We start from the raw sequence: 65648 nt of genomic DNA on the forward strand, positions 1-65648 counted from the left end.
TAATTGTGGCCAAAAAACCATACCTCCAACGTAGAAACAAAGCTAAGCAACTCAACTACGAACAAAACATAGGAACTGGGATGCAGAAAAATGGCAGCAGAGGCTCTGGACTGATGAATGAAAACTCAAATTATTTGATGGTAGCAGGAATAGGTTTGTTCGCTGAAGAGCGGTATGAGTGTCTGCAGGCAACAGTGACACATGGTGGTGATTCCTTGCAAATTTGGGGCTGCATTTCTACAAATGGATTTGGAGATTTAGTCAAGATCAACAGTGTCCTCAATGCTAAGAAAGACAGGCAGATACTTATCCATCATACCATGCCATCAGGGAGGTGTAAGATTGGCCCCAAATGTATTCTGCAGGACATATAGCCATTCTCATTAAGATCTTCAGAGTAAAGAAGAACAAGTCCTGGAAGTGATGGTTTGACTGCCAGATCTCTGATCTCAACATCATTAAGACAGTTGGGATTACATTAAGAGACAGAAGAATATTAGGCATCCTACATCCACAGAAGATCTATGGTTAGTTCTCCAAAATGTTTGGAACAACCTTAAAAGAACCTTGCCAAGTTACTCAAAAAAACTATGTGCAAGTATACCTAGAACAATCGATGCTGTTTTGAAGGCAAAGGGTGGTCACACCAAATATTGATTTGATTTGGATTTCTCTTCTGTTCATTTACTTTCCATTTCGTTAATTGATAAAACATACTATTAACACTTCTACTTCGGAAAGCATTCTTAATTTATAGCATTTTTGCACAACTCCTTAAAACTTTTGCACAGTACTGTAGATAACAGTCCATAGGTCTTCGGAGAGTTCATCTTTACTTAATCATCATTCTCTGTATATGAAATCTGTAATCAAGGGGGAAGTCTCCATTGTGTTATATAAAGTTCTGTTGTTCCTCATGTGATGATGAGAATGCAGTATTGGCCACCACTTTGAGGTCAGCTGTAAGTCTCCTTGTTCAGTGCCATCATAACTTCAAACGGTCACTGAATGAATGGCCATTAACCAAGGATTACCTACACACACATATTTTTTAAAAAAATAATATTCTGAATGAAAACAATCACACAATATTAAAAAACAATTAAGTACACATTAACTGGTCTTGTTAACATAATTAACATTAGCAACCCCAACTGCAAGAATATTACCTATATTTCTGTTACAGTTTTTCATATTGCAGACAATAACTCAAAACAATCTCCATAGCGGGGGGGGGAGGGAAAACAAAAATCTTTCACATAGTCGGGGGAAACATTAATTACTAATAGCAACTCTGCAATGCAGAACTATCTTACCACCTTTTATCTGCCTAAGCAGGCTGTAAATATTTAGTACTGGGAGAAAAGATATCTGCTATACAAATGTACAAATAAAGTACAGCAATAACACATGAAAAGCTCAGTGAGAGCTTCAACTTTACAGGTTGAAACAGAATTCAACTAGTTTTCTTTCCTGTATACATGCTATGCATTTATTTTTTTTAAAAAGTTGCTCTGTTACACCTGAATACTATTTATGAATTTAAGCTAAAAGTAAATTGATCAGCAGCACTTCACAATTTGTGCACAAAAAGATAGAATCTTTGTGAACTCATTGCTGTAAAACTACGTTATACAGTATAGGAGCTACATAAAATTTCATTTGGTATCAGATTACACAGTAAAATGCTATTGCAATTTTTTTTTAAATCAAAACTTAAAGCTTTAGTAGTAGTCAAAACTTCATCCTTACCCACCTTGAGAAGGAGAAAGTACTTGTTTCAAGAACTGGAGATTTAATAAGATCAAAGTAACAATATTTATTGCATTTTAAGATTGCATTTTAAAACAGTAAATTAATAGTGCACAGTGGCTTCATTTGACCCTCCTGAAAAGTGAGAAATTAAAAAGGCATAAAATCCCCTTCTACCTCATGAACAGAGCATAGGTTAATGTGCTTCTCCAAGGGGCAGTATTTGGTTTAATAAATTGCCATCCCTGTGCTGTAATACATTTGAATTAGTGCTCTGTGTACACTAAATCCATTTATTTTAAATTAGTTTTGTCTACATTGAGTGAAATAAAAACATTGCTCTGTACAATCCACTATGAGCAGTGAATACAACAGCAAAAAGTATAATACAGTTTATACAGACTAATGTTTTCCCATTTCTCCTATAAAGGAATCAGAACAAACCTAATTAGTATGCAATTTCATTTGGAAGATCGCAAATGACAAAAAGGAAGGCCAAATATTACAGCCCATAATTGTGCCAAGAAAAAAAGGTTCTTCCTCAGATTAACTGGAATATGAATGAGTGTAGATGGAAAGAAAAACCAAGCCAAAATCACCAGGCTTTTATAAATTTACCAAATAGTAAATTAAACACTTTTTAAAAAGAAATGTCCAAAACAGAGCAGTATTTTTGAAATTCAATCTTACCATCGTGTGTTTTTCTTGTAACCCAACGTATACAATGCACAAAGTGCTAAGCAACACTACAGAAAACACATTTACATCAACACTGAAGATTCGGGGAAATGAAATTTCAACAATTTTATTTTTTTTAATGAGCTGTATTTTCTAAATTTGTTTTTATTTTTTTTTCCTGTTTTCATACAGTATTGAAAACAAAAACGCGGCACATTCACATTTTCCCGAGGAAACTGTAAGGATGATCTCTACAGGGATAAATGCTGAGAAGCTTGAAGCTCAATCATTTTGATGTTGAAAAACTTTCTGAAGGAGTAAAGGCTTGATCTGACTGGTCTAGAACATGTATTGTAATTTAATAGAAGATATGGTCGTCTTAATATTTAATGATTTTTAAAAGAACTTCTCAGTTCATGCGAAGAATATAGTCCAAGAATAAATCATAGTTGTGGGACACGTTTTATGCTACGTAAGTGTATACTTTGCGGTCCTCAGGTGTTCGTGCCAAATATTCTCGCTCAATAAGTCCTTCAATACGCTTTTTAATAACAACTGGACTTGGGAGAAATCGTGCCTTCAGTTGTTGAGTTACCTGGAACAAAAGGTACAGTATTTTAATATTATTTATATTAGCAAGTAAGCAGGCCTGAATATGACTTTGAAAAACAAAACATGTAGGATGCTTTTTCAATTATTAATGCTTTTATAAATTTCATAAACTGAAAAACTAATTCTGTATTTTTGGGGTCCTATGGTAAGCATCGCTGACTATAAGCAAATATATGGCAGCTGGAGCTAGGACGGTGTCTAAGCAAGTGCAAGCAGTGGGTTTGGAAGGTAATCAGAGATGGACATGTTAGTATTTACCAGGGCAGTAAATTAAAGTCAAAAATATCCTAAAATTTGATGATGACCAGCAATCTCATCACTGTTGTCCAAAAAAAATGCATCCATACAGTGAAATATTGAGATATATTTACTTTTTCCCTCTCCATGTCAGCTGTAACTGTGTTTATGAAAAGCAAGCCTGCTTACACTTATACATGCTATATTATATCAAGATTAGACTGACTATAATACACTATATGCTAGCAGGCAGGTTCTAGGATGCCTGCCGCCACCAAAGGACCTTCCTGAAGTTGCTTTTCTGAGTACGGGGAAAAGGGATGGTATTTTGTCCCTTCTGTCTCCCCGTTGCTCAGAAAAGCAACTCCAGGAAGGTCCTTTGGTGGCAGCAGGCATCCTAGAACCTGCCTGCTAGCAAAGGACCTTCCCAAAGTTGCTTCTCTGAGCAACGGGGAGACAGAAGGGACAAAATACCGTCCGGCCGGGATGGGTATACAGGGCCGGTGGCGGGGCAGGCTTACTTCCAGGTCCGGTGACCAACCGGTTCGTGGGGATGGGCAGCAATCCACCCCTGCTTTGGTGGTACAAACTAGTTTTATGGTTATTATTAAGATTATATGCTGGGGCTAGAACTAGAGTATCACCCAATCCTATAGAGGTCTGTCCTCAGGGATATGTGCCTAACTCCATTTGTGAGTACTTTTAAAGAATTGCTTTAACTCACTTTAATTGGGAGAGTTTTCATGAATCCTTTAACTGTGAAATTTTAATTTAAAATTGTTTAGAAACTTAAAATACTTTAATTTCAATGTTTCAGTAATTAATTAAATTACCTCTGCTACTAGCACATTATGTTGCATCTTCTTTCTAGATTTCATTATCCGCACTATAGCAGCCTCTATCTCATGCTTTCTGTCATCATCTACTTTCTGTCTTGTTTCTTTTCTTTCGGGGTCTGACTCTCCTTGTTTGGCAGCAACTGAAAGAATAGAACAGACCCACACAATTAAAATAAAAGTAGCTTTTTTAAAAATAGTAATCATTGACAATTTGAAAATAAAGTCAAAGTGATCCAGTAGTGTAATAATGAAACCTGTTTGATTTTCATTCCTTAAACAAGCTGACATTCTTATGTTTTTCTCAGATAAAATTCCCAGCATCTTTAATTGATTATGCACCCAGAAAATGTTGGAAATTGTCTTTTGGCAATATCTGGAATATCATGTTTAAAAGAGGACTTATACTTTTCATAAAGAAATTGTCAGCGTTCCAAATACCATGCAGAATTAAATCAGAGTCAAAGGCAAAACTATCCTTAAAATTCCAATTTAATAAGACAGGGATGTTGGCATTGTGCTATGGAATTCCAATACTGGAAATGACATCAGAATTCCACCCAGTTAAAAGTTCATGATCTTGTCCCCACACCCACAATCCATCACGTGGTCCAATCTTCTTCTTCCACGCTGGCGTCTCCACCCAGCTGCTTCCGATCAGGTGTGAAAGTGCGGAGACAAAGGATAACCTTGGCTTCTAGTAAAGAATGAAAATAATACATTCCACAATCCTACTCCTTCTATTCCCCACTCCCATCGACTACACTAATGAAACAGCAAAATGAAATAAGAGAAAGTGTGGCAGGCCAAAATTCTAAAAGGAATATAATTGCAGGCCTGACAGAAATACTTTAATGAAAGACATTTTGTTTAAGTCTCCCTAGGAAATATACTAACAGACAAAAATAGACAAAAGGATGAGCCTTGGCAGAAACCCTCACCCAGAAAAAAAGGAATTTGAAAGAATGATTAGACAGAGAATTATATGATATAGAATCACAGAGATCTAACTGATAAATAACAAAATGAATCAAATGGGACTGGATCCAGAAATATGAGAATGAAAACCTTTAGATTTGGCATTTTCAGTGGAATGTTTAAGACTATCAATTCTGGAAAGGAGAATGATATTAGAACAGAAAATAAACTAATAATCCCCCCTCCTTTTTTGTGTGATGAGGACAGTGAAATATTTGAAATCGTTGGAGAAGAAGCCAGAGAAAAGGAGCTGTAATGAAGAGTGAGAGAGAGAGCAATCAGGAATCAATAAACAGTGAAACTGACAGCTAGCTGAAAGTGAACATACCTGTTTGAATCTTGACTCTGTGCAGTTTGGATGTGAATTGATCATTCACTGTAAATATATGTCCATTTTCTATTTCTTTTGATTTTGGCTCCTTTGTAAGAACCCGTTGTGTAGGTTTGCCACATGCAAGGGACTGCAGCGCTCGTACAAGCTCTCTTTCAGGAATATCTGTCTCTTGTTGTATCTCCTATATCAAATTGAATTTAAAAAATTTACACAGAAAAGCAAAATTTTAAAAAGAGCCCTTGGAGGCCTATCGTTCAATCTCCTGATCAAACAGAAGTCACAAAATAGAATATGTGTTGTGATGTCACCAAAAGGCATTACTGAAACTTCAGTCTATGTTTAGCATTTTTAAGGGTCTTAGAACTGGGAATGACAAAGAAGCTGCAAATAGCTGGGGTGACATGGTTTTCTCTTGAGAGATTTAAGATTCCCATTCCCACTGTTATTGAAAAAAATAAAACCCACTAAAAATTGGTCACTTAGTGGTTGAATTTATGTGGTGTGTACTTAAGATTGGGTGACCAATTAAAATTGGGGAGTTGTATATAGTCTGTACATTCTGTACAAAGGCAGGGTATATTTTTAACACAGATAATAACAGTAATTCTTCCTCACTCTTTTGCCCTTTACCACTTCAGAAAATAGGACACTGAAAATAACCTGTGATATCCATTGTTTCTCAAAATAAAGAAGTTTTAAACAAAAATCTGAACGTGCATTCAAAAACACAATTCTGAATTTCAAGTTCCAAATTTCTAAATTCAGAGAAAGTTTTTTTCCCACTTGCCTAATAATTAGCATTATTCTTAGCAAGATTTTTCACAAAATACTTTAAATAACAAACTAAAACAATATTAAATATTTATACAACAAAATCAACTTTGATTTAAAATATATTTTTTTAAAAAAAGTTTTAACTGACTTGCCAATATACTAAATATTCACTTTTAAAATAGCTTTGTTCTTAATTTCATACTGAATTTCAATGCCATGTATTGTGACATTTAAATGCAATAATCTCACTGTTACACCCATGTCACCTGCATTTTACAGCTTGGCAAAAAAAAGTGAACATTACAGAAAAAATACACAGCATGAAAATGGTAATAGTATCACTAAATACTCTAAATAAAAATAATGGAAGGGAGAATTGTAGCATATCAATTTCATTTACAATGGTGTAATATAACTTCAAGATTATAACAAATGATGTAAAGCATAAGAAATACTGCATTCTCAGATTTAATTAACAAGTGCAAATGGCTAGTAAGATTAATTAGTATTCTAGATATTAATATTGTAAATCGCATATAGGAATTTTCTATGCAATTGCTCAAATATATGAACGATTCCATTTTACTATGATTTGTGAAAATAAAAGCACGTTCAAGAGATAAAGGAAAGTGTACAGCTAACAAAGCTCATACCTCAAAAGTGTATTTTTCTCTGTTATTAAAAAGCATGAGTATTGTCATCTGGAAAGTAGAGACTTGCAATATGTGCTTCCTTGTATTAGAGCCAGTTACTTGGGCACCTCCTACACCAACCTCTGAACCATCTTCCTGTTTTAATTATAAAAAAATAAAACATCATTCTAGCAATATTTTCATTTACTTAGAGATTAAGTATTTAGTGTACTTACTAAAAAGCTTGTTGTTACATACTTTTCATTTAAAGGTATTTATCTTTGCTTTTTTGTCACAGGACTTGAATTATTTTGCATTTAATAGGCCTATTTTTAATAAGCTATTGGAAAATCAAAGTTACCAGTGTATTCTTTTAAAAAACATTTCAAACTGTAGCTGAAAGCATGAAATACAAAAGTATCTACATATTAAGCCAAATCAGTTTGCTGACAAATAATGTAATCTGTGGAACAAACATAGCAAAAAACTCTATTTCTTTTTTGTCTTGGCTAATGATATCTTGCATGTGTCTGGATGGTTTTGAGAAAAGAGCAGAAACAAACCACAAAGAAGCCACAAATAAACCATATATGCATTACAGTGCTGCTATCAGTTAAGTTCCCAACAGATCATACTGTCAAGCTGTGCCTTGTTACTCTGAAGCAAAGTAGAAATATACAATTTACAGCTGTGACATCTACAATGTTATTTGTGGACCTAGAATGCTGCAAAATCACACTATGAAAATTATGAAGTTGTGGGTGGTATAAGATTTTCTGCTTGAGCAGAGGGTTGAAGTTCTCCAATGTCCCTTCCAACACTGTTATTCTGTTATTTTGTGACCAATGACAAATATATTGTAAAATAAAGTCAAACAAGATGGGCATGTCAAGCCTGGAAGAAATAACATATATCTGAGACTATGAAACCACCATATAACCTAATGGCCATAAGCACCCAAAACAAGCAAACAAACAAATGTCCAATCCCTGGCTACTGACAGACTATCCTATGCCAAGAAACAAAACATAACATAGCTTCTTATAATGGCTGCATCAAAAAGATATAAACAGAATAATTCCATTTGGCAACTTCCAGCTATGCTATATTAGAACCTCCAGCATATCTTTGAAAATAGCTGGCAACTGCAACACAATACATCTGGACACATTTAGCTTTGGAAAGGCTGCTATCCCCATAAAGACACTATGAGGGAGAACAGGTAGTCCTTGCTTGATAACCACAAGTGTGGCCAGCAATTCCATCACTAAGCACTGTTGTTGTTAAGCAAGATATCACAGGACCATAATGAACCTACCATATGACTTCCCACTTGATTGTTAAGCAAATCACATGATCACAATTTATGATTTCTGCTTGTTGGAAGCTGGCTGTGAAGCTCACAAATTGTGATCATGTGGCCTCAGGGATGCTGTGGCACTTATAAGCATGCGGACCAATTGTAAAGTTATTTTTTCAGTGCCATTGTAACTTTAAACAGTTGCTAAATGGGTCAGTTGTTAATTGAGGACTACATCTACTATAGAGAGAAACTTGAAGTTTATGTGGTTCTAATTCTCTGAGAATTTTTGGCAGAAAAACTAGATGCCTCTGTTATATGACACTGTAAGTTTATCCCGTCCATTAGCGATACTTCATATAGTAAATCTCCCAAAATACAACTTTGTGTAGCATATGATTAACAATGACAGTCTGTGGCACAAATTAAAGGCCGAATTTCTTTACAAGTTTTGCATTTTTTTCTAATTTAGGTGTGATTCACTGTACTTCTATATCTTTTTATAATTTTGATTTAACAGAATACATTAAAAAGTCTTCCATTTATTTTTACATTTTAAATATATATTTAAAATATATTTCTTTAATATATGCATTTTTACTACTTTAATAATATGTTCATGTTTATGTCAATTATTTCACAGTCACATTTGTATGCATTTTTTGTTTAAAGCACATGTGAAATTTGGAAAGTGGCTATTCTGAATGATAAATGAATGCCAAATTAAACCTTTTTTTGGAAAGTACAAATATAGTAAATTGTCATTAAAAGATGACTCAGACCACACTATTTATAAGCAAAGGCACTTACTTTTTTTACAGGGCCATAGAAGGTCGCATTAAGATCTGCAGAACCCATGTGATGTTGGAGTGTTAGCTGCCGTCCACTGTGTTTGGCTAAATAAAACCTACAAAATTCAAAACAATCAATCAACAGTTGCCTAACTGTATTGTGAATTTCCAACAAAAAGTTTTTTGAAGCCTACATAAACATAACAATATTTAATTTATTACAAAACATCTTCTATTTTGAAAAATTCATTCAAAAACCATAGTTCAAATATTATGTCTTATTAATATAAATATTAGAATTGTGAACCAATCAGAGTCCACATACGTAAGATGAGTAGGTACACAAATCTAATAAATAAATACGAACTTATTAAAGCAACTGCATGCAATCCAAATGTTTCTAAGCCTTCAATGTCTACAATTTTTTCCAAAAATATCTTGCAATAGTAGAATACTATTTTTGAAATATCTAATGTAAATGCAGAATAATTTAGCACATAAACACTGACAAAAATCTGGGCATGTTTAACTATGTTTTAAAACAAATTCCAAGGGAAAAAATATGAAGAATTCCTTACCTCCTAAATATTTCAAAAGCATGCCTGGGGGCTGGGGGAATGTTGCACTTTGGTGTGGCCGACTGAGTGGGCCAGTAACCCGTTGTGAGAACCCGCACTGTCAGATCAACACCGCCTAGTGAGACCTATAAAAATAAAGGCAAACTACTCATTGTATTCTATTGAAAATAGGGAAAATCAATTTCATCAGATACTCCAAACATTGGGACTATAATTGTAAATCAAAGTTTAAATATAAAATCCCTTTGAAGCTTTCAGAACTGATATCCATTCTTAACAGTTTTCCATATAGGTAGTCCTTGATTTATGATCATAATTAAGCCCAGAATTTTTGTTATAATTCATTCAGATTGTAAGCTGAATCACTATGTGACTGGATTTAATTTTACCACAATTGTTAAATTAGTCACAACAGGTTTTTCTTTGGGGGGGGGGGGCTGGAAAATGACAAAAAAGTTGCAATCTGTGATCACATGATGCTGCAACCAATTGTAAATATGAGCCAGTTGCCAAGTACCTGAAATGTGATCATGTTGACCGTGGAGGTGGTACGCCAGTCATAACTTTGAGGACAAGTTATAAGTAACTTTTTTCCCCAACTTTTCTCTCATAACTTCGAATGTCATTAAGCGACTGATTATAAATTGAGTACTACCTGTATATTTTTCTTACCTTTCCATGCAATTTTGCTCCAGAGTTTACCATCAGTATTAACTACTAACCATTAGCTAAATTTCATCTGTTCATAATGCTAAAAATATACCGTATATACTCGAGTATAGGCCGACCCGAATATAAGCCGAGGCACCTAATTTTACCACAAAAAAACTGGAAAAGTTATTGACTCGAGTATAAGCCTAGGGTGGGAAATGCAGCAGCTACCGATAAATTTCAAAAATAAAAATAGATACCAATAATGTTTTTGAATATTTATTTCAAAGAAAAAGAGTAAACTAGCGGTGTATTCAATGAAATACTTCACTCACCTCATGATGCTGATGTCCCGCTGTGATGATGTCCCGTGCAGCCGCGGGAGCGATGTCCCGCCTCCTATGACACACGGCACAGTGATTCCTATCATTGGATCACTGTACCAGAGGAGGTGGGACATCGCTATGTGGCTGCTTGCCATAACAAGGAGGAGGTGGGACATCGTTGCAGAGCGGCAGGAGGGGGAGGAAGGGGAATCGTAAGACAGCCCTGCATTACATTAGAACGTGAGGAGGGGGGATGGTGCGGTGCGCGCTGCGCGGCAAACTGACACAGAGGGAGGGGAAACTCACAGGGGCACTGGGCCATTCACGAGTGTCACCCAGCGGCATGGCCCCGCCCCTTTTTCTCCTCCATTTTGGGCAAATTTTTCACTGACTCAAGTATAAGCCGAGGCGGCTTTTTTCAGCCCAAAAAGTGGGCTGAAAAACTAGGCTTATACTCGAGTATATACAGTAACTAGCTTTTCCAAATTCACAAATAGCATATCCAACTTAATAGCTGATAAAAACAATACAGGAGATTGAATATAACAATGTGCAAAATATTCTGCATGTGATCTATCTTGTGAAGGAAAAACTGGTTTTGAGTGCATTTTCAAAGTGAAGCATGTACATATTGAGTATTTTGTCCACATAAGAAGCAAAATAGAGCTGTTCGATCCCAGAAGTAGTTTGGGGCAGAAGGAATAGGGAGAAATGCAAGAAGGTAGATAACTGATGGGAAGGAGGAAAAGTGCACAGAAAGTGAGAACACAGATGGCTCAATGGCAAATGACATACAAATAACTGCTGAAAAGAGAAAGGGAGCAATATACAAGTAGTCCTCAACTTAAGACCAAATGGAGATCAAAATTTCTGTTGCTAAATATTTGTTAAGTGAGTTTTGCCCCATTTATGACTTTTCTAGCCACAACTGTTAAGTGAATCACTGCAGTTGTTAAGTTAGTAACATGGTTGTTAAGTGCATCTGGCTTCCCATTGACTTTGCTGGTCACAAGGTCGCAAAAGGAAGATCACATGACCCGGGTGTAATTGTCATGTATGAGTCAGCTGCCAAGCATCTGAATTTTGATCATGGGGACACTGCAATGGTTGTAAGTGCGGAAAACAATCATAAGTCACTTCTTTCAGGGCTGATGCAACTTTGCAGTCATTACATGAACTGTTGTAATATAAGGACTATCTGCACATTAACCTTGCCCTCTTCATGTTGCCTACATTTTGTTTAATCCCAAATCCACAACAAGATGAGAAGGTCCTCATATCTCAGTTAGGTAACCTTCAAGTTATTGTAATCTATAAGAGATTTTGTTATATTCTTAAAATGTATGAATTACAAAAAGCTTTCAATGCAACACAGTGCTGCCCTAACTACTATCAGATCTTAAATTATTCAATTAGTTTTCATTATAAAAATCAAAATCTGCAAGCTGCTGGTGAAGCAATTCAGTTAGATTTTTGAAATATATCTAAACATTTCTACGAAAGAAATGCTTGCTGTGGTTCTGGGGGTTTTAGGGACAGGGTGTTGTACACATAATTAGTATTCATTAATTTGCATAATAATTGGTCATTCCATCCTTACATGTAAAACACCCTGTCCCTAAAACCCTCAGAACGACAGCAAGCATTTCTTTCGTAGAATCCAATATGCAACAAGTGATTTTTAGAATGAAGCACTGGACTAACAGAAATGGATTTCTCTTCCTAGAATTATGTACTGCTTTCAATTGTAGAATTACAGGATTATGGGACTTTCGTATCTGGTTTCTTATTTATTTTGACTTTACAAGATAACAAGCCTTGGGACCATTAATACATAATGATACTATGGATACTATGGAAATATAGCCTTCAGTCTCACAATTTTGTTTCTGGAGAATCTTATTTCTCAGTTGATCCAATTCTAATTTAATATTATTCAGATTTTGAGTTGGTTATTCTAGCTTAGTTCAAAGAATATCATTTTAAATATATGTATGTGGTTGTAATATTGACCAACATATTCCTTTGTCTTGTAAAGCAAATGGCAGCAGCATTCATTTCTAAGTATTTAGAGAAACAGTGTAAAGGAAAAAATGTAAGGACCCCAAATTGCAAGCATTGGAAAAGGGAGAAACGAATGACATAATGTACATTGAAAAAGTCACACACAGCAAATATAAGGTCACTCCAAGCTATTATTAATCACAATAAACTGAGATATTTATTTTAAAATAAATCTGATTTTAAAAAATGGGTTCATCAGTGTACCATGATTTAAACATGGTGGATAAATCATATGTATCGAACATATGAATTATTCACATGATAGCCCTGATATAGCACTGATAATGTTACCTAGTTTGGATGAAATGTCTGCAAGAAAGCAACTAATTTAAGAGAGGAGCAAGGACCCCTCATTTCAACTCTGTTACAAATATTCTCTTTATTGATATGAATCATTCTTCCACCTGAATCTTTCTTAAAGAGATTTAAGCCGTATTCCAATTATAGGGTCTCAAAGGAAAAGTGCATAGTTATTTTAAATTGGCATTTAGTATTGAACTGTATTTTTAGAGCTTGTTCCAGGGACTCTGAAACACACTCAAATCAGAGAAGAAAAGATGGAGCAATAACAATAATGTGGGATTGGTTTAATGGTAATTGAAAAATAATAAGGATTTAGACAAAGAATTTTCATTCTGTTTGCCAGAATGATTTACTTTGCTTTTATTATTAATAAAATAGGTAATTTTGTTATTAACTTTTTAAAAGCCTATTAATACATTGTATTTTCCTTTGTATCTTCTAAAGAATTAGATGCATGGATATTGATTTCCTATGCAGGAAGATAAATGTAGAAATAGATCGTGGTGGTGTTATGATAAATTTTGCAGTTTTTCTTTAGATGTGTGCAACACCTTGAATACAACCATAACAAGGATTAAACAAACAGAATATTGAATCCAGTTCTATTATTTATGTATTCTTTAAAAATGTTAGCTGGCTGAGAATATATTGCAGGCAGTTATGAGAAGAACAGAGTATTACTTTGAAAATTAGTTCTTAGAGAACTAGGTTTTTCATGGGCATGCTAGTCAAAGTGCTATTTTTGATCTTTAAACCTCTAATACATATAGGAAAGGAATATGTCTGAAGGATTCAGACATATAAAGCTGTCTGAATCTAGCCAGTAGCTGGGATTTTCACCCAAATTCTATTTCAAGTTATCATTTCTGTGGAAATTAGGTAAGCATCACAACAGGGAAACAACACTTAGTTTTGTTATCCTCCAATTTTAGAATTTAATTCTCAAGGGGAACTTCTTAGTACTTTTATTATCTTTAAAGAATTATATTATTCATATTTTATTTTTTAGGGCAAAAGTACAGTTATTTCAGGATCAAAGTGGTGAAGACATTTTCTGAGAAAAGAATTGGTGTTGTCTTGTGTGTTTTAAGTGATACAACTGTACACAATAATTTAGGAGGCCCTGCTCAAGATGAATGTTTTAGTAAATCCAACTTAATAGAAAGGCATAACTTTTATAAAGTATAAAATTAAACAAAATGTCTTTAATTTTGAAAACATTATTTAACTGAAATTGTTTACAAATACAAAATAAGACTATGTCAGATGTTTATCTATGGCTAAATTTGAACAAAACAAGACAGAATATGCAAACAGGACATCAAGAATTATCTCGAGAACAGAGCATTTAAAGGTATTATTGATGCTAGACTAAATAGCAGGAATAGGCCTGTATAGAAATGACTTAAAGTCATTTAAAGAATACCTGAAGATTTTAGAAAAGAAAACTTAGAAAGAAAAATACAACATTTATCAGCATATATCACTACAAATTCAAAAATTTCAGAATAATCTAATGAACAGTACACTGAAGTTCTCCCAGATATAGTGAGAAAGAAAATAAATAGATTTTTATGTCTGTATACTTTGCAAGAAAGAAAGACCAGATGCAGGTAAGCCATTTTATCAGAAAGTCATCACAATTGGCAAAAAAAAGTCTTTGTATACTTAATGGAGGTGCCAATAGAATATATAAGTCCATAAGAATAACAGTTAAGGCAACAAAAGAGCAAGCTTAAGAACAAAAACCGTATTAGGCAGCAAATCTTTCTTCACATATTCAGCTGAAAACTAGTAATGAATAATCCATTTCACAAAAAATAAAGATTTATCTTGAAAACAGAAAAGGGAAAAGAAATATATAGCTCCAAGAAATATATATTTAAAGAAATGACGTTAATTTTATTAGAATGCAAATATTTTGATCAAAAATTTATGGTCTTGAACAAATGAGAAAAAATGAACTAGTCATTGGTACTAGAAATTTATCAGTGAATCTGAAAAAACAAATTCAACATGAGAAAAGGGTGTGTTTACTATTCAAAATTCAACTTCTTGCCTGTCTAGATCAAACTTTAAACTGCCATAATGAAGTCAACTTCTTGGCTTTGTTGCTGGCCAAAAATAAGCGTAGGCTTCAGACAACCTGTAACTAAGCATACTGCTTCATTGACTGCAATATTAACTTGTTTTGTGTGTGCAGTTGTGCCCCAAACTGGAGACGCATACTCTGCTGCAGAGCTTCCAGGTCAAAGCAGATGTGCACAATGTAGGTGGTTGAGCTCCCCAACTCAATTGAATATTAGAAAGGAATACTTGCTTCAATTTATGCTTCAAATGATAAATGAAACTGTATGAATTCTTCTCCCAATCACATTTTGGAATTGGAAAGAGAAGTGGTTTGATTCTTAGAGATGTAAATAGTCTTCCCCAAATATTGACAAATCTGGTTCATATAAATGCTAAAAATATTTCAGAATACATATCATTATTCTTTCTGAGACGTAAGGAATAATAAATATTCTCTAGAGAAAAAAAATATACTTATTGCTCCTCTGTTCATAAAATGTATTGAAGAATAGACATACTGTATGTCAGTAGTCACCATCCGGTGGGCCATGAGAAAATTTTGGTGGTCCGCAGAAAAATATTTGCATTTTTTATATTGTACTAAATACTATTTATCTTTTAAAAAAATCATATTAGTAGTCCATGGGATTTAAAATTATGAATTTAGTAATTCCTGAGTTCTGAAAGGTTGGTGACCCCTGCTGTATGTTGCATGTCCACTTTATTATTTATTAAACTTAAAGGTGTGAAATCTGCAGCTGTTACTTATGCAGACTGTACCCCCAAATTTATAAGAATGCAGAAAAGAACACAGTTCTTTGTCCATGGTAAGAGATTCTAGCAATTATTTTACACACAAGAGTTTATTTTGGGATGTGTGTGTCTGGTTGTGTTTTTAGATATCTGCTTTTTAAAAAAAGGGTGTATAGCAAATTCTGGAACCTTATTACAAGTAGTTGTATCACTTCCTTTTGTAGAAATAACAGCTTTCCAAAACACTACTGCTGTCAGCTTTCAGTTCTTTTTTTACTCTTACTTTTTCCAATGAGTTATAAAGCTGAAAAAAATGGGTGGGAATTTTCATTGAAAACCTGTGGGAAATAATAAACATACAGTCCATCTGAGAAGATCCCAGAATACTTATCAATTGGCAAAGTCTACAAGATTGAGGGGGGGAAAAGGGAGAAGCCGGAAGCATTGCGGCAAGACCGGCTGGAAAAAAGCAGGCTCTGCTGAGTCCCATGGAAATCTAGCCAGACAAACCGCTGTTTGGAGTTCAGACCAAAACCTGTCCTGAGGGACAGAGGAAAAGAAGAAGAGATGACTTGGACGACCAAGAGGAACCGGCAGTTCCTTGGTAGGTCAGAGAAAAGCCCTTCAAACTGGCAGTGACCATAATTAAATGATCGCTACAAAACTGAGACATCCAGACTAAGTTTTTTGTGCTGGAGCTGTGTTGGAACAGAGTCGGAAAACTGGGTGAATGATTGATCAACTCAAAGAGAAAAAGAAAAATTGATTTTGATCTTAAAAAAGGGCCCCGGAGCAGAATTAGCGGCTAACTGGCTTTCGTGGAATTTTATTGAAGGAAAAAAGAGGCAGTGGAGGTTAAAACACCATAGTCTCAGAGGATTTTGTTTTCTGCAGTTTGTAAGTGAAGAAATTAACTAACCACAAAAATAGCCCAGGGGGAAATCCTTTTTCTCCTTATTTTATTTTTTTGTGGATTTAATGTGTTTTTGACAGCTATTGACATTCAGCTGTTGGATTGTATTTGCGGTTTGGAAAGAGCCATCTAGTGGAGAGCAGAAAGTACTACACCAGTGAATGAAAGAGGGGAAAAAAAGAAAACGTGAGACTGCAGCTGTTAAGTGTGACCTTGGCTACAAGAAAGGGCGTTGGTACTTACCTGATACGCCTCTTCTCATATTGGGGTGTGTGTGTGGAGTATCCAGATTGGGTTGACCTTGTCCTCTCATGATTGGATTGAGTCAGATAAGCTCTTTAGGCTACGTCCCTTGGCCACCAGGAAAACCCAGTTATCGGCGAAGAACTCTATCCGACTCGTTGTACCATTCACTCCAGACTCTTAATTCTGTTCTTAGCTTTTATTGTATTCAACATCAATATTTATATAACTTTTATAAACAATTAACATAACTCTTAGTCATACAAACATAGTCAGGGAGGGGCTGGATACTTCTCCCCCCACTATGAGAAGACGCGTATCAGGTAAGTACCAATGCCCTTTCTCCATAGTGAGGGGGGAGGAGTATCCAGATTGGGATGTACCAAAGCCTACACGTCCCTAGGGAGGGAGACCCCTGAGGCCACATGCCCCCAACTCATGCCTGTTGAGGCGTGGCCCCCGCCCTCAACACTGCAACACTGTGTGGCCAAATGAGCCTTCTGCTGAGTCAAAAGAGCCCAGTTTATAGTTCCTAACAAAGGGAGAGGAGGAAGCCCACGTGGCTGCCCTGCAGATATCGGCCAAGGATGCCTGCGTGGCCCAGGCTGTGGAGGTGGCTGCGCTATGCGTGGAATGAGCTGTGATATGACTTGGTGTCTGCAGACCCTGCGATTGGTAAGCAGTGACTATGCAGGTTCGCAGCCACCTGCCTATTGTGGTGAAAGTTACCTTGTTTCTCAGGGACTCTGGTTGGAAGGAAACAAAGAGGGCTTCAGATTTCCTGCTTCGCCTGGTTCTCCTGAGGTAGCTCCTCAGGACCCTCCTTACGTCCAGAGTGTGCCACTTCTCCTCTAACGGATGAGAAGGATCTGGACAGAAGTTGGGCAAGATCAGTTCCTGTGCTCGATGGAAACAGGAGTACACCTTAGGGATGAAGGACGGATCCAACAGTAACACCACTCTGTCTTGGTGGAACACACAGAGATCCTCCCTGGTGGACAGCACCTGCAGCTCGGATATCCGCCTGGCGGATGTGATGGCCACCAGTAAAGCCACCTTAAGAGTCAGGAGCTTAAGAGAAATCGTTCGTAAAGGCTCAAACAGAGCGCCTGTTAGAGCGTCCGATATCCTGTGTAAGTCCCAGGAAGGGTACCTATGTACTGTGGGTGGTTTGAGATTGGAAGCCCCCCTTCAGGGATTGTCTGACTATGGGGTGGTGAGTCCAACTCGGGTTCCTGCCACACAGAGACTGATGAGATGGCTGAAACCTGTCTCCTAATCGTGTTGGGAGCTAACCTTCTGTCCAGGCCCCCCTGGAGGAAGTCCAGAACTTATGACACCGTAGCCTGGAGTGGATCGCACCCCTGGGAGTTACACCCTGTGGAAAAAGCCCACCATGTGGAGCCGTAAATGCACTCCGTGGAGGGTCTGCGGGCGGCCTGGATAGTCTGTATCAGCTTGGCGGAGAAGAGATCTTTCCTCAGGATGCTCCGTTCAAGCGCCAAGCGGTCAACTGGAGCCATTGAGGGTCTGGGTGCTCCCACAACCCCTGGTTGAGGAATATCCTCTCCTGGGGGATTCTCCGGGGCCTCTCCACTGAAAGCGACTGGAGGTCTGCAAGCCATGGCCTCTGGGGCCAGTGAGGGGCCAACAGAACCATTTCTGCCCCCTCCCGAAGGATTTTCCATATGACCATGGGAATCAGGGGTAAGGGCGGAAAGGCATACAGAAGACCCCTGGGCCAGGGGCTTCGCAGAGCGTCCGCCTCTTCTGCCCCCCATGTCTGGTACCTGGAGAAGAACCTTGGGAGCTGAGTGTTGGGGGAGTGGCGAATAAGTCGACCTCCGGGCGTCCGAAGCACTCTGCCAGCTCCTCGAAGATTGTTGGCTGCAGCTTCCATTCCGAATTGTCCACCTCGGTCTGGCTGAGCCAGTCGGCTCGGATGTTCTCCACCCCTGCTATATGTTCTGCCCTCAGCGAATGCTGTCTAAGATCATAGGCTATCTGAGGTGCTTCTGTGATTTCTCATAGTCGGACATCCCATTCTGAGCTTGTGGTGGGTTCTGGCATGGGGACCGGCCTGTCTGACCCTGTTTCCCTGAGTAGAAGGGTGCTATGATTCTATGACTAGGATTAGCTCAGAAATTTTCTTGAATGTAGACGCAGACGCAGTTCACTGGTCAGCCACTAGAATGCATGTAAAGATGAAGAGAGGGAAGCTAAGGCTCACAATGAAGAAAGGCTTGCCACAAAGGTACAAAAATAAAAAATAAGAAAAAAAGGCATCTTCCAACATGTAAAAAAACAAGAAAAAAGGTTAAGGGCCAATTGGTCCATTGCTGGGAGAAAGTGGCCAGACGGTGACACGCAGCAGAGGGAAAGCAGAACTATTCAACTCATGTTTGGCATCTGTCTTTACACAAAGGGATAAAACAGTCCAACCTGTCAAACGCAGCACCACAAAAATCAGATTAGGAACACCAGTTGAAATAGGGAAGAAACTGGTAAGTGAGCACCTGTCTACCCTAGACGAGTTCAAATCACCAGGACCGGATTACACCCCACGGGTCTGAAGGAACTGGCAGACGAGATCTCCGAACAACTGAACTATATCTTTCAGCGATCCTGGGGCACCGGGGAACTACCAGGATGCTGATGTGGTTCCCATCCTCAGAAAAGGGAGAAAAATAGATCAAAGGCCAAAAGCCAACATTGGTTTGTCAAAAACAGATCATGCCAGACTAATCTTATTGCATTCTTTGATAAAGTGACAAAACTAGTGGACCAGAGGAATGCTGTTGATATAGTTTACTTGAACTTCAGTAAGTCCTTTGATAAGGTAGACCATAATCTACTACTAGATAAAGTAAAAGAATGTGGGTTAGACAGCACCACACCAGATGGATTTGTAACTGGTTGACCAATCGTACTCAACGTGTAGTCCTCCATGGAACTGACTCTTCATGGAGGGAAGTATGCAGTGGAGTATCCCAAGGCTGTTTTGGGCCCAGTACTCTTCAACATCTTCATCAATGATTTGGATGAGGGTGTTAGGTATGTACGCTAACAGTTGGGTTAGCAATATATAAGCCATGACAGTAGTACTGTTTCTTTAAGTATTGCTGCAAATGTAACCACTGTTGCCGTTACCTCAAGCAGTCATAAGCTGGAGCCAGAATGACTGTTAGCTCTTTGTTTGTTAAATGCTGATCGGTGGGGGAACTCATCAAATTTGCGGATGACCCCCAAGCTGGCCGGAATAGCCAACACTTCAGAATACAGGCTAAACATACAGAAGGATCTTGATACACTTGAACATTGGACACTATCTAATAAAATGAACTTTAAAGGACTAAGGTTCTAGGTTTAGGCAACAAAAACGAAATGCACAGGTACAGTATACCTTGCTCCCAGTAGTAACTGTGAAAGGGGTCTTGGAGTCCTAGTGGACAACCCTTTAAATATGGGCCAGCAGTGTGCAGCAGCTGCCAAAAAGGCCAACACATTTCTAGGCTGCATAAACAGAGGGATAGAATCCAGATCACGTGAAGTGTTAATACCACTTTATAAGGCCTTTGTAAGGCCATGCTTGAAATACTGCATTCAGTTTTTGTCACCATGATGTAGAAAAGATGTGGAGACTCTAGAAATAGTGCAGAGAAGAGAAACAAAAATGATTAGGGGACTGGAGGCTAAAACATATGAGGAACAGTTGCAGGAACTGGGTATGTCTAGTTGAATGAAAAGAAGGACTAGAGGAGACATGATAGCAGTCTTCCAATATCTCAGGGGTTGCCACAAAGAAGAGGGAGTCAAGCTATTCTCCAAGGCACCTGAGTGTAGAACAAGAAGCAATGGGTGGAAACTAATCAAGGAGAGAAGCAACTTAGAACTGAAGAGGAATTTCCTGACAGAACAATTAATCAGTGGAACAGAATTTTCCTCCAGAAGTTGTGAATGCCCCAACACTGGAAGTCTTTAAGGAGATGTTGGATAGCCCTTTGTCTGAAGTGGTGTAGGGTTTCCTGTGTAAGCAGGGGGTTGGACTAGAGGACCTCCAAGGTCCCTTCCAACTCTGCTATTGTATTGTATAGTATTATATTGCATTGTATTTTGCTCTTTGCCTAGTCGCCCCCACCCTTGGATGGGCCTTCAGGGGTAATCTCTAACCTGATTGGAGGCTCTTCTGTCCTTCCAGCAGGGCTGCCTGCTTTAGAAGCGAGGACTGATTCCTGCCTGTGTCCTCCCAGCTGCAGGGGGCCACCATCTTGGGCCACGTGGGACCTCTCCTCCCCCTTCTCTTGAAATGGCTCTGTGGGGCAAATACAATAGGCTTGCCCTCAGGGCTTTGAAAAAACAGCTTGTGCTACTAAGAGTTGCCGCTCTCACCTGTGGCCTCCTGCTGTTAACCGCAGATTGCTGAGAGCCTTCTGCCCCCCCCCTTTTTTCTCTTTCTTAAAGAGGAAGTTTTTTCTTTAAAGGGAAGAGGCTAGTCAGGCACTCAGAAAAGGGATCGAATAGGGCTTGCATAGATCGTGATAGCAAGGTTGCCGGAACACAGGATGACAAAGCCAAAGGGAATCCTCACCTGGAAGGAGGGGGCCCTGCTGCCCCCTGCCAGATGAAGAGAAACCTGGTAATCTTTCCTCAGGTTCCCGGGGGGGGGGGGGATTTCTTACTGCTGCTGGCCTTATGGCAGATGCCTCTGCCTTTCCTACTTGGAGGTAGGCTTGGGGGGGGGGATTGATCCACAGCCTGCCTCTTTAATCCTTGATGGAGATATGCCTCCTTTTGGCCTTTGCTTGCCTCCCCCACCTTTGGCTAATGCCTCTGCGATGGTCTCTAACCTTTTTAAGGGCTCCTCAGAGCCTCCAGTGGTGGTTGTTGCTGCAGGGCTGAGAGCTCGGCTCCTGCCGGCCTCCTCTGAGCTGCTGGGGGCCGCCATCTTGGACCACGTGGTTTCAAAATGGCCCCCGGCTCAAAATTCAAAAAGCTCCTCTTTGCTGGAGCACATGGAAGTGGCTTGTGCTTTTGCAGGCTGCCATGCGGCTGCCGCTGAGGGCTCTCTCTCTCGCCCCCCCCCCCTTGCCTCCCACAGCTCTTTCTGAGCCTCTCCGGCTCTCACCTTGTTCTCTCGTGATTGCTGCCAGCCCTCCTGGGTGTTTTAACAAGCTGCGGTTCATCGCTCAACCCCTGAGGGGAGTGTGGGAGCCCTCCTTCTCCTGAGGAGGCTCTGCGGCAAGGGCTTGCCTCCAGGAGGCTTATGCCCTCTCCTCCTGCTTGCCCGGCAAAGGTCCTCACTGAGTGACTCCGTCTCACTCAGTGGCCAAGCCAGTGTGCCGCTCCAGGGGGCTTGTGGCAGTCCAGTCCTTGCAGGAGGAGGCTGCGCGCTACAGGGAGGCAAAATTCATTGGGTCCAAATATTTTTTCCTTTTAATTCTTGCGATTTGCTGGAGATCCAGAATGGTACAACCTCCACTGAGTGGATTGAGTCGATAACTGGGTCTTCCTGGTGGCCAAGGGGCGTAGCCCAAAGAGCTTATCTGACTAAATCCAATCATGAGAGGACAAGGTCAACCCAATCTGAATACTCCTCTCCCCTCACTATGGAGAAAAGATATTTTGAAACCATTAGATTTGTTAAGGAGTATCTGTTTCTGCAACATTGTTTTGATTGCAACTATCTATAGCTGTAGAAGAGAAAGAAAACTCCAATTTGGACTAGACTGGACTAATTTTAAAATTGAGTACTAGAATTTGGAAGATCCCAAATTTGCAGTTAAGTGTGGCATAACCCCAAAATTTAAAAATCTGTTAAAATAGTTAAACTTGTATAATGGAGATTGGATGTATGATAAATTATTTGGGATGCTGAAAAGTGCGTGTGAAACGTTAATTGGTAAAAAGAAAGCCAGAAAATCAAAGGGAACATACAGAAAAAGAAATAGGAGAAGAGGGGATGAAAGTGGGCATAAATGAGGTATAGAAAGATAATGTGGAAGAAAGAAAAAATGAAAATAAAATGCAGATAGAAGATTTCACTGAGATTCACAATCACAAAGAAAAAGCAGATAAAGGGGGGCGATCCCCCCCAAAAGAAACCACAAAACAGTAAGGAAGGGAGGAGAACAGGGAAATCCCTGGGGAAAGTTACTAGAATAATAAATGTAAATACTCTGAAGAAAAGATATAATAACCACAAAAATAGGAAAAAGAAAGAGAAGAAATTAGGAGAAAGGGAGAGAAGAAAAAGAATTAAAAGTGGAATTTTTGAGAGCCCAAGAGAAAATGGTTAAAAGAGAAAGAAAGTGGAAAAGAGATACATTAGTAGATCACAGAGAATAGTAGTAAGAATGTTGTTGCTATGTAATTAATTAAGAAATAAAGAAATTATAGTATATTGTTAATGGTAGAAAAATTGAAAGAAATGCTCTCCATGTTTAAATTGAATTAGAAGATATATGTTGCTTATAGTAAAATACATAAATGGAGAAAATAAGAAATGAAAATTTGGTGTAACTTTGAAGGGGCAATTGTAGATATTGTTTACATATTAAGAAAGTTGAAAATAATAGAAGAGAATAAATTGGCTGAAAGTGCAAACAAAACTATAATGTAATTTGGACTATGTAAATGAGAGGGTGTAAAAGAAAAGACCTGGACAATGCTTTGTTCCTATAATATGTATAATTATTATTAAAAAATAAAAAATCTTGAATTTTAAAAAAAGAACTAAAAAAAATCCAAACTCCTATACCTGCCAAATTCATTTTTTTTTATTTTGACTTCACTGCCTTCAGTTATTTGTTAAAAAAAAATAAAAACATACAAGCAAGCAAGTTCAATAAATCAACATCTGGATCCAGAAAAAGACAAGTTCCAGAATTACCACACGATTGGGGGGATTATATGAAATAGATGGCCACAGCACAGAGCCTAATTTTGAAATGTACTTGTTCAGAAAGATAAGTATTTATGATAGAAGTACCAAATATATAGAATAGTATACAGCTGTGATGGCAAACCTATGGCACATGTGCCAGAGGTGGTAAGCAGAGCCCTCTCTGCTCTTTTGGTTTCTGGGCTGTTTTTCAGGCCATTTCTCGGGCCATTTTTGTCCTGAAAAACAGCCAAAAAACAGATATGTGTGCGCCAGCTAGCTGGTCTTCAGATTTCCGGTGCTCTGGTGCACGTAAGACCAGGTGGCTGGTGTGCATGCACGCCAGCCAGCTGGTCTTTGGGTTTCCGGCATGTGCGCGCACATGCATGCACACACATTTCGGTTTTGGCACTCAGTGCCGAAAAGGTTCACAATCACTGGTATATATATCTTCCTGGAAACTGGTGCTCTGAAATGTATCTGCCCCTCACTTAGAGTAGCCATTCTGCAAAATAGTTGTTAAGAGACCCTTCTCATACAGTCAGAGGAAAGTAATCTAGTATTAAACCTGTCCCAAAATAAGATATAATTGGAACTCCAGCCGCATGCCCAAAATAGAGGGCTCTCCAGCCTATTGCATAGCTCAGGCAAAAAGAAAGGCACTAAAATAAACATTTTGATTTTGCTATATAAATGATGCACTTTTTATACCCAGTGGTTGCAGAAATTCCTTTGCAAGATTTCTTAAGATTTTTCCCCCCAATAAATTATTTGCTATGCCTTAGCAGGGCCACACCTGACAAAGGCTCAGACACCTTCTTCTCAAAATTTGAAATGTGATCACCAGGTCAAAAAGTCTGTGAATCCTTAAAATAAGTCAAAAATTTGCATCTTACCCCTGTGGCCTGTAGATGTTGCCTAAATTCATCCATTGTTGTGTTTGAGATGCTCATGTCCCTGAACATTCCTTCTAATTTTGATGTGAATTGACATCCACATTCAGTCTGCAAAAGAAAGAATTATTTATAACATGATTTAAACAGAGAGAAACCTCTTAGGTTATTTAGAATGTCAATATAAATATTTAAGTAAATTTAAGAGAGTTATGAAAAAATAACATTCTATTTGGTTCCAGGCACTAATTAATTAGCAGTAAATATCAACAGGCAATTACGCTAATTTATACCTTGATTATCAGACATCTAATTATTCTAATAAATTTTACTGAAAATAAGAATGTACTATTCCAATCTTTTAAAATTCAACATGGAATTGAGATTGGGATTATTCCCATTAAATCTCTCTAAATTAATGTATTAACTATTCACTTTGCCCTTTAAAAGGATAAATCATCCTTAAAATATCATTGCAGGTACATATTAATTCAAACACATACTAAAAGCAGGAATGTAATTTTTTATGGTTGGGAGAGGGAGTAGGATTTTTGCCTTTTATGAGAGTTATTTTTAGGGGGGGAAACATGGCCTATGGATATGGAGGTTACTTGCAGCTTGAAGAAAAAATACTTCCCTATCCACTAGGATTCCCTCAATAGTTTACTATGACTACTCTTGCAACATTTCTCATCTTTCCAGTGTAAATGCATATTCAACATTCATAGGAAGTAAATATATTAATTTTATCAACTTCAGATTTTTAATGTAATATTGATATTTGATTTATATTCTTCATTTTTACTGGAGTGCACATGGGCTTATGTAAAGACTACCCACAATAAGAGGTAAGCTGAACTGAGAGAGTGTGACTAGTACAATGCATTGAGATTTCATGGCTGAAAATGGATTTGAACTTGGAGCCACTTCACCACAATGGCTTAATAATTCTTTTCTGACAAAAACAAAATGTTTCAACTAAATATAGCTTGCTTAATATTGTATAACATTTACAATTAACTGAAATAATTAATTACATTTCAATTTATCCCACTCAATAGATGTTATCATAAAATTAAAGCTAAATGGAAAAGTCACTGAGAAATTGTTACACTGCTCTTACCTTTAGCTTAGATATCATATTTTTCTCTGAGTCATCTGAAACACTCTTGTTTGTCAGAAGCCTCCTTGCTAAGTGCTGCTTATAATATCGCTCAAATACATCTTTTTCTTGCATAAATCTAAACAAAACCATCGCCTTGTCCAATATAGTTTCCACCTCTTGCTCTGTTAGCTATAAAGATAAAAACAATAGATAATATATTAATTATTAGAATAGTCAAAAGTATAATTTTTATAGAAAATATTTCTCAAAACTAAATTATCTTGCTGTTTATTTAGGCAGGGATTGAAAAGCCATTCTATTTATGAACAAAACAAAAATCAAAACTTATAGATACCATATACGACAACAAGATTTACAAGGTTCATTTTAATAAAATAATATTTTACTTTTGAATCTTTAAAAGTAACAGCTTAAACAACTATGATGCCATAAGTACCTTATTTTTCATAGTATAAGACGGCCCATTTTTGCTCTCCCTCCAGCACCCAGGAGCACTCTATAAGCTTCCTAAAGACTATTCATGCCCTTTTTTTAATGAAAAATGGATCCGTTTTTGGCTCATTTTTGCCCCCCCCCCCTCCCCCAGGAGCACTCTGCAAGCTCCCTAAAGGCTATTCATGCCTTGTTTGGGGGGGAAAAACAGGCCCATTTTTGCGAAAAACAGGCCATTTTGTGAGGTTTGCATATTGCAAAACCTTTTTTAAAAATTTTCCTGTTCAAAACCTTGCTGCGTCTTATACTCTGGTGTGTCTTATACGCCGAAAAATACGATAGTCTAATTTTGTTTCCATGAAAGGATTTACAGGTAAGAAACAACACCTTAAATTGTACCTAGAATCAAATGGTTATTAGTGCAGCTCACAATTAGAAGTACATGTAAGTGAGAAACCAGCTGGAGCTTCCAAATAGTCACTAAGGGCAGCTTCATGTAGAGTGCATTGTATTCATCCAATTATGATGTAAGTAAGGCAGAAGTGACTGTAAGCAGGGCCTCCCAATTCCAAAGTGGATATAACTGGTGCATATGGCAAAGCTGTAGAAAAGGTCACAGCTGCCACCTGCTCTTCAAATAGGAGCCATGAAATTGTGCACTGGATCTGTTTGCAGCAGTACTACTCCATCAAGGACCAAAGATAAAAAATCTCCATACCCTTGGGGTTCCTCAATCCACAACATTACAAGAGATGAATCTGAGCCTTTTTTCTTCATCTAAATCCCTATAGATCCCAGAACCTCATCAGCATTGGAGGGTCTGGAACTGAGCTGTACAACCGAGAATCATCAGCATATTGATGATATGTAGCTCTGTGCCAGTGAACATAAGTGTTAACGTGGAGCAGGGAGAAACAAACCCTGACACATTCTGCAAAGCAATGATAGATCTCTGCGCCCTCCCCCCCAACTCCAAATCAATAATAATCCTGAACCAGCACCGGAGGAAGGAGGAGAATCACCATGCCTCCCACACATGGAAAAAGCATGAGCAGTGCTGCTTTCTTAAAGTATTACAGATCTGAAAACTAACTGAAAGGGTTCTAAATAATGTAATTCCTTCAGAATGTGATAGCAAAAAGAAAGATATGAGGATGGAGTAATTGAAAGGCAAATGATTTACATCAGTCTTCAAATCCTGAGTGCCCCTCAATTGACTAAACCTCATAAGTGACCTCGCCATGCCTAGTTTAATATCTATATATGGTTTTTATATGAACATATTAACTTATTAGTAATCTATATACATAAACATGAAAACACTAATGCAGGAATCGCAAAATTTCCAGAACCATAAAGTCTACAAACTTAAACTTTGGCACATATGTTGCTCCTGGCTTTTAGATGCTTGGTAACAAAGGATTTTTCGAAATCATCATCAGAGCATTATTATTATTATAATATTATTATTATTATTATTATTATTAACATGCTCTGATGCTAAGGAGTTGGATGTTCTACTCCCCCTCCCCAACTTGAAAACTTGGACGTGAACATGGCCAGCGAGTGACTCATCCAGCCTGCTGGCTGGGAGTTTGAAGAGGAGTCTGGGGGAGAGAAAGTGATAAGATAAGTGGGGCTTCTATGGGGCAAACCTGAGAGAGAAGGTCATGAGATAGGTGGGGCTTTGGTAGGCCATACCTGAGGGAGAGAAGGTGATGATAGGTTGGCGTCTCTGGGGCAAGCCTGAGGGAGAAAAGGGATAGGATACGGGAGGCTTCTGTGGGGCAAGGCTGAAGAAGAGAAGGGGACAGGATACAGGAGGCTTCTGTGGGGCAAGGCTGAGGGAGAGAAGGGGAGAGGAGAGGTTGATGGTAACTACTCATTAATTTTCAAGGTGTGTCAATTTATAATATCGATCATATAGTTTCGTAGAGGAGCATGGGTATTCAGCTATTTTCTATATACATACTTAATTCTGACAATGGAATATATTTATGAAACCTATATTCCATTTCAATATGGTTTAAGTATGTGCACATGCATACAGTATTTTGCAGAGGTTTACAGTTCTAAAAGGAACTTACTCAGTCTAGTTTTTTAAAAAAATCCACATTTTTTTAATATTCACATTAATTTGTAAAAATTATAATTGCACAATGGAAGTAAATTAGCATATAGAAATGTATATCTTTGTAGCTGTTTTGTGAGAAAAACTGCATAGTTGTAATCGAAAGTATACTTACTCCCTTGACTCCTTTTTTTAGCTTATCATCAATAAATAATGAGAGATACTCTGGAGATCTAGAGTTGAGGTTAAGGAAATATTCAAAATCACCCGCAATTGTTTGTTTGAAGAGCCTGTCATTATTAAAAGATTCTTGAAGGAAGCGGTCAAACCTACTCTTCAAATCCAGTAAGCCCTTAGAATAACAAAGCATATTATTTTTTTAGATTTCTACTACATTTTAAATAAAAATCATAATCACTATTATTTTGGAACTTATAGGACTGATAACTTATTGTCACCAAAATTCTTTAACTTGGATGCTGAAATTTCCCTGCCTGTTATCCTGTCACATCTTATATTCTCAGAGATATGTTGCTCTTGCGGTACCATGATAAAATGAACTAAGGCTTGATGAGTTTCTCTTAAGACAATTTATGTTCTTCTCAGACTTGGGGCAAGCAACGACTTGGGGTTCATTCTCATAAATTGAATCTCAAATGCACTCTACTTCATGCCATTTTTACAATCACAATTATTCAAGCTGAGTTCTTGGGAATAGGAATCCAATAAAACCATTATTAATTTATCATGTAGAGGTAAATTATGTGACTGATATTTGCAGAAAATAATGCAAGATCTTGTTCTTCAGAGTGAGGCTTTAACAAACTAGTTTAGAGAAAGGTTTCAGGGGAAGGAAAATGGGAGCTATGTAGAGATTTTTGACTGAGGTATTTTGTGCACCTACCATGAACCATATTAGGAAGCTGTCTAGAGAAGGAAAACTGGCACTTTAAGATAATTATTTTCTCTGTTTCAAATATGCTGATCTGGATGCCAGATAGAATGATCTATGAAGGATATGTCTTGCTATACTGTTTACTTTACTGAAAGTAGAAAATATTTTTCTTTTTCTTTGTCTCAAAGGTGCATTTCTAAAAATTGGACCGTTTTTTTTTCCTTTGAAAACATTTTGCTTCTCATCCAAGAAGCTTTTTCATTCTAACTGACTGGTGGAGAATTGAAGCACTTATATTCTTTGCAGACATCTGGTTGTTAGCACTCTAAGGGTGCTATAGATAATTTTGACATCTATGTCAAAATTGAACAGGCCTCCCTCAACAGAGGGGGAGGGATACAACACCACCTATCTCCTGTTTACAACAAAGTCCTTTCAGCAGTCCCAAGACATTCCACATCCATTTACACTCTGATTAAGGTGACTCAGATACAGAGAAACCCCAAGTGGCCCCAATGATTCTCAGAGCTAACAAGCAGATGACTGAAAGAATATAAATCCTTCCATTCCCCACCAGTCATTAGAACTGAAGAAATTTCTTGGATAAGAAGCAAAATGTTTTCAAAGAAAAAAATCAAGAAAGTCCACTTGCCTTTTGAAAAAAGCTCCTTTGGGACAAGCATGACCTGGATGATTGAGAATCTCCATTGGTATTTTGCTCTTGTAAATTGAAAGTTTATTCAAAATGCCTCCTTCAGATTAAAATTATAAGCCTTCTAGGATTTGAGAGAAAATAATTTTTCTGAGATATATGTTTAAAGTCATGAAAAATCTAGCTTACCTCATGAAAAAATGAGCTAATTTGAGAAGCCAATAAAATGTATTAATATGTAAATACATATTTAAATTTTAGGGGGAAAATGATTCTCAATAATTTCTCCTTCCTTACCTCTACTATGAAACATTGTTAAAGCAGTACTTGAATTATGTAAGTACACTTCTGCTAAAGGAAACATTTCCATCACAAGAAAAAAAATGAGTATTTAAAGGCTCTGATTACCTGAATATAGTCCACTGGGTTCTTTCCTTCACCTTCTTCAGATACAAGTGCTTTACCTTGTTCTCTCAAATAGGTACTCATACATTCGCACATTGTCTTTAAACCATTTGGGACACGACTAAATAATTTGTACATACACGCAAGATCTGCAGTAAATATATGCATACATTTTATATTATATAGTACTAATATATTTGTAACATTACACAGCAAATAATCCAAATATGATATTTCTGATATTTCATTAAAAGTTCCAATTTTCCAGGAGCAGGTTTTCTTGATCATAGCCCTCTCCATCTGAAATCAGCTTGCTTTGCTTCTTTTTTGTTATCATTTTGAAACCACCTGGAATGTCTCAATTAGCACCCACCCACATGGGACTTCACTATTGTTGCAGGTAGAACTGCACAGACTTACCTTCTGTTTTTCCATTTTTCAACATGTGAACTAGACCAGAATTTTCCATTTCCACTATGGTCTTCATATGCTTGGAAATAAGCTCCCTCTCAACAACTTTGACAATTGGCTCTTCAGTTGATTTATCAAGACAGTGCATCACACGTTCTATTTCTTCATTAATTCTAGCTTCTACTTTCTTTATATAAACTGAAGCACTATTTTCTGCTAAAAATTTCTGACTTTCCATCTATAATAAAATAAAGATAAATAGAACACTACATGAAACACTACGGAAAGTAAACCAAAACCCATTCAGTTGCACTTAGCAGTAATTGCTTAAGGGACTAAATGTTAACCCTTGTATCTGCTATGCATTAATATCCACCAATATCATCTAAGGCCAACGCTGAATGAACACAGGGTCATGTTCAGAGCAAAGGGAAAATCTGAAGCAAATCTATGTTAGGGACCAATAACAATTCAGACTGGTGTTTATTAATCTGGAATTAAATAACTGAAATTTGTAAATTTGAGGTGTTGGTGTTCTTATTCCCATTTGTAAATACTGAAAAGCATTGTACCTGAAAGAATTCTGCTGACATCTCCAGAAATGGAGCTTCAAAGTCTTCTTCATAGACTGATCTTCCTTCAAGGCCTAGAATCATTAACATCTGGCAAGCATTTCTTATTGCTCCTCTGTCAAAACAGTAGAATTTGCAGATTAGGTTAATTTTAGTGAAATTAATATTTGCTAACTATTCAATGTGTTTCCTGTAATATTTCCAAATCTATTCAATGTTTCACCCGAAAGTAAATGCTATCTGTACCACAGCTCTCAAGAAATGAAATAGCTAGAAGAAGTACTGAGAAAAGTCTTTCTTTATTATCACCCAAAGATATACAATCATTGGCAAAGCCAAAAAAGAAAGAAAGAAAAAGAAAAAAGAAACCAGTGTCAGTTTTTAGAAAATTGTTTACCCCAACATTTATTGGTGTGCATTTTGGAAATAACTTCATTTTATTCCTGAATAATATAGTGACAAGAAGTTTCTGGGTGCAATTCAAGGCAATGGTCTTCATCTTTACAGCCCTATATGACATCAGGCCAAGTTCCATGCAACATTGCTATCCCCAATGGTTTCTGCACATCCCACCAGATCTTGCAGAGTGGGCAAACTCTGAGCTCACTCAATGAAGCACTGTCACCTGGTACCCTGGAAGCATGCCCTCCTCTCTTTCATAGCAACTGCCTTATGGAACAGTCTCCTTTCAGGGATACCAATAGCCCTGACTTGTTGGCTTTTTGTAACTGGGTCTTAATTTAATGGAACAATGCAGTGAATTGTTTGAAAAGAGATTTCTATGGGGACCTCAAGTTGTTTCTTTTCAACAGATTGGTCATTACTTTATTCTTTTGCTGTCCAGAATTCCACTAGTTTGATATCCACATAAGATAAGGTACAGCTGTGATAGCCATATAAGATAAGGTACAGCAGTGATTATATGTTCAGCTACCTTGGTTGCGGTAGGTACTGTGAACTGTATAGATACTAAGTTGATCTCCCTCATAATAGATCAAAAAAACTAAAATGTGAGAGTTGAAAAATGTAAAATGAAATATGAGATTGAACAAAAAAACCCAATAAAACCTAATAGCAAAAAAGTGATTGAGAAGTAAAGCAAAAAAGCTCCAAACCATAGATTTATCCAAAATGATGTAAAATGTAATTTATTTGTGGAGACATACCTATCCACCACTTCTCCTTTCCGTTCCCTTGCAATCATGTCTAACAAAGTCTGTCGGAGATGATCTCTAATGCACCCGTACCGTACAACTTGATCTCGAAAAATTATTAATCCCAAATTGTAGACATTTTCCACATTGTTTTGTTGTACATACACACGGTCCTAAAAGCAAAATATATAAATGCAAAGCATCTATATAACATATATTATCTATAGTAGAATCATTTAAATCTGCCTCAGCATCTCTAAAATACGCTTTTATTCAGTTCATTACCAAAATATTGCATTCAATATTATCAAGATTACTATTACATTTATAAAAAATGTATACTGGCTAAGTATATTAATCATTATTGGATTGGACTCAAGCCTAGTCATACTTGGAATAGATCTACTGAAATAAAAGGGACTTAAATTACGAATGAGTTCAATGGTAACAAAACATATAATCTAGATTAAACTGGGCTCCAATCCATTGTTTACAATACATATAAATTTAACATATAATAAATTATGTTAACATATGTGTGGCGCGTGCATACACCTATTTCAAATTTTATATAATTTTAGTTATTTCAAATAGGATAGAGTTTACATGTGATTTCACATGTATGAAACTACAATATCTGATTAAAATGCAGTAAAAAGTGTAATATTGTTTCAGATGCTATGATTACAACTGCAAAAAGAGTGACTACTTGGAATATTTCAGAGTGACCATTTGAGTTTTTAGAGGAAGGCTAACATCTTTTTAAGTACTGTATGTAGTAAACAAAAGGAACTATATACCATCACTATTAAATAATGCCACAACCTACTTATATTCACATTTAATAGCCTAATTAGAACATAAAAATAGTAAGATAGTTTAAATAAATTGGTGTTCAACAGTTTCAAAATGATGAATAAATTAACCTGGATAGTGCATGTTTGCCTATTAATCAGATAAATGATAAATTTATTTATTTATTCCAAGCTTATATAGGATGGTGATAATATTAGCTGTTAAGGTTGTGCAATGATCTGAATTTGGGAAAATAAATGTCCTAGTGCAGGGGTCGGCAAACTTAAACACTCAAAGAGCCATTTGGACCCGTTTCCCACCGAAAAGGTCCTAACCGGAAGCCCCCTGTTCAATTCTGGAGCTGACCAGAAGTTCAGTTCCCCCACCATAGTCTCTTCCTAGTGCAGCGTACTTTTTCCACTACCTGTCATAACTGAAAGTCCTATCAATTGTGGAGACAACTGGAAAACCTTCCCCTTGCCATAGAGTCTTTTCCTGGTGCATTGTGCTTCTCCCCCCCCCCCCCCCGAAGCTCCTCTCAAAATTGTGGCGCTGACCGGTGTCGGAGCCACAGCAGAGGGAGGAAAGAGCCACATGCGGCTCCAGAGCCGCAGTTTGCTGACCCCCGTCCTAGTGTTTCTAGAAAATGTATGAATGTAAAGATAATTATCTAGCAGAATATTCTTGGGTCAAGGGCATCTTTTTCTTAGAATCAGAACAAGGTGCAGCTTCTTTCAAAATATTAACAAGTGCAATGGGGCTGTTCCCATATACTCCAAATTACTATTTAGTTACCAAATCTGCATTTCTGCCAAGCCTTATTAGTTGTAATTCCAACCTCAATAAAGGAAAAAGAAATACTTCCTTGTATTTCACTAATTGGAACTACTAATGCAATACAAATGTGGAAAGTTTCTCCAATATATTCAAACCTTCCAGGCTAGGAATAATAAAACCTTAACACTAAATACATAAAACAGGCTTAGCAAAACTTGTTTTTGCAATCCTTAAAGTAGTATTCTTTTAAATGAAAACAAAAAAGGAGGACAAGGCATAACCCAGGATGATTAAAACTGAACAGATATGATTTTTCATTATTATATGCTGCCTTTAGGGTTGGCATCAGGGTAGATAAAAATCAATGCTTTTTTAAAAAAATTAAAAAATTGAATTTTTAAAATTTAAATTGGATTTTTTTGATTTTTATCAAATTTATTTTAATAAAATGTTTTTGGAATAAAAATCTATCTAAAGATAGTTTTCTATTTAAGATACATTAATAATTTGGTTTATTCAGCATGAAACGGAGCTTAGTTATGAAGCATGAGGCTATATAATCTGCAATATTCTGAAGTGGTATAGGATTTCCTGCCTAGGCAGGGGGTTGGACTAGAAGACCTCCAAGGTCCCTCCCAACTCTATTATTCTATTTCTATTTCAATATTGGGACTGTCGGTAAGTCAACAGCAAGTCAGAGGAGATGACAGTTGCGCTTTAAAAATTATTATTCAAATCGAGTTGATTTAAATGAAGCCTTTTTACTAGTGATCAGCTAGTAAATCATGATCATGATTTAAATCAAATCTACTCTGGTTGGCATGTACAAAAATAGATTAAAAATATAAATTCAGAAAACAAAACTATATGTAATAATGAGGAAGAATATAAAAGCATGTGCCAAATAATGTATTTTTAAAGCCAGATAAAATATAGAAGCAAAGGTTTTTTTCCTCTGTGTATTAGTTAATTATGTCAGTTTGAATCAATCTTTCCAACAGTATGGAGTAAAAAAAATTTGCATTTTAATTGATCATTTTTGTAACCAGAATTTCAGATTTTACTTACCATATACATCAGAATATCTCTAATCATCACCATTGCTGTCTGGTGATCATTCCATGCTTGGTTTAATGTTTGGAGAAAATTGTTATTTAATGAGTTTAATACATCTTCTCGCACCTGCAACAAAATATTTAATTAAATAAATTGTTTATTATAGATCAGAGATGGGCATTATTTAGAATGAATGAGGTGAAACACTGATTTTTGGGAAGTGGGACTTAAGGGGCAAAATATAGGGAACACTGAATTCTTTAAGTAGTTGCATAGAGAAAGCAAATTAATAGCATCCCCTTTATTTTCTGAAGCAGGCCAATGCTAATGACTTGAAGGACTCTGTTTCCGACAAATAGACAAATGAAGTTTGAAACTACTATAGGACTCCATCAGACATTTCATTTTTCCTATTACTGTCCCTCTGAATATGAACAGATGAAGTAAAATTTCAAAATTCCCTGAGATGTGATTACTTTGTGAGAATACCATGTGCCAATCATTTGAAAAGGATTGGTAACTTTTCATTACAGTTTGGAAGGATTTATATTCTTTGCAGCCATCTGGTCATTAGTATTCTGAGAGTCATTGGGATCAATTGGGAGTTTATCTGTATCGTCACCTGAATAAGAGTGTAACAGGTGTGGAACCTTCTTGAGATGGCTGAAAGGGCAGGTTGCAGTCCCAAGGAGGTTCCACACCCGTTTACACTACGATTCAGGTGACTCAGAGGATATAAATAAACTCCCAAATGGCCCCAATGACTCCCAGAGAACTAACAAGCAGATGACTGTAAAGAATATAAATCCTTCCATTCCCACATGTCAGTTAGAATTGAAGAAACTTCTTGGATAACAAGTGAAATGTTTTCAAAGAAAACAACCCCAAGAAAGTCCAGTTGCCTTTTGGAAAAAGCACTTTGGGGATGATCATGACTTAGATTATTTAGAATCTCCATAGACACACTACTATTTTTCTCTTTCATCAGCTACAATCACCAATCTTCTTTCATTCTATAAATCACCAATAGGACAACCCACTGGAAGTATAAACATGCTGAAGCCAGCATCTCATCCCAAGGCCCTAATGTCCCACTGCATTGTATTGTGCCCCAAAAGCAATCTTTGTTGTATTTTAAGATATTAAAGGGGTAAAACAGGCAACTTAAATTCTGCAGAAATTTAAATATGCACAGAGGCTCTTTAAAAAACCTAAACCTTATAAACTGGACCTTTTTTTGCATTTTATGGAGCCTAAATTATCAATTTTATCCTTTACATTTTCTTCAAAGCCAAATAAAAAAATCAACAAAAAGCCAGATCCCAAAATTTGAGTTCCTTAATCCAGCAACATTACACTGTCATAAGTCATGTTCTGCATTCTCCAGGCAGCCAAAAAATGTACCAAAGCCAAAGTATACCCGTCTCCATTCTAAAGGCAGCGAAATGTTCAAAGGTGTAACTTTCTATGTTTTAGTACATTATTATTGCATTCAGATACCTTATTTATAAGATGCTCTGTAACCACTTCTCGTAATCCAGTGTATAATTTTTCTCCATGTTTATGTAATACCATAGTATATGCATTTCTGTACAGTTCTTCAAAACTGAGACCACTGTTGTTCTTACGCTGAATTTCCTGGATTGCATTTTTCAAGAGATCCCAAATGCTGTTAACATATTTTTCATCCATGGTCATCTGTATGTGGGCATAAAAAAGTACAGTTAAGAGTTTATTGGTGACAGGTTTTCAAAACATATTTCCTTTAAAACAGATTAAGGACCAAATTTACCTAAAAGGTAGATGCTACTGTATTTAAGAGGATCCCCCCAAAGAAAGATAGAAGAGGTGTGTCTGTGTGTGTGTGTGTGTGTGTGTGTGTGTGTGTGTGTGTGTGTAGATAAATAGACAAAATTCCTATAATACTACTCAGCTTCCCTATCTCTTCAATCATGATTCTCAAAACCACTGAACCCAATCTTACAATGTATGCTGCTTTCTTGCATGAGCATATGTAAGTATACAAGAAACAGCACAATCAGGACAAAATTTTAACATACTATTATATAAAATTGTCCATAAAGTTACCCATCTCATTTTCATATCCAGACATTCCATTCTCTCAACATATAGCTATGCGTTCTATAGATAAAAAATATTGCAGAAATATGGATTCAGCTAGCACAAAATAGAAATATCTTGTGTGTCATAAATTCCAATGAAAAATCATCCTAGAAATAAAATGGCAAACGTCCACATATGTAGAAAATTATGTAGTATATTCAGTGGTGGGATTCAAATAATTTACAACCGGTTCTCTGCATTAGGCTAGAAACAACACTAGAATGTTTCTTTCCTGCCTTTCTTACAGGATTAGCCCTGTAAAGTGGGGAAAAAAACCAAAATAAGATTTCTTCCAACAACTAGTTCTCCAAACCGCTTAGAAAATTAACAACTAGTTCTCCCGAATAGGTGCAAACTAGCTGAATCCCACCACTATGTATATTCATGAAAGCCCTGGGAATCAAGCTTAACTTGGAGGAGATTTTATATTTTTAACTGGGAAGAATGGGGACAAGTATTGGCAACAGAGGAATGGTGTGAGTAAAGGGGATCTAAAGGCCATCTGCTGGAAAAGTAGTGGGTTTTCTTGTACAGTTGGTTGATCACTATGAGACCTGCCAATCCACCCCCCTCCCCATCTATTTCCCTGTCTCTGTCTTTTTGGCTGTTTTGCCCTCTGCAGTTCCTCACTTTTTCTAACTGACCTTCACCGACTTCTTTCTCCTGCTGATGAGGTGAGCTGCTGGCATGGTATCTCCCTGAGATCTTGGAAAGGTCACACAGAGCCAATAGCTGCCTCATGAAGGAGGGGGGGGGGTCTTGTCAAGAGCAGAAAGAAGATGGCAGCAAAGGTCAGCTGTGGGTAGCAGAGGGCAGGGTGACAGGAAAGGAGGATTATAAGCTGACATAAACAGCAGAGATGGCAGGGGAGACAGGCGGATGGCGTAGCTGAAGAGGTGAGCAAAGCAGGGCAGAGGTGTCAGGTCCTCACCTAACAATGTTGGAGTAATGACCACAACGGGGACTACTGCTAGTAGAGTGGCAGAACTGCTGTCACTAAGTGGTCAGGTTATGTGATGTCTCTGGGCATCACTAGCAACTGCTTTGCACAGTGATGGATATTCCAGTCCCAAGTCAGATTCACTTAAAAACCATGTTACTAACTTAACAACTACAGTGATTCACTTAACTGAGGCAAAAAAAGTCATAAAATGGGGCAAAATTCACTTAACCACTGTCATGCTTAGCAACAGAATTTTGGAGTTCCATTATGGTTATAAGTCAAGGAATATCTGTATACTGTATATCTGTGTGTCTGTGTGTGTGTGTTTTCGTAGGTTTTCACGGGTGTAGGTATGCTGGTCTTGTTATATTCTGGTTTTTCCCCATGTAAAAATCTTACATGGGAAAAGACCCAAATACAACAGACCAGCATATTTATATATATTTATATTTATTTATTTGCTTCTTCTACAAGCACACAATCTCTTCACTTCAGGTTCTCTGTAACTGAGATTAACCAAAGAATATCTGTACATTTCCCTTAGTTCAATTTCAATCGAAACAGGAACAGGAAAGTCTGGTTCCTGACATTAAAACAGAAGATGATCTAATCAACTTTTGAACGGGTTGAAAACCTGTTCTGAAACTGGCAAATAGTTCCAATTGAACTGACAGGGAATTTAGCAATAGCACAAAGAAAGAAACAAAAGAGCTATTTTTAAAAGGGGGGGGGCTGGTGTTTATTCACATTAATGGGAGATGCAATCACACAAACCATGCTACAGAATCAATGCTGAATAAATTGTTGTTAAGGATGTATTCTTTTTAGATTTACTATTCAAATAGGTTTACACTTCAAGACAAATTATAAAGACAAATAAAAATTCTGTGCTGAATACAGAAACTCACAGCAGCACACTCTGCTGGCACTGAAAAGCTATTGGAATGACTTCCTAAAAATTCAGGAAAGACAATGTAGCTGTTTTAATTATTTGAATGGTACTAGATATATATTTAATGCAGTGCTGGGTTGTTAACGGGTTTACTACTGGTTCGCTCGTGCTTGCACGCTTGCGCAATGCTTCTGCGCATGCACAAAAACATCTGGGCGGAGCCTCCCGCCACCACCACTACCAGTTCGGCTGAACTGGGCTGAAACGGGAGCAACCCAACTCTGATTTAATGTCTACATCAGTCAAGAAAGAGCAGGCTGTCAATGGTTAAAGTCAACAAGCACACTCTCTTTCACTAGTTCTTCAATGCCAAGTTGATAGCAACTTCACAGTCTATTTTCTTAAGACATGGAACATAATGCTGCAATCCTGATTTAAAGATAATTCAAAATCATGTTGAACTTGTCCAACTCAACTAATTGTCTATATTAAATCTCAAACATTGAGTATTTCAGCAAAATCAATATAATAGAAAGATGGGGAAAGTTTGTTTTAATTCAAGCTGAATTTTTGGGACTATTTGCTTCTTATTTAAAATTTTTCTTCAGGAATTTTGTAAAATGTATTTTACAAAACTAATAATGTTTTAAATGGACAAATGCAACAGATAGCAGATGAAGATGAAGATGAAATAGACCATAATATGGTGTATGGAAAGCAGAAGAGCAAATAACTTCCCCAGACGTTCCGCCTCTGCCATCAACGACTTGGAGCGGGTGCTGCCTTGGCGGTTTACATGCGCCTTGGCGGCCACATTGTCTGAGAGCAACATTACATGGTGACTTTGGACTGTCACCTGGAAATGTAGAAGAGCTGGCCTTGCCGCTTTTAGCTCCAGCCAGTTTATCCTGTGCTTGAGATCGTTGACGGACCACCTGCCTTGTGTGATCTGATTGCTGAAATGGGCCCCCCATCCAAATAGGCTGGTGTCTGTCGTGATGGTGAGGCGATCCGGTTTGCGGAAGAGACTGCTCTTGATCAGCGCTGGGGAAGGCCACCACTGGACATTGAGTAGAACTGGAATCAGCGTGGGGGAGTTTCTTTCCTTGGCCCTTGGGTGGGGCAAAAGACACCACTGCAGTTGTCTCAAGTGCAATCTCACCCACAACACTATTGACAGGCAAGAAATCATTTTGCCGAGGAGCGTCGACAACGGAACAATGGGCGCTGACTGGGAAGTCTGCAGCTGGAGCACCAGTTCCTGATGCTGGAGATTTGCTCCTGGAACAAGGTGACCTGACAGCTGACGATGTCTATTATCGCGCCGAGATGTTGCAACCTGGTGGTGGGAGTGAGGTGGCTCTTGTCTAGGTTGATGGAGAAGTTGTGATCTTGCAGAACCCTCATCATCAACCAGAGGTCCCTGACTGCTTGTTGGGGGGATGACGATTGAATGAGGATGTCGTCTAAGTACGCCTGAAGTCGAATTGGGCGTGATCTCAGGGACGCAACTACCACTGCCAGAATTTTCGTAAATGTCCTGGGGGTCGATAACAGGCTGAACGGCAGAGCCCTGTACTGATAGTGCTTGCCTGCGTAATAAAACCTCAAAAACTTGTGATGGGCCTTTCGAATTGGGATGTGGAGGTACGCCTCCCGGAGATCTATTGAAGTTAGCAAATCTTCCAGTCTGATGCAACCCAAAATTGACTGGAGGGATTGCATCTTGAAGCGTTTGTATGCCAGATGGTCATTCAGCTTCTTTAGATCCAATATCTCCTTCCATTCTCCTGAGTTCTTTGGGACCAGGAACAGGATGGAGTAGAAACCTGACCCTTCGTGTCCTGCTGGCACTAATTCTATGGCATGTATTTCCCGAAGGTGCCAAATCTCCTGCTCCATTAGGGACCTCTTGGCAAGGGAGGAGGGAGTGGGACAGCAGATGAAGTGGTGGGGAGGAAGGGAGATGAACTCCAGGGTCAGACCTAGTCGGATGGTTTGGAGCATCCACTGGTCCGACGTGGTCTGCTCCCATCTCGCCTGGAATAGCTGCATGTGGCCTCCGATGGGAGCCATCCTCTGGGCATCACTTGTAGCGACGGAATGGCCTAGAGCCGGAACCCCCACGGTATGGTCGCTTGGAGAAGGATTGGTTGCGGCCCCTGTCACGAAATGACTGACGGTCCTGGGACTGATCAGGCCCTGAGCATATGGACGGTTGAACTGTCCAGCACTGATGGAGGCCTTAGAGGGATGAAAGATCTGCTTCCTAAAGAATCCAGAGCCTTTGCGCTCCGCCTTTTGGGAAACGGAGGCCATGACTTTCTTCTTATCTTTGTTCTCAATGAGAACGGGTCCAAGGCCTCACCAAAGAGTTTTGTCTCCATAAAGGGAGCTGAGGTCAATTTCCATTTGGACCTCATATCTGCGTTCCAGTGACGTAACCACAATAGTCTGTGTATGGTCATATTGGAAGCTAAGGCCCTTGATGCAAATTTGGCGGAGTTAAGAGTGGCATCGGCTGTGTATTTGGCCGCCACCATAAGTTTGTTGAGTTCCTGTCTCATGTTAGTGTCACTAACAGGGAACATGGTGGCAAGGCGGCGGAGCCACAGAAGGGACGCCCTAGACATAAAGGAAGCTGAGGTGGCTGTTTTAATGGCCCAAGCCACTGCCTGATGTGTCTTATGGCATGCTTTTTCTGACATCTTGTCCTCCGCTTTCAGACGTTCTAGAAGGTCGGGTGGTAGGACAGAAGAGGAGGTAAGAGCCTGCACCAGTGGATCTACCTGAGGCAGTTTTAGAATGTCCTCCAAGGCAGTGTCCACTGTGTATAATTTCTGTCGCTATTGCTAGGTGTGGCCAGGATGCCAGGCTGGGCCCATTCGCGCTGTACCACATTCAGAAATAATTTTGGGACTGGAACTATTTCCTGAGCAGCCACGGGCTCGTCAAAGAGACCCTCTTCGTACTCGACAGTTTCAGAAGTGGCTTGCTTGGGTACAGAAGCCCCTAAGCGGGTAGCCGTCTTAGCCTTCTTAGTAATAGTCTTGAAGGCAGTTTGGTTAAATAAACCAGTAAATGCAGGTTTATCAGGGACCGCCCCCTCATCCCCAGAGAATTCCTGCTCAGGCAGGACATCCTCATCTACGGCAGAATCTTCGCTATCCAGCGAAGAGTGCGGGGAAGACGCCCTATGGGTGGTATCCCGTGACTGGGTATTGGAGGAGCTAGACTTGCACTCCCTCTTGGACTTTTGCTTGAGCCGTTCTGCAATGCCCTGGGAAATGGCCTTAGTTATCACCGCCTGCATTTCTGCAGACAAGGCCGGGCCTTGATCCTCTACTGGGCGAGCCCTTTTAGCAGCCTGAGGTAAGGGCAACTGAGGAGCAAGGGGCAATACTGGTGGGAGATCTTCCTCTGTCTCAAGTGAACACTGAAATAGATCAGCATTATCTGCCAATGAAGGCCTGGAGGATCCTGCAGAGGCTATGGAAACATCAGAGGAAAATTGTTGTTCCTCATCCTCACTGTCTGCAATGGATTGTGGCAATAAAGGATGGCTCCTGGGCCTTTTCGAACTGCTTCTCTAGCGCCTTTTGGCGCCTAATGGCCACCTTGTCTGGGGCACTAGCCTGTTTCCTCCACCCCCCCCAGCCTGATGGTATCTGCTAAGGGCCTCAGAGGCTGCCTCACTGGCCTGTCTAACGACCCCCTTACTCGTTGAGGGAACTGAATGGTCTGCCTCGTCGGGGGTTCTTTCTGCCATGGCAGGAGCTGTGGAGGATCCTTGACTAGGCAGATGCGCTGCACTCACCACCTGGAGACCAAGGCTGCACAGTTCAGAGGAAGGAGCTTGATGCCAATTCACGAGACGTGAGCTCAACTGCTCCCAGTGCTTCCCAGGTGGCGAAGCAGAAGTATGGTCTGGGGTGGTCAAAACTGCTGCTGGCGCTCCGGGGGGCAAGCCTTGTTAGTGGAAAAGGTAACGCACTGGATTGCTGGACAGAGAGACCCCCAAACTCTCTGCCAAGTAGGAACAGTCGGGTAGCAACAGGAGAAGTGGCAAATTGTCTCCAACTCTGACTGACATGCTGCAACAAGTGGCCACAAAATGGCTGCTGTGCCGAAATGGCGGGAAACCTCTGCAGTTAAAATGGTCGCCGCCTTTAAATTTGGCTAGAAAATGGCCACCGCAGCCACAAAGCTGATCAGAAGACTTCCGAGCACGCCTCCGATGCAATGGGCAAGAACACAAGCAGCCGGGCCCTAACCCACTGCTGCTGCGCCCCAAAGACACCAAACCCGAGGGAGGCGTCAGCACTCTGACACCCGCCCCTCGTCGTCCTAGCCACCTGACAGCTGCGCGCGCACGAGCGAAGCCCAGGACATGTTGGCTTGTAGATCGATGTAGCTGACAGAGAAAGACTTTCCAAAAACGCTCACCGACCTGATTATTGTAATGGACCTGATTATTGTAATGAAAATGGAAAAGAGCTAGTTGAAGAGTCCAATTAATGTTATTAATGGGAACAACATTGAAACACGTCCATGGGCTTTAGACTGAATTGAAAATCTGAGATGCCGGTGCAAGAGGCGTGGCTAAAGATCTTCAATTCAGTCCAGGGCTGTTAAACAGAATTAACCCATGCTTGGACTCTCCAAGCAGCGCACAGGAGAATACGTGTTATTCTCTTATGATTATGCCAATAGAAGAAATGGATGTAGGATCAGGATGAAGGAAGTAATAGTAAACCCTGGTTTACTGTTCTTTCTCAAATTCTCCTATAATTTACTGAAGAGAAATTACTAATCAGATTCAAGCTGATAATGTATTTCAGAAAGAAATTATATAAACAGTTGACATTACAACATGGAACAACCTTAACAAATATATTATTAAACCAAAGATTCAAAAGAATCAAGCTATATGTTATGTACATGTCTATGATTATTTTACAATTGTACTACCTAGAAAATATTTGTGGAAGACACTGCAACAATTCACTTTATAAACATGAAACTGCTTCTCTTTTAGCAAACAGAAGTTAACAATAACATTACAAAATGTAAGTTTCATGCACTATTATTTCCTAGATAATTTCTCACAATCTGAATCAACTATATATCTAACAGAATAGAGATATTCAAAACTAAATCAAGATTTTGTTCTAACTGAAAGTATCTTAATATAGCTTTATAGATCCTAATTGTTTAGTAACCATAAATATTGATATGATTGCTATTTGTACAGTGAAATATATATCTGTACAAGCATGCACACACACACACACACACACACACACACACACACACACACCGTGTTTTCCCAAAAATAAGACAGGGTCTTATTTTCTTTTGACCCCCCCCCCAAAAATAAGTACTTGGTCTTATTTTGGGGGCGGTCTTATTATTTTTGAAGTGCAGGAGGCAGCGATCGGGGTCATCTCTGGCTGCTGCCGCATTGCAATATTTTAAAGGAAAGCTTATTTTCAGGGAAACGGTATACTCACATATTCAGAAAGAGTTCTAATATTTAATATCGTATTATTGATGGTTAGATATATCCACACAGAATGAATAGAAATACTTACTCAGCAATTTAAGAGTCTAATCGGTTACCAAAGTTCCATTTCAGATCAATTTATTTCCAATTCTGTCCATAATCATGAATTACCTTCAAGAACCAGAAGTTACACATAGAATGACCTATCAGCGTTGCTGAGACATACACAAGAGGCTGGGTGAATCACAACATTGAACTTCAAAGAATATACTAAACTTAAGAATACAAGCAACTGCAAAGTTAAGGTACAGCAATTAAAGTAACTAAGGATCACACCAAATAATGGACCACCTAAGGCCATAAAATTTATAGGCAATATGCATACTGAATAGATTTTTCTCCAAATCAAGTATTGGTAATAATGTATTACCTCTGAAGTGTTTTCTTTACAATCATTTTCTAGAAATCCTTTAAAAGGATTGTTTTCAAGTATTTCAGATAGTTTTATAAAAACCGTCTTCATTAAACATGTATACACCATTCATACAGAAACTCAAAGTTCTAATTTGGTTACTAAGAGGCATAAGAGAGTCTGTGACGTCATTAGAATGTTGAGGTAGCTCTTAATGAAATGTGTTAGACTATACATGGCTACTTCTTACAGTACCATTGAAGCAGAAGACTTTATTAAACTCTGAATAGTTCGATGTAAGATGAAGAAAGTTCAGATATATTTGGAATAACCAGGTATGTCAATCAGTTATTAGCCATCTGAAGAAATAAAACAATTTTAAAGATAAATAAGCTCATAGAGTTATCAGTGCACGTAACATAGATGTTTGTGCTGGTAAGATTATCACTCCTGCTGTCAAGCAAAACCAATCGTTTAATAGTGAGTGCCATACCATGTGCATGAATAATACAAGTAGCAAGAAAATAGGGGCAGTCAGGCATAACACAGGTTATGTAGACAGTAAACATAGGGTCAATCAAAATATCTATACACCAATCCACAGAATATGAGGAATAAACAGGGTGAATTAGAAATTCAAGTAAATGAAGGCAGATACAATATTGTTGCCATTACAGAAACTTGGTGGGATGAAACCCACAAATGGAACATACAGCTAGAAGGATTTAAATTATTTAAAAGAAATAGATCAAATAAAAGAGGAGGTGGAGTTGCACTATATATAAGAAATAACTACATCTCTACAGAAATAGAGCACAACAATGATGAAAACTATCTTGAATGCATTTGGGTCAATACTAAAGGTTGGGGGGGGGGGAATGACATTGCCATAGATCTATACTACAGGCCACCCAACCAAGCAGAGGAAGTAGATGAACTTTTTGCTGGTCAGCTAACTAAGGTATGTAGGAAGCACACCACAATAGTAATGGGGGATTTTAACTACCCTGACACCAACTGGGAAACAAACTCTGCACCAAGTGGAAGATCCAACAGGTTTCTAACGAACCTAGCAGACAACTTAGTTTCCCAAAAAGTAGAGAAGGGAACAAGGGGATAGGCCATATTAGACTTAATTCTCACTAACAGAGAGGAAATGATAGAAGGTGTTGAAGCCACAGGAACCCTGGGGGCAAGTGACCATGCAATATTGGAATTCAACATTATGCAAACACAAGTAGTTGAACAAAGTCAAACTAGAGTCTTGGATTTTAAAAGAGCTAATTTCAATAAACTTAGAGAGAGCTTGGGAAGAATTCCATGGATGAGAATCCTCAAGGGGAAAACAACTCAAGAAGCTTGGGAAATTTTGAAAAATGAGATTACAAAAGCTCAGTCTAGCACAATACCAATGAAGAAGAAAAATAACAGCTCCCAAAAGAAACCAGCATGGCTGCATAAAGAACTCTCTGACAAATTGAAAGACAAAAAAGTTAAATATAAAAAGTGGAAAGAGGGGGACGTAACTAAGGCAGAATATCAGCAAATAGCCCGAGCCTGTAAAGATGAAGTAAGGAAAGCTAAGCTCACAATGAAGAAAGGCTTGCCACAAAAGTAAAAAATAACAAAAAAAGCTTCTTCCAACATGTTAAAACCAAGAAAAAGGTTAAGGAAACAATTGATCCATTGCTGGGAAAAAGTGGCAAGAAGGTGACAAGCAACAGGGAGAAAGCAGAACTTTTTAACTCATTTTTTGCATCTGCCTTTACACAAAGAGATAAAGCAGTCCAACCTATCAAAAACAGCACCACAAAAATCAGATTAGGAACACAAATTGAAATAAGGAAGAAAATGGTAAGTGAGCACCTGTCTACTCTAGACGAGTTCAAATCACCAGGACCAGACGGATTACATCCCAGGGTTCTGAAGGAACTGGCAGATGAGATCTCAGAACCACTGAACTATATCTTTCAGAGATCCTGGAGCACCGGGGAATTGCCAGAGGACTGGAAAAGAGCTGGTGTGGTTTCCATCTTCAAAAAAGGGGAAAAAATAGATCCAGGAAACTATAGACCTATCAACCTGACCTCAATACCAGGAAAGATTCTGGAAAAGATAATCAAGCAACGAAATAGCGAACACCTAGAAGTAAACAAAGTAATAGCCAAAAGTCAACATGGGTTTGTCAAAAACAGATCATGCCAGACTAATCTTATTGCATTCTTTGACAAAGTGGCAAAATTAGTGGACCAGAGGAATGCCGTCGATATAGTTTACTTGGACTTCAGTAAGGCATTTGATAAGGTAGACCATAACCTACTACTAGATAAAGTAGAAAAATGTGGGTTGAACAGCATCACCACCAGATGGATTTGTAACTGACTGACCAACCGGACTCAACATGTAGTCCTCAATGGAACTGCATCTACATGGAGGGAAGTATGCAGTGGAGTACCCCAAGGCTCTGTTTTAGGCCCAGGACTCTTCAACATCTTCATCAATGATTTGGATGAGGGAAAAAATGGGGAACTCATCAAATTTGCAGATGACGCCAAGCTGGCAGGAATAGCCAACACTCTAGAAGACAGGCTTAAGATACAGAAGGATCTTGACAAACTTGAACATTGGGCACTATCTAATAAAATGAAATTCAATGGTGAAAAGAGTAAGGTTCTACATTTAGGCAAGAAAAACGAAATGCACAGGTACAGTATAGGTGGTACCTTGCTCAATAGTAGTAACTGTGAGAGGGATCTTGGAATCCTAGTGGACAACCATTTAAATATAAGCCAGCAGTGTGCAACAACTGCCAAAAAAGCCAACACAGTTCTAGGCTGCATAAACAGAGCGATAGAATCAAGATCACGTGAAGTGTTAATACCACTTTATAAGGCCTTGATAAGGCCACACTTGGAATACTGCATTCAGTTTTGGTCGCCACGATGTAAAAGATGTGTATGGATCATCCTCATACATCTGCATTTTCAGACCACTCTTAAATCATATATCTTCTAAAAGATATATAGCTATGAGTAAGATCATGCTATTCTCACTGATGGAAATTTCTGAATGCTGCAAGCCAATAATATAAACCAAAGAAAGCTGTCTTACCCATGTACTTTTATATTGATCAAAAAGACAGATTCAAAAATACAGACACTTTATCTTCTGTGGGTCTTTATTACTGACATAACTGGTTTTTAGCAAAACTAGAACTTTTGGGCCAGTTTTTGCCCTCCGAGCCTTCAGGGAAGCCTGAAGGTTCTGTTCCTAAACTTCCGCTTTGCCCGGAGGGCCATTTTTTGTGCTCCAGAGGGCAAAAAAAGGCCTCAAAAGAAGGGTTAGGGTTAGGATTAGGGTGATGGCCAGCGTCAGCATGCACTCTGCAGCAGACAGAGCAACACCTCACGTGCCCTAACAAATGGCTCCACTTGCCACCTGTGGCACGTGTGCCATAGGTTTGCCATCACGGCCCTAGCCTTTCAGGACTCTCAAAGGCTGGAAACTAATCTTACAGCACCAAAACCCGAGAGATCCCAAAACCAGTCTCAGAATAATCCAGAAGCTGAAGGAAGGTTGTTGTCAAGTAGCAGGACAACTAAGAACCCATAGAAGTCCTATTTTGTCCTGATGGCACACCAAGACACAATTTTTCATCATTCATCTCTGGAACAATGATATTGGTCACTGCCAAGGGACTGAAGAACCTATATCCCTTTCTTATCCTTGGTATAGCAGTTACTGCAATAAAACGTGAACCCAGGTGGATAAGACCCTCAACAGAACAACATCATCATCACTGCACAATCAAGTCTCTTAATGCAATGTCAAGCCTACATCTTCATTCATCTCTATACGGTGAATAGATATAGTCTGGCTTCAAATAGATTTGGTATTTACCAAGAAAGCCTAAGAGTCAACCACTCAGGTGGAACTACTAAGTTAGAAGAAGGGCCCTGTATCACTGTATGAGACCCTCTTCTGCAATGTCCACTCAGAACCATATTTCTCCTGTGTTTGTCATTGGCTCACTGACTATAATTACAACACACATACATCCTTTGCTTTCCAGTAATTAATTCAGTTCTGACACAACTTTATGTATTCTCAGTGATGAAATACATCAACCACCCAAACCCACTTTCTCCAACTGTCCCACTAGTAGCTACATAATAAAAACACACTCATATTCAACTAATCCCAGTTCTCCGAGCTATCATCAAAATCATTCACTTGCCTCAATAATTTTTACATGCATAACTACTACTCTATTTGTGGAGCTGCAACTTGACACTACTGAGAAGCTTCAGAGTACATTACATAAACATAGTAAATATTTATACTACCCTTCTCTATTATTTATTAAATTTATATGCTGCACTGTTAGTGACTCTGGGTAGTCTGCAGCATAAGATAAAAATATGATACAAAACATTAATTAATTAATATTATTTTTTCTTCTAACTATTCCATCCCCGGCATCCTTCCATATCTTAACAACATTCTCACTTCAGCCTAAGGAAAGAAATAACCTGCCCTCTATGTTCTCGCTGTCCTCGCCTCTCCTCATATTCTTTTCTTCAAAGCCGGGCTTTCACTCAGGATGCAAGCCCAGTCCTCTATTCTACAGCAGCAGATCATTGTGATTCAATACTGAATCTTTCTGTCATTAGATACTCCTCTCTTTCCTCACCTTCAAATTTAATGGACATTTTGATTTAACAGAATCCTGTCTTCTAAATAGTCTGCTAAATTCAGATTTGGCTGTAATGCTCTTCCATATTCCTTCTTTTCACAGTTCTTTTTCCCCATTTGACCCTTGCCAGGCATAAAATCACATACTTTATCGTGGGTTTGGAAACTGTGAGGTTAACGATCAATTTTATAATGTGATCCCATAACATTATAAATTGATAATAAATCTGACAACTTGTCAGATTTCATTCAACCATTTTTTATATTTGATATATGTACATAATTGAGTGTCAAATATGATTATACAAACTGAAGTACCCAACAGCCATTTTGCAGGTGACAATTTGGCAAAGATGAAAACATTTTGAATTATGGACTTCAATTTCTAAGAATTTTTTCACAATCATAGCCAATAGATAAACTGCATCATCTAGAAGTAGTATTACTTTCTTTATTAAAATATGTATGATCAACAAATTATTTCAATTTACAGATGGTACCTTTCATTCATTAAAGTACTACATGGCACTGTTTCTTGATATTTTTATTCTGTTAGGTTATAGATTATAGGTTTATTTCATTTATATGCCGCCCTATTCCCGGAGGGACTCAGGGGGGCTAACAAACCCAGGGGAGGGAATACTACAGACAAGGCAAAAACAACAAACAGGATACAGAGAAAATTTAAAAACAATCAACAGTCACACAATTCGAGCGGGGAAGGGAACTCGTCAACCCCAGGTCTGTCGGAACAGCCAGGTTGTAATGGCTTTACGGAAAACCTGAAGGGAGGTGAGGGTCCGGATCTCCGCGGGGAGTTCGTTCCAAAGGGCCGGAGCAGCCACAGAGAAGGCCCTCCTCCGGGTTAACATATACAATATGTCCAACCTAATCACTACCTACCTTTTTAAGAACTTACAATTCTCCTGCAGGTTTTTTTTTAAATTATACAAAAGTTTTCATACTATTTATGCTAATGAAGAATCAATTTCTGTGTCATAAAATGTTGGGTTGACTCAGAGAAGAAGGAAGAGAATGCCAAACTGTTAGAAGAAACATATCTGAATCTCTGAAAAATCGAAAATATAAGAAACGTATCTCTGCCATGATTGGAATAACTATAAACTGAAGCGGAGAGGGATTCTCACAAGTTTTCAATATTCTGTTACTATATCCTAACAATATTAAAGTATATTCCAAGACTTTTAGTGACTTCCATTTCTTGATTTTCCCATTGTAAAAAGCTGACACTCTTAATAATCTATTGTTGGCATCTCCGCGGAGATCTGCGAGTGAGGGCAGGCAGCGCGGTAATGGTCAGAGCCTCAGAGAAAAAGTGCGCCAAATTAAATTCAAAATGGTGGCCGCAACTCGCGCGCGCGCCTGGGCAACACCGGGGGAAGCTGGAGAGCCTAATGCTCCGCGCTGGGGACCCTACCTCCCTATCCGTCCCCTGGGCTTGTTAGCAGCAGCTAACGAGCCTCCCCATGGCAACGAGGAGCCTTTACAATAGAGAAAGGCAGCCTCACTCCAGGAAGCCCGCCTCGCGCCAAGCAGCTGATTTTGAAGTGAACGAAAAGCCAAATTAGAACAGAGGAGAAATTAAATGGGAAAACAGAAGGTCTAAGCTAACTAACCAAATAAAATTCTAGGAGCTATACTACACTGACTAGGGGAACCAGCTTGGTGCACAAGGGCTGGATCTCCCCAAAATGTGTCCCGTAGGGCGTCTGAGTTTTTTGAAACTGAGCCTCTGAGGAGAGCATGAACCGGAGCTACAAAAAATATTAAACTCAGTCCTTGGGCAGCCAGCTGATGTTAACCCGTGCTTAGACACTCCAAGCAGCATCTAGGAGAATTTAAAAAATACAAAAATATATTTACATGCAAAATTCTGTAATTCTTATATTTGTCTGATCTATTATACCAATCAAATCAGTTAATAGTTTCTGTATAAATAAAAGTTATACTGATTTCTAGTCATAATTAATTTTCCATTTGGAAATATATTCACTATTTGAAGTATTTTATTTTGTTTGTGCTCTAATATTTTTTATAAACATAGAGAAGTTTATAACTTTTTCTTTTTGCATTTACATTTTATTATTTCAGAAATACAATACTTAGTAAATGGTTTACATTTAATGTTGTCAAATAATATCAATTTAAATGTTTTTACCCTATCCAAAAATTCTCATACAAATTCTCTTGATCTGGAACGGTTTCCTTCTTCATTGGCAATAGGCAACCTATATCTATTACTGCTAAAATTCAGCAGCAGTTTGCCTGAAGCACTGTACATACAATTCTATACTTCAGAAAATAAATATTTAAGGTCATTATACGAAAAGGAAACAGAATTATCAACAACAATAATTTCAGATTAAGCCTAAATTCTTGTATTGTTTTCCAAAGTGTCATTTATAAACTAATTTTTTAAAAAACAGCAAAATAAATGCTTCCAGGAAGCAAAGTCTTTTTTTTTATTACAAAAACTATAAAGCCTTTCCTTTTCCCATACAAAAAAGGAATTAGTCAAGCGAATGTAACAAATAAACCAGCAAAAAAATGTAAAACAACTACACTTCTATACAAGAAATTAGGGAAGTGTTTGGATATTTGGTCTTATAAATGAACTTTCACATTATACCTTTGTAAGCTTGGTAACAACGTCCTTCATTCCAAAACTACAGTTCTGATTTTGCTAATTTTACACCAATAATAGCAATAGCATTTAGATTTATATCCCACTTTACAGAGCTTTACAGCCCTCTCTAAGCGGTTTACAGAGGCAGCAATATTGCCCCCAACAATTTGGGTCCTCATTTTACCCACCTCGGAAGGATGGAAGGCAGAGTCAACCTTGAGCCTGATGAGATTTGCTGAATTGCAGTCAGCCATCAGTAGCAATACCAATGTCTAGTTCAGTGATGGCGACCAAGTGCCCAAATTTTGGGCATATATGCATGCCCAAACTGAAAGATAAGCGTAGGCATGGGCGGACATGCATGCGCAAGCACAGCAGAGACCCAAAGACCGACTGGCTGGCTGGAGACAGGTGATCCCACCACTGGCAGTGCAGCAAGAGGTAAGATCTTTTTCTTTCGTGAACTTTTGTTTTGTCGTTTTCAGGGAAATAGAAGCTCACAAAAGAAATGCCAGATATCTGACCTGGGATGACGGCGCACATGCCAGCAGAGAGGGCTCTGTGTGCCACCTCTGGCACACGTGCTAAAGGTTTCTATCACGGGTCTAGGTCATCTAACTATCAAAGTGCAGCATTGTTTACATTTAAAAAATCCAATGCAGCTAGTCCATCTCTAATGACCACAATTGAGCCCAAATGTTTTTATCAAGTGAGACATTTGGTGAGTTTTTCCCCATTTTACGAGTGATTTATCAACTTCAGTGAGTCACTGAAGTTGTTAAGTGAATCTGGCTTCCCCATTAACTTTGCTTGTCAGAAGGTCGCAAATGATGATCACTTGACCCCGCAACACTGCAACAGTCATAAATATGGATCAGTTGCCAAGCATCGGAATTTTAATCATATGATCATGGGGATGCTGTAAAGGTCATATCTGTGGAAAACATTCATAAGTCACACTTTCAATGCTGTTGCAATTTTCATCAGTCACTGGTTGAAAGTCAAGGAGTACTATACTGAACCAGTACATGTCCTCAGCTTACAGCCGGTCATGATCTAGAGTTTGATATTGGACCTCACATCACACTGAGGGGAGGATTCTATGCCCCACCTATATAAAAAGTCATGGCAGATGTGTGAGGTGTCAATAGGAGTGAATTGTTCATAATTTTTCTGTATTCTCTCACTCGTGCATCTTGCCTTCCTACAGCTGGTGGTGCTATATAGCTCAGAACAGAAAGCTAGCTAGTCAAAGTGGCTTTAATGCATCTACTTATATACCTCATGGTGTTGTTGAGTCTAGGGTTTAACTTATTAGTATGATAGCTGTTAAGCTATATAGGGGCACAGTATTCTGCTGCAGAATAGACCAACCCTAGTGCTGATGACCTGAGGGTGACAGCTGAAACTCCCTATTTAGTTACACATAATTTCTGGAGTATATTATTCCTAATATTTATTTTTGCTGCTGTAGAAGTATCTTATAGAAGAGAGTTGTAATCTTCTTACCTTACTTTTGTTACCCCCTCCCCCATTATTATCTGAAAGGACCTATCAGGATGTTATTAGTCAACAGACATTTTTGCAGGTGATAGTATGCACAATTTGTATAACAACCCATCCTTCCAAACTGTGTTTTATGCTGCAGTTAGGTATATGAACACAGCTGTAGTTTTTGGGCCTTGTTGGAATTATGTTTCAATATAACCTGTGTGAAGGGGTATGAAGCTCCTCGTGGTGCACTCTGGATATTCACTGGTATGAACTATATGAACGAGTAACTGTTGGCAGCCAGGGTACTCTGTAGATTTTCTAGCTCTCAAAATATATGGCAAGGAAGACGATTGAAAAAGAGAAGATGAGATGGCTAAATATTATCACCAATATCACAATCATGACCTTACAATAACTCATTGTAATAGTTACTGACGGACAATCCAGGCAACTAATGTCTATCAGAGCTTGATAACTCTGAAGTGAATGACTGACAAATACAGATAATCCTTATTTAGCAACCACAACTGAAAAGGCAATTTTATTGTTAAGTGAACTGGTTGCTAAGCAACATTGCGACTGTGCTTATACTCTTCAGCTTTCTTTGCTTTGCAAACTTGTGAAGGTCATAAATGTGGGCACTGATCACAAAGTCATTGTCGCAATACCATTGTAACTGTGACAGTCATTGTAATATGCATTCGGTAAACAAAAATTACTTGTACTACACTTGCACTGTATTTTTCAGAAGTACCATAAGTCATAAAATACAATCTAGAAAACAACCTCAGTCTTTTCTTGAGTTTGTCAACAGTTGATCCATATTTTAACAGTTCTTAATTCACTTCCTGAATAAAAACTGAAAAGCAGGGTGATGTTGTGCTTTCAACAAAATATCCAATGGGAAACATTGGTATTACATTTACAGTATTACTTTTTATTGTAATACTTTCCAGGAAAAAAACTAACCATATTGATCTTTTGAAAGAAAATACAAAATAATCTGATGGCAGTATGAGTCAAACAAACTTTAATACATAACAACCTGATTATTTTTCAGGTTTTATACAACTTTCTGCCTTATATTTGAGAATCACTGTGTTTACTCCAGGTCAAACATGAGCAGTGGCAATGATGGTGAGGGCTAAGAGATGTGTGTGTATGTGACAGAACAAGCAAAATGTCATAAAAAGAGTGTTTTATTGACATCATATACATGTACAAACAGACACTGTTTAACCACACTGTTGCAACCACCATCATGCCTATTTTAACACACACAGCCCCAAATACAAATATCACCAAATATGGCATTAGCAGAGTGAATCAGAATTTATAGATCCATGCTAAAGGCTGCAAACAAGATAATCATGTTTCTTCTCAACCACCAAATGACTTTAAATCAGTGATAAGTTTTATAAGTGATAATTATATAAAAAAGTAGATCAAAGTTTGAACCATCCTTTCTCTAATATCTTGTCTTGGATGTAATTACTTCAGATTTTTTTTTCACAAACTTGCAACTAATACCAGAGGCAAAATACTTTGAAGTAGCAAAGTATAAGATTCCTTATCACCCACATCTCCCTGTTTGGGTAGCATTTGAACAATTAATTATGTCTGGTTGGATACTGGAAACATTTTATAATCTTAGTCCAAAGACACAGAAAGCAGTTTAGGGAACTTAAAAACATACAAATGTGAATTTAAAGAATAACTGTTTTCTGAAGGACTTTAACATGAATTTGTATAAACAATTGAAACTTATATTAAACTTAATTTCAAATTTCATACTTTGTATAATTGATATTTTATATAACAATGAGTAAAATGTTACCTTAAATTATTCGTACTTCAAACAATTGTTTATGTTTTCAGTATAATGTGAGAATGCTACTAGTAGTTGCTTTAGTTAACCAAAAACCATAGTTTGTAATCTATAATAGCTTTCATTTTGATTAAAAAAAACTAGCACACCAAAAATATTTCTATATAATTTTCTCTATATAAATATGGAAATGATGAGAAGTGGGTTCCTACCGGTTCGGCTGAACTGGTAATGGTATGGCAGCCTGGGTGGCTAGAAGTGGCAGCGACTCAGGCCTGCCACACCTCTGAACTGGTTCCCTGGTCGCTGCTGTTGGCACCACCATCTTGTTTTTAAGCTCTGCGTATGCGCAGAACAATTTTAATTGAACTGTGCATGTGCACACAGCGTACATCCAGTGTACGTGTGTGCACGCAAAGCATGCACACAAGCGAACTGGCAGTAAAGCTGTCCGGAACCCATCCCTGGGAATGATGACCTACATTTTGATCAGGTGCCACATTCTGAAAACCTAAAAACTAGGATAAGAACACTTTGGCAAATCAATGAATGAAACAAAGCAGCACAGAATATTACAATATAATTCAAATTGCTGTGCTCTGTTTCTGCCTCCATTATGCTAAGAAAAAATATATAATTAATCTGGGATCCCTCTGAAATCCTTTGTATTTATATCTAGAAAGGCTATTTGCAAAGAACAAAGGTGTTCTTGGTGAACAATATGCAATATATTCATGCAATATACTCATATGTGCATAGGTATAAACAACACTATTGCTTATACCTATGCACATAGCACTGTGATTACTAAGGAAACAACTATGTATGTCTGTATGCCAAGTTTTATAGAAGATGAAGATGTTTTAATACTTAAACAACAGGTGATTTTGGAGGCGGGGGCAACTTGCTTCATGAAGCATCTTTACTGAATGCTTTGTGCAGCATTATCTAGTCATCATAAATAGAATTATTCAGCAAACATTTATTGGAATTTTATTTAGGAGTTGACAAAACTATACCTGGTCTGATTTCCTTTCAGTGAGTCAAACTGAAAGTCTCCCAATGAAACCCAATGCTGTATACTTGAGAACTCCTGGTTTACAAGGCAGAAGTGCACTAAAAATAAGCTAAATGTATTGATCACAGAGAATGGCAAAAATGTTATCTATGAATACAGTCATCAACAACCCTTATGTCAATCTACATTATTTTATGGTGTAAATTACAAATTATTTAGTACAGAATAATGCATTGGATGAAGCATTTTGCATATTTGAAATGTTAAGATAAAGAATCTTTTCATAAATGACTACCAATCATAAATATGAATGTTTAAGGTATCACAAGAATCTGTCTAGTCTTTTTTTGATACAATGTAATATCTAGATTGAAATCAGTTAATAGTTAATCATCCTTTCTTCTATTATTCATATTATTATATTTCTAAGCGTTTTTCAAAGAGGGACAAATAACCAAATACATTAATCTACTTTTTTGTGTATGTTATCTACACCAGAGGTTGCTTACAATTTCTAAACCACAGAAGTCTAAAGGGAGCCTTCCACAGCCTTTCAAAAGAAAATTATAAAATGGATACTAAACTACAATATGATTGTACCGTAATCATGTTAACTATATTTAATTAAATGTGAACAAGTTTTTGTATTTTCAACACTATTATATTTTTGCATTAAGACCACAAAACTCTCAACCCTGAAAAAGTGTTAAACCCACATCTGAATATAAAGAAAATTGACACATAAACAATTAGAGACTGACTCCATGTATTAACCATTATTATTACGTGAATAAAATGCAAAGCTACAGAAATATGATTCAAAGAATGTTGAAAATGTAACACTATATTTCAGAATAGACACTCAAAGAATACATGTTATATACAGTATTTGTCAATGGCATATAATTAAAGGCAATGTGACATTTCCACTTTTGTTCACATTACATTTTTTAAATGTATGCCCACTCATAATCCCCCCACAGTGTTTTTTCCTTTCAGGGAAAATATGTTCTTAAGAATTTATCACAAGTTGTGGGGAGGGTGGGCTGATGGAAGAAAGCTCACAGGCCAACAGGATTTGCACAAAACATACAATGTATGCTCTTTTTCCAAAGAAAATAGGTATAAAAGATAGCACAAACAAGGACCAAGGACTTTCTAACGAACATTTAGGAGAGCAGCAGGTTAATCTCATCAGAATAACACATTAAGAACCTCTTCAATTAATTGGTAATAAGATCACAACCTCATAAATTAATTTAATGCCTAATCATATGTTCATACTAGGAAGTGACCAATATAAATAATCTGCTCTTAAGTCCTATGCAGATCAACTCATCATAAGGTAGGTTGTCAATTTGTAAATATAATTAAATAACTGATACTGATATTATACCCAAATTGCACAATTTACGGTTATTGTATTGTTCTATGCAAAACCAGAAAAAATAGAATTATTTCAAAAATGTCCATCCTATTGTACAAAAAAATTCATGTTTGGCCACTCAATTAAAAGTAAACTTGACTCAAACTTTTTAAAACTTAAAATGTCAGAACTAGTACATATTCTAGTAATGTGACATTACTGATGAAGCCAATTAAAATGCATATTGCATTAAGCCATGAGATCCAGTTTTAGTTTAACATAACCTGCAGATCTACCTACATTTCTTTATTGATATTTGAGGTTTTTTTGTGGGGTGATCTGTATATTAACTGCCTAAGCAAAAAATACCATGCTGAGGTTCAATGTTACATATACATCAGGAAAAAAATAACTGATTTTTACTGTTCTCTAAACATTCTCTATTATGAGAAATAATTTGATATATTAAGTTTAATATTCTTTGCACACAGAATCACTAACTTTTATATGGGGTATCCATAAACTAACTCTATGCATGTTGTAACAGTTCTAAGCCTGTTACCATCAGAAAAGTTTTAAATATTCACTAATATGAAACAATTTCATGGGAACAGAAGTACTCTGTGAACAATATTCACCCACCAACATTTTACAGGCTCATCTGTAAGAAAGTAAGCAAAATGAAGAATATTTACCCTGACTGCAAACTTTGTTTCTCTTGTTCAAGTTAACTTTTGTATACACTAAAGTATTTGCTGCATAGGTCGCATTTACCAAACTTATCAGGCGACTAGAACATCCAGTTAACACTTTCATCATAATATATTAACATAATGTGTTATTAATATGATTAGACATATTGATTACAGTAAAAAATAACAAAACTTCCTTTAAAAGAGTAACATTTTATCCCTGAAAAAATCCCACTGGTTGTAGTCACATCAAAATTAATCAAAAATACTATTGTATTTCATTGGTTCTTAATACAGTTAAAATGCAACAAGAATTAAAGGCATTTTAAAAGCATATCTAGCAAAATAGGCAGAAGATAAATGTAATTTTTTTAAAAAAGCTGACATGTTAAAATTGTGAATTTTATGAACTTAGGCAAAACTATAGAAAACCACTAAATTTCTATGTAAACTGGTGTGGATACTAAGATTTTATTTTTAATCTAAATACTGCTTCAAAATGTATTTTTGATAAGGAATTGTAGACTCTACTGTTGTCAGTGAGTGTTGCCAAATTATTTGTTAAATGGGCAAAGTTTCTATCTTTACCAAGGCCAACAATTATTTGTCATTATATTCCTTAATAGTGAACCTTTTGCTTAGGTCAAAAAGAAAAGCTATTGCCTTTCAAATTTATAGATATGTGTAGAGCAACAGATTCAACAACTGAAAATCCCCAAGTCTTCATGTCACAAAAAACTCTGATGAGAGAATGCCCTTCTGTTTGTGTTTCCAACCTTCCAGTTGAAGCAACTGTCAACTGAAATCATCACAAGGTATGAAGCAATTATGGAAGAAATCACCCCCAAAATTCCTCCCAAATGACAACTATGTCCTACTTCAGAACTAGGTTGTTTTTGCCTTCCGGTTTCAAACGGTGTGCAGTTTCGGCTATCGATACTGGCTCCAAAAAACAACTTTGCAAACATGCCAGGTGGGTCCGCTGACTTGAGGCGCGACAGGTACGAGGCCGATTCCCTGTGAGTTAATTTATTCTTCTAAGGTAAAAAAAAAAGGCTCGGCCACTTAAGCAGCGAAATTAAAAGGAACAACAGATCCCTCACAAAGGCCTGGGAGAAGCGTCCTTCCCTGGGGCAAATGACGGCCCCTCCAACCTCCCTCTTCGCTTCCTGTGACGGAAACTTGGGCTCCCCATTGCTCGCCAAACCGCGGTACCCGGGCTTGCTGTGTCCCTCAGCTGCAAGGCCCACTTCCTCCCCCACCACCCCCGGCCTTAAGAGTCAGTGACAGCCCGGGTCGAAGGACCCAGAGAAAGAGCGCGACGAGGTTCTCAGGCAAATTAGCCAGGAGAGGCCGGCGTCTCGTCCCTTCGCCAGGCCGAGCCAAGCCAGGCCCTGCGCAACCGACGCAGCCTCAGTTCACTCACCGGGAATGCTCGGATCCGCATTTTGGTGTCCCTTCGGCTGCCCGTCCCCTTGCTCAGGTTCGACATTTTGGGGCTCGGCGAGAGCGGAGCCCCTTCCTGGGGACCAGGAGGAAGCGGAGAGGGAAAGGGATCGGGGAGAAGCTCCCTCCGGCGACAACAACAGAGGCGCCGGCGACCTTTACTCAGACAGTAGACAGTAAAAAGCCGAGCCGTGGCAGGCCTAGGCGGCCGTCTCTTCTCGCTCAGCGGCGGCGGTAGTAAGCGGCGGCGACTCCCTCAGCCTCCTGCGCCTCCTCTTCCCCCGCCGCGATGGCGGCCAAACATCGCTCAGTGCGCAGGGCCGAGAAGGCCCCCTCCCCTCTCCCCGAGACACAGACACAGACAGATCAGGCGGGGGCGGCGGTGCAAGAGAGAGAGGGGGGGAGGGAGGAGAAAGGGGAGGAGCACAGCCGGCGGGGAGGAGGGATGAGGGGGAGTGGCGTGGAAACCCAACGAGGAGGGGGAAGATTCGGCAAGTCTCGCGAGACCTCCAAACGGCTGCCGCGGTAAACGAAAAGTGGGGTGGGGGGGAGGAAGTATTGTCTTTCCCCTCGACTGCCGCTGGGGGCGCGCGAGCGAACGGGGCTGGTAATTGGACGACGGCAGCGCGGTGGCGACAGGATGTCGTTGTCACGCGGTAAAAGCTCAGAAAGAGGAGGGTTGATTCATACGTAGCGTTGCTCGACTGGTTCCCCCTCCCACCGCCCCCCCTTTCTTGTTTGCCCGACACGTACATCAATACCTAGTTCTGGCAATCCACGCATCTTTTGTGATCTATTTGGTTTCTTCTTGTCTGACAAGAAACAAAAATGACACCGTTTTTAATGGACTTTAAACTATGGAAATCGGTGGCTTTCACAAATCTAATCCAGTGAATGTCACAGGCGTGTGGTTTACATGGCAAAACCAGTTTCAGAACCAGTTCAGGCTTCTAATAAACTAATTTACAGCAAATCAAAACTCAGGTTGATTTTCGACAGATCCATATGAAAATTGTAAAGAGTAGCTTTCATCCTAACTGCCGTCCAACTCAAAACCATACGTGTTCTGAGAACGCCGTAAAATAACAAAAAGTAGGTTGCATATACAGCTAGTCTTTGCCTTACGACCATAATTGAGTCCAGAATTTCTGTTGTTAAGTGAGACATTTATTGAGTTTTGCCCCATTTTATGACCTTGCTTGGCACAGTTTTTAAGTGAATCACCAGTTAAGTTAGTAACCCGGTTGTTAAGTAAATCTGTCTTCCCCATTGACTTTGCTTGTCAGAGGTTGCAAAAGGTGATTATGTGATCTTGGGACACAGCAACAGTCATAAATATGAAGCAGTTGCCAAGCATCTGAATTTTGATCACATCATTGTGGGAATGCTGCAAAGGTTGTAACTGGGAAAAACGGTCATAACCTAAATCACATTTTTCAGAGCTGTTATAACTTTGAATGGTCACTAAAGGAACTGTTGTAAGTCGAGGACTGCCTGTATTAAGGCAAAATGTATGTTGTCAACCAATAGGCATACCAGGCTGCCTTCTGCCTGAACACACACCTGAACTCAAGTCTTCATTTTAAGACCATTTTTTTCCTGCCACTGTGAAACTAAATCAGGATATGCATATTTCATTTCTATGTCTACTGTTTTACTCACTATGTCTTTGTAAGCCCTACATGTGCCCAGAATTCTGTGCTTCTCTGTCCTACAAGATAACAGCAGACAAATCTTTAGTATTTTCAATGACAACATAAATCCAGAAAGAGACGTATTAAACAGTGTATACTATTATTTATCAGAGTAGGATTATGTCTTTAAGATCAACCATAATAAGCAGCTGCAAAAAAAGTAGATATATTTGGGAAACCTGTAAATGTGTCTTGATGTAAGAGCTATATATAGAAAGAAGCATCATATTTAGATGAACGGAATACATTTCTTTGTCAAAAGAAGTACAAAATCATAGCAGAAACTTTTGTTTACTTTTTTATGAACAGAACTTAACACCTTCATTTACAATTGTTTCAAACTAGCAATAATATAATCCTGTGCCCACTGAACTTTTGAGTAGAACTATATAAGATTGATCTGCATATCTCACTTGAGATCTCAAACTATTTCCAGAGTTTATTCCAGTAAGGTAAAATGATTTATTTAACTATATCTAAGGTATAACATTTGCTTGGTCAAAAACAGACCTGGAGTTAAATCTTTGCAGGTTGTCCTTGATTTATGACCACGGTTAAGCCAAAAATTTCTGTTGTTAAGTGAGACATTTGTTAAGTATGTTTTGCCCCATTTTATGACCTTGATTGGCACAGTTGTTAAATGAATCACTGCAATTGATGTAAAATGGTTGTAAATTGAATCTGGCTTCCCATTGACTTTGCTTGACCAAAGGTTGCAAAAAGTGATCACATGACCTTGGAACACAGCAACGGTCAGTCATAAGTATGAATTAGCTGCCAAGCATATGAATATTGATCATGTGATCATGGGGATGCTACAAAGGTTGCAAGTTTGAAAAATTGTCATAAGTCACTTTTTTCAGTGCAGTTGTAACTTTGAACCATCGCTAAATGAACTGTTGTAAGTCGAGGACTACCTGTACTGGCTGAGTACAGCCATGTAAAGAATCGTAATATGTTCAACCCTGTGCATCTTGTTCAACATGTGAAGGAACCATATTTTACAAACCACAGTGTGGGAGCTTATCATACAAATGCTAAGCGTGAGCAAAACCAACCACAATAAGGTTATCACTGTGAGTGAATTCTATTACATTACATTTTTAATGGAATAAAAAGATATAACAAATAAACTTTCAAGTAGCCAATGTGACGAACAACAGTACATTGGCATGTACATCTTCACATTAAATAACATGTTTGGGGGCCATTTGAGGGACAGAAACAAATGACTATTTTGCTTCTTCAGAAATTCATGGATTAAGTGCTGAGGGATTTTTTTCCCTTAAAACTTTCAAATTGGCTAAATAACATGCTGGAGAAATGAAAATACGGCTTCACAGTAAAAAGTTAAAATGCAAGTCATAAACATAAGGTCATAACAGTAAGGAAGGACATTTCATGAAAACAACGTTTAACAAACCAATGATAGGTGTGTCTATTCATTATGCAAGTTTCCTATTAAAGGTTAAGACTGAATGACACACCAGGAAATGAATTGCTTTGTCAAAATTAAACAACAACATATATTTCTTGTTACATTTTTACTAGCTATCAGTATTCTTTTAGGAAACAAAGTATCTTTTATAAATGAGTAGTATTGGAATATGTTGAATTTAACTATGCCACTGTAAATATATTGCATTTCTACCCAAATCTGGATTAGACAACTATGAAAGCAAGTATTTTTGTTGTCAGATTCAATCAGAATTCTAAAGTTTAATTGGTGGTTTAATTAATTTTATAGGACCATCTATAGATATTATTTTTAAGAATGCGAAACAAGTAAAAAAGAAAATGACTTAATTTTTTAAGGCATGTATTTTTATTTCTTGATAAAATAGTAACAACTATACTTTCCCCACTAACCACATGAATTACTGAGTTTGAAATGCAAAGAATGGTATAATATAAATGTGACTCTGTCATTCTGCATATCAGCATAAAATTGAATGTTTTGTGGAAATGTCATTTCCAAAGTTAACAGAACTGTATAGGCTTCTGGTTCATGGGTTCCTTCCTCCATCCATATCCCTGCTTGGAGAAATTAAAATTTTAATTTTAAAAAACTTTATTCTGTCAGGTGCAAAGAATCAGTACTATAATTTAAGTTCCAATTAAGAAGATTTATTGTTCAAGCCTATACATAAGAATCTGGTCAACTAATGGTCAGCAAATTGGTGCTAGGTAAATGGAATTCAAGGGGGGTTGGATTTGGAGGATTTGTGATCATATAATGATTCTAGACTGAGTTATCTCTTGACTCTGTCCCCAGGTTTTGCCTCTTCTACAGGTTCTCTGGAATTGTATGTATGTGTGTGTGTGTGTGTATGTATGTATGTATGTATGTATGTATGTATGTATATCATAATATATGTTCTATTTGTTATTTACTTCTAGCTATGGTAAAAAAAGAGGAACTCACAAAGACGAGATCAAATAGCAATAATATGTAGACTTTGTATACCACCTTACAGTGCTTTACAGCCTTTTCTAAGCAGTTTACAGAGTCAGCATATTTCCCCCAACAATTTGGGTCCTCATTTTACCCATTTTGGAAGAATGGAAGGCTGAGTCAACCTTGAGCCTAATGAGAGTTGAACTGCCAAATTGCAAGAAGTCAACAGAAGTAGCCTGCACTATTGCACTCTAACCACTGTGCCCTCACGGTTCATGCTGCTATTTGTAGATGAATTCCTATGTAGGTGAATTTCTATGTAGGTGAATTCCTATTGCATCTCTGTACCAACCTTGGACTGTTTATTGTTTGACAGATTTGTCACATGGTCTTCTTAAATCAAGAACCACAAAATGGAATGTTAAGATGATGCAAGATCAGTCTACACTATTATGCACATCCCCAAAATAAATACAGAATACAAATACAAAAGTTAAACATGCTAGGAAATAGCAAAGTAAGAAAGCTTCCAGTTAGCAACTGATAATCTGGAAAATGAAGTAGAAATATAACTTCCATATTCATATTATAGCCATCTTATTTCCATAATAACAAAAAAGAAATATATCCAACATTTCAACAACTATCAAGGAACTTAAATGGATTTTAAAAGGTAAGTCTTAATTAAGAATTACTATAAAATTGGGTGAGAAATTTTGGACATAGTATTCAATTAGATCATTGGAATGAATTATGGGAGAGAAACTGCAAACTAACAATGTCACTGCTTATAAGGGGAACCTCTATCAAATGTTCTACCGGTGGGATCTATCACACCCAGATTAGCCAAGATGTTCTCAAACTGATCGCTGGAGTGCTGGAGATGTGGTATAAGCAGGAAATGTTATACCACATGTGGTGGGCCTGCGCCAAGGTTAGAAAATATTGGCGTAAAATAAGAAAGTGGCTGGAGGAGATAACTGAACAGAGGATAGAGTTGAAGCCAGAATTGTTTCTCCTGGGTATTTCTGATGGGAAAATGGAAAAAAACCTACAATACATAACATTACATATATTAACTGCATGTAGAATCATTTCAGCACATAATTGGAAACAAACAGATATTCCCCCAGACCCAATTATAAGAAGGAAAACCTATGAATGTGCAGAAATGGATAGACTGTCTATGGAAATGAAGGAGAGGGAAGAAACAGAGTACTAACAAATTTGGAATAGATGGTATTCCTGACTTGAGAGTAAATGTAAAACTTAAGGTATAAACTGTAAAAGTATAATATATAGAATGTAAAATTTATAAGAAATATATGATATTGATTCGTAAGTAGATGTTATTATAATTTAAATAAGTATATAACTTAGGATAGTGATATAGAGATACCATGTTTCCCCGAAAATAAGACAAGGTCTTATTTTCTTTTTACCCACAAAATATAGCTTGGGCCTTATTATCAGGGGAGGACTTATTGTTTTGGGTTGCTGGGAGGCTGCTCTCTTGCAAGCGAGCTCCCGAAGAGCTGGACACAGCCTC

At 38.1% G+C, this 65648-nt stretch overlaps 1 protein-coding gene across 1 annotated transcript; it reads right to left on the minus strand.

Moving 5' to 3' along the window:
* Positions 1 to 1799: 1799 nt before the first annotated feature.
* On the minus strand, positions 1800 to 60409 carry CUL3 (cullin 3). The gene is made up of 16 exons (XM_032225029.1): positions 59988 to 60409; positions 36445 to 36642; positions 34957 to 35070; positions 32329 to 32489; positions 31163 to 31277; positions 30600 to 30828; positions 30183 to 30328; positions 28403 to 28579; positions 25722 to 25892; positions 24602 to 24709; positions 9503 to 9627; positions 8944 to 9040; positions 6855 to 6989; positions 5422 to 5608; positions 4113 to 4258; positions 1800 to 3025 (listed from the first exon to the last, which is right to left on the minus strand). The coding sequence occupies exons 1-16, from the start codon at positions 60051 to 60053 to the stop codon at positions 2894 to 2896; spliced, it is 2307 nt and encodes a 768-aa protein (XP_032080920.1). The 5' UTR covers positions 60054 to 60409; the 3' UTR covers positions 1800 to 2893.
* Positions 60410 to 65648: the final 5239 nt, after the last annotated feature.

Source organism: Thamnophis elegans, chromosome 10 (assembly GCF_009769535.1).
Source record: "Thamnophis elegans isolate rThaEle1 chromosome 10, rThaEle1.pri, whole genome shotgun sequence".
In the NCBI taxonomy this organism is placed as follows: Eukaryota; Metazoa; Chordata; class Lepidosauria; order Squamata; family Colubridae; genus Thamnophis; species Thamnophis elegans.

Bases quoted from the DNA above. Each gene is read 5' to 3' on its own strand.
- CUL3 (XM_032225029.1), bottom strand. From the start codon at position 60,053: ATGTCGAACCTGAGCAAGGGGACGGGCAGCCGAAGGGACACCAAAATG. The intron at 6,990-8,943 runs GTAAGTGCCTTT...TAATTAAAACAG, and splicing joins TCTATGGCCCTGTAAAAAAA to GAAGATGGTTCAGAGGTTGG. The intron at 4,259-5,421 runs GTATGTTCACTT...CTATTCTTTCAG, and splicing joins CAGAGTCAAGATTCAAACAG to TTGCTGCCAAACAAGGAGAG.